The 72089-nt window shown below is 42.4% G+C and overlaps 1 pseudogene across 1 annotated transcript; it reads left to right on the top strand.

The window, feature by feature from the left end:
- Window positions 1-36709: 36709 nt before the first annotated feature.
- On the top strand, window positions 36710-39571 carry LOC307094700 (nicotinamide phosphoribosyltransferase-like; annotated as a pseudogene). The gene is made up of 4 exons: window positions 36710-36715; window positions 37496-38216; window positions 38397-38998; window positions 39393-39571. The product of its transcript is annotated as a nicotinamide phosphoribosyltransferase-like (transcript).
- The last annotated feature ends 32518 nt before the right edge of the window (window positions 39572-72089 follow it).

The following is a 72089-nucleotide window of genomic DNA, read 5'->3' as shown; positions in this document are numbered from 1 at the left end:
GCCAGGAGCCTGGCAGAAGGGGCAAACGGAGTCAGAAGAGCTCCAAGGACTGTCCCTAGCACACCAGGCCTGGGCCACAGCCTTGTGAGCAGGTGGCGGCCCCAGGCCTGAGGGTGGGGGACAGCGCTAGTGCATGAGCGCATGGCATGTGGCGCAGCGGCCCTGACCCGGCACCTGCCCGCCACGGCCACAGATCTCTCTAGGCCTTGGCGTCCACATCTCCGAAATGGGCCTGGGACCAGCGCCTGTGTTCTTCTTAGGCGGCCCACAGCCAGGCATGGCAGGGGCCTCGAACTCACCTAGGCTTGCCCTCCTGCCGCCCTCTCCCCCCGAAACGCACTTTTTGCAGTGCTATGTTTGAGAGTGATTACCTGGACCCTTGACTAATGGCAAATTACCAGGCTATCCATAAATTGACGGTGGAAAATCCAGAAGAAAAGGAGACACACCCAAACACACACACACACACACACACACACACACACACACACACACAACCATGTGGAAGCTAAACCCCTACCTCACACCACACATGATCTCTGCTAGAAGTATTAAAGGACAGTTTACAAACGGGAAGGCAGAGATGGTGGTGTACAGGGCTTCTTTAGAGTTTTATGTCAATTTGAAAATTAACCACCTTGTCAAAATCATTTTTAACTTTTATTAATAAATTCATTAGGTTTTACCGCATCAGTTTGCCATGGATGGAAAGGACAAACAGGTGTATAACAGGCAATGAGAAGCACTGAAATAGTCATTAAAATCCAGAAATTCTACTGATAACAAAATACAAATAGGACAAATATTTGTAAACTTCATTGCCGAGAAATAGAATCAATTCCACTTAATGAAGAAAAGGGATATGTATGAGGACAGTTCACAATCTGAGATATATATTTGAATTTCACTCATTCCTCTATAACTCAACTGACTTCTTTGCTGTATTGAACGATAAGTTTTGAATACTCTACGGAAAACTGGTGTTCTCAATTTTTATTCTATGTACAATTTAAACCCACATGTAGCTTATACTTACTGATTTTACATGCATAGTTATCATTCTACACCCTGTTTTATAAGTCTAAGCATTCAATAATACATTAAATGAAGTCTAAGTTCATAATCTTTGCTAATTTCTCTCATGTAAATACCCTTATTATGGTTAGTTTCAAACTGCCAAAATGATGGCACTGAACAAGGACATGATAAGATATTTCAATAGCAAATTATTATGTTCAACTAGAGGCCCAATTCATGAAATGTGTGCATGGGGCCGGGTGTGGGGTGGTTCCCTCAGCCCAGCCTGCACCCTCTCACAATCTGGAACCCCTCGGGGGATGTCTCACTGCCAGTAAGTTCCAATTGGGCCTAAACTGGTGGTCAGGCATCCCTATTTCAATCCGGGACTGCTGGCTGCTAACCGCTCACCTGCCTGCTTGATTGCCCCTAACCACTCTGCCTTCCTGCCTGAAATTATGACCTCTGAAATTGTGGTGTCCTGGGACTTTCTTACATCTGTTCTAGTCCTTGGACCTGGGGACACTGGAACCTCTTATTAATCTTTCCTGCATGCTGCTTACTTTCAGACAATTGCATGGAAACAGTGTATTATGTAGAATACATGTTTCCATCAGATCATCCCAATGGTACCATCGACAACATTCATTTCCTTATCATTCTGTGTTTTTAGGTTTTTGTCATACAATGGAAGAAAAGGTGGCAACTTCTGAGCAGAGTGTATCTGTGGAAGGAGAGGCACAGATCAGGGCTTCTAAGACAGCTTCAGCAAGCCAGAAGGCCCTTCTGTTGTAAGCATTGTTTCTCAGTGTTAAAATATACCCTGCACCTGACTTAGTTACAAGCAGAATTTGTTATACAGAAAGCATTCTTTGGGGATTCATGTGTGAAAATCTTCTCTTTCAGTGAAAATCCTCACCAGCATTCACCACCACCGAAATCATATGGGAGAAAAGCCATATCAGTGTAGTGACTGTGGGGCATTCTTTAGACAAAAAGTTACCCTCATTCAGCACTACAGAGTTCACACTGGAGAAAAGCCTTAGGAGTGTAATGACTGTGCAAAGTCCTTTAGACAACATTCTGCCCTTAGTCAACACCGCAGAGTTCACTCTGGAGAAAAGCCTTAGGAGTGTAGTGATTGTGGGAAGTACTTCAGTGATAGCTCTAACCTCATTAAACACCATAGAGTTCACATAGGAGAAAAGCTTTAATTGGGCAGGGAGTATTTTATCTTTATCACTCAGGATAACAACACCGAAGGAGAAGGTTTTAGACCCATTTACTGAATATATAAGCCCCTTTTTGTCAGCACATACCCTCTGCTAGAGTCCTCATAAGTTTCAGGTACAAGTGGGGCTCTAAGGAGCTGCATTGCCTACAAGCCTACTGATGTCACTGGGAGTATTTGTGCAGAAGCTATTTCACCTCTACCAAATTCCTCACCTGAAGAGTATGTAGCATTCACAATCCCTGCATTTTCAGGAGTTGTGCTTGAGAAAAGTACGAATACTCTGCGCTCCAATCCACTAACATGCAAACCTCTTGCTGTCCTTTGCTCTAGTTTATGATCTTTTTGTAAAGGTGTTTGTTTGTTTTTTCTTTTGTATCATTAGTTTTGTTGGTTTTATTCACTCCCTGGGATGATTGTGAAGCATAGTAACCTCCATCTTGTATAAAAACTGCTGTTTGAAATTCTCTGCTATTGTTAGATAGTCCCTTGTCCTGTAAACTCTGGCATTATAAACTACTAGAGGCCCGGTGCATGAAATTCGTGCACGGGTGTGTGTGTCCCTCAGCCCAGCCTGCACCCTCTCCAATCTGGGATCCCTCGAGGGATGTCCAACTGCCCGTTTAGGCCCGATCCAGTCGGACATCCCTCTTACAATCCAGGACTGCTGGCTCCCAACTGCTCGCCTGCTTGCCTTCCTGATTGCCCCTAACTTCTTCTGCTTCCCAGCCTGATCACCCCCTAACCACAACCATGCACACCAGCCTGATTGATGCCTAACTGCTCCCCTGCCAGCCTGATTGCCCCTAACTGCCCTCCCCTGCAGGCCTGGGTCCCCCGCAACTGCCCTTCCCTGCAGGCCCAGTCGCCCCCAACTTCCCTTCTCTGCTGGCCTGGTCACCCCTAACTGCCCTCCCCTGCAGGCTTGATTGCCCCCTACTGCCCGCCCTTGCAGGCCTGGTCCCTCCCAACTGCCCTCCCTTGCTGGCCATCTTGTGGCAGCCATCTTGTGCCCACATGGGGGCAGCCATCTTGTGTATTGGAGTGAGGGTCAATTTGCATATTACTCTTTTATTAGATAGGATGTCCCTTTAAGACAGTCTCTTATTCTATTAAATGACTTTGTTTTTAGTTAGAATAATATAAAAAGATAATCTTAAGTGTCTAACCTTGCAACGTAACAGACTAATACTGATAATCCCATATTCTTATGCCAATTACTAACTCATTATGTATTCAAGGTTACAACTGTCTGTAACAATAACATACACAGAGCCCTTTGTAAAATCTTCAGATAGAGAAACTCAAAAGATATAAATGTGAAAAACCTCATGTGTGACTTTACTCAGAGATTTGGAAGTAACACCTCCCTCTGGGCCGAGCACAATTAAACAAATCCTAATTAATTGGTTAATTAAGGCATCTTGTGTCTCACTCACTGGTTTACGATACAACAATTGAAAGAAAACTTGTGATCTGTCAGCATGTAGAAGTAAACAAATATGGTGAGCTCCCAAACTTTCTGTGCTTTGGAAGGCACAGCATGATAGCAGGAAATTCCTCTTTGTCAAATGTTAGCTTCTTTTGTATTCCTGCCCAAGGTCTTGAGAGAAAGACTGCATTACTTTGTGGTTATAATTTGCAGTCTGGTGCCTCTTTTATTTGTGAGGTCAATGTTTTCCATGAAGAGGAGGACTTTGCTGTCATTCTGTGAACAATGTGAATTGTATTCTCTGTCACAGTATGTATTATATATTTCTAATAATGTTTAGCAGAAATCCTCCCCACATATTGGAAAGGTGCCATGTGCCATGATGTACAGAATTTCATATGCTGGTATCATTTGTTGTAAGACTCTGATGTTTAGATGGAACCACCATTAGAACAGAAACATTGTATTCATAGTGAGTGGAAAAACTACAGACTTAGATGAAAAGTGCCTCTTATGAACGTTTTCCACAAATGATCAAAGGTCTGTGGCTTGTGTGATCTTTGTGTACAGACATTCTCAGGACCTCCATACCTGTTTTCTGTGGCTGAAGTCATTGGCAGGAAAACATAATCTAACAGTTTTTTGTGTTTTTATTCCCCTGACCCTTCTAGTTTGTTCATCTCAAAATTTACTCAACAGTGAAGACCTCAAAGCTAGAGGAAGGATAATCCTGTAATCAGTCTCAGAATATGTCTTTTGTAACCAGTCAGCATTCCTGTTGGTTCTGATGGCAGTAGTCTTCACTGCTTGCCAGTATTTGCTGCCACTGAGGCAAGGCTCTTCTGCCCAGGAATGAGAATTGACATGCAACAAAGGGCACTTTTCTAACGCATACTACTTGGTGAGCTTTGACATAAGGATAAAACTGAAACTGTCACACATGAAATACGATTATGTGTCACATACACTGGGGTGGGGGAGGGGGAGACAAAAGCTGACTTATAGTTCTGAGTACACTACTAAACACAGAACTTATTCTTTTAAAAATATTTTAAAAATTACTTTTATTGATTTTTTTGTGGGGGGGACAAGGAATAAAAAGGATGAGGGAGATACATTGTTCTCTTGCCTCTTTCCTGCCCTCTACCAGAGAGGAAATGGGCATGTGCCCTGACCTGGAATGGAACCAACGACCTTACAGTGAATGGGATAACGTGCAATCAGCTAAGCCATACTGGCCAAAGCAGAGTATATTCATGTATTATTATTTATTAATTATATTTTTATACCATCAAATCTAAATCTACTTTTGATACCTCCTGCCCTTTTACAATCTCTTTCTGTTTTCCTCAGTCCTCAATGAAGTCATTGATATTCCTTCCTATACAATAGATTGGTTCATATTTTTCATAATTTTATAGGCACTATCAGGTGTGTTATTTAACAAATAGTGGTTTTCTTCATGCAGTGCAGTTATTTTGAGATTCAACACTTATCCTACATCTTCTTGGGATATTTGTGTTCAGTTATCTTTATTTATGTAAATGTTTTCCTTATCAAACTGTTGTTGTGAACATGAATGTTTCACACGTTAATATATGTGGAAATGTGGCCCAAAATAGTCATTGCTTTTTTCTTCCACAAACCCACCGTATAAAATAAATCCAGTTTTATGCAACTCTGCCAGCACATGCAATGGTTAATTTTTTTTAAAGAGCACCCAGAATTGAGTCTAGTGATAACTCACTTTTGTTTTAATTTTATTTACCTAAGAGTTTTTGATGGTGAACAGTTTTTCACACATTTATTTACACTGTCTTTCTCTTCTTTGTTAAAAAAGTCAGTTCATAATCTCTTTCATATTGTTTAAATAAATTCATTATTTTAACCTGAAGGAGGACTGTGTAGCATCTAAGACATATGTTTGAATTTCACTCATTCCTCAATGACTCAAGTGACTTCTTTGCCATATGGAACCATAGGTTTTGAATACTGGAAGGAAACTTCTTCATTTTTATCCTATGTTCAACTTAAGCCAACTTGTAGCATATACTTATACATTTAATCTGCATTGTTTACATTCTCCAGTACCCCTTTTTTAAGTTTAAGCACTAAATAATACATTAAGTAAAGTCTAGATTTATAATATTTGTTACTCTTCCTGGTGTAAATACTCTCATCATTGTCAGTTGCAATCTACTAAAATGATGGCACTGAACATAGACATATTAAGATATATCAGTAGCACATCATTATATTTTATTTAAATATGCTGATATAGTAGGTATAAATATGCTCAAGAACTCTCATAATAAAAGAAATTATTTGGAACTTTCAATTTTTTATACTTTCTTAAAGTTCCATGTAAGTATATTTGATTTAAAGTATATATTTTTAAGCATATGCTTTTGTGTTTCCATGCATTCCTGCATGGCTAAAACCAAGATCCTCCTGCCATTATCAGTGCTTCATTCATGGCATATAAAAGAACTGATGCAAAAATACAGCCTGCCTTAGAAATAGCTTACTCGCAATATATCCATGTAAATAGACACTTATGAAACCTCATGAATCCTATCTTGCTTTCCACCACTCTCTGTCATCATGAGGTTTTTGTATCTATCTATTCATAAATGATTGGGTATTTTACATAAAGTGCTGCATATGTCTTCCCGTGTCCAAATAGCTCAGTGGGCTGGAAAATCATCTCAATACGCCCAGGTTACAAGTTCCATCACCGACCAAGGCAATTACAAGAATCAACCACTGAAGGTATGACAGTAATGGAACAAAAGAACTGCTGTGTGTGTGTGTGTGTGTGTGTGTGTCTCTATCCACATTTTCCTCTCACTCTAAAATCAATATATGTGCCCTAGCTTGTTTGGCTGAGTGGATAGAGCGTTGGCCTGCAGACTGAAGGGTCACAGGTTCGATTCTGGCCAAGGGCACATGCCCGGGTTGTGGGCTTGATCCCCAGTAGGGGGAGTGCAGGAGGCAGCCGATCAATGTTTCTCTCATCATTGATGTTTCTATCTCTCTATCCCTCTCCCTTCCTCTCTGAAATCAATAAAGAAATATATTTAAAAAATAAAAAACAAGATCAATATATGTATTTATTCACCAGGCAGTCCACACACGTGTGAACACCAGCACAGCCCAGGGGCCCTGTGGTGACCAGCAGTCAGGGTTCTCATGAGGGTAGAGCAGGAAATGGTCCAGAGAACAGTATGGGAGGTGCTGTTGCTGTAAGTGTGGCAGGTGGGGAACCTGGGCTGAGCTGCACCATCACCCACAGGGGATAATGGCATCCCTGGGACTAAAAGCAAAGAAGCTGGGTGAAGCTTTGAGCTAGGACCTTCCCCTGTGGTCTCTGCACATTCCAATCAGGTTTAGGCTGGGTTATTGCACATTCAGATGATTGAGAAGCCCAGATTCCTATCAGGTGGCAAGGCTGGGAGCAGCAATGTTAGCTGGGCAGGTGGGTGTGTGTGGGCAGGCAAAGCCCAGGACAGTTGCAGGGAGAATTGGTGCTGGGCCATGTGTGTGGCTCTGAGGCTCTCCCTAGTCACAGTCCAGGCTGATGGTCTCTGTTCTTTGAAACCATGGTTAGTGGTAAATGGAGCAAGCTCTGCTGCAGGAGTTCCTGGGGGATCATGACTTGGGAGTCACGATATGCTCCAGGCAGGGCCAACCTAGTCCACTGTAATGAAGTGCTCCATCCATTGCCCTGCCCATGGAGGGAGAGGAGCTGTCTCTGCAGAGGCGATTCCCTATCTTCCCAGCAGGAGGGTTGCAGGCTGCTGAGCCAGGTCCTGTCCAGGTTTACAAGTGTCTTAAAGTTTAGCCACTAAAAGAGGTTCTAGATATTTATCACTCTAGAGAGAGAAAGTGGCCCTGATCTTTCCTTCATGGGTAAACATCCACCCTGCTGGACTGAGGCTGGTCTACTGCTTGCACAGCCCACCCCTCTACACTCTTTCCTGGCAGTTCCTTGGATGTTCCCACTGAAAGTGAGACATGCTCCTCAACCAAGTTGATGGACCCTGAACTCTGCATAGTGTGCTGCTGGGGTATGTGGGTGAAGGAGCAGAGAGGTTGAGGTCTGGGACAGGGCTGGAGAGGGGCAGGGTCCTTGATAGGGTGGGCTGAGGGAAGGCTCTAGTAGTGAAAATTGGAATCAGACTGGATGCAGAGGCAACAGCCAAGGGTACATCTGAGACCTGTAAGGACCAAGGGCATGGACAATGTTCACCCAACTGTTCCAGACTCCGGAGATACAGAGTCCCCTCCCCTTAGGAGCTGGTGTCCTAGTGCAGGACAGCCCACAGACAATGAACTGGATAGCTGTGACAGGTGATAGGAGCTCAGGCATAAGGTGAAGTCTGTGGCGGTCAGTGTGGGCCTCCCTGAGAAAATCTGAGAAGGCATGGTAGAGTCTAGTTGGAAGGCCTGCTTGGAGTGTGTCTGCCCTCTCCCCATTTGGGAGATGAACAGAGGTCACTGTGGCTGCTTTGGACAACTGAAATTAGAAAGGGGGGTCCTGGGTGCATGTGGGGGCTGTGGCAGGACTTGACCTTCTCCTCAGGAGGCCTCACAGTTTGCCTCCAGCCCCAGGCTGCCTTCAGAAGGCTGATGGGCAGTCCCTTCAGAAAAATTATTTCCAGAGGGAAATTTACAGTCCTGAATGCACATAAAAAATCCAGGGGCTAAAACATGTTTGCTTATTTATGAGTAAAAGTATCTATAAGGTGCTTTAGTTTACTCACCACAAGGATAGTTCTCCAGAGGAAAATGACAAACACAGAAATGTACAAGGAGACAGTAATGATGGTAAGCTTCCACAGAAGTTCAAAAAAGGGCTGGAGAACACAGTAATGGGGCAGGATATGCAATAGATGGAATACTATTTGAGATTATGAGGATCCTTTGACATTTACAATACATGTGTCTCAACAAACCATCTTTCAAGAAACCATCAACAAAGAAACCAAGATGGCGGCATAGGTTAAACACCTAACCTACAGCCGGGCACAACAATTTCAAAAACACAACTAAAAGTCAAAATGGACATCATCCAGAACCACAGGAAAGCTGGCTGACTGAAATGCCCACAATTAGAAGGAAACAGAAAACCACAAGGAAAATCAGAGAAGCCTTAAAAGCTTGAGGTATGGAGACACGGGCGGAGACACGAGCCAGCGCGCGTGCGGGGAAGACGGAGCCGGAGAGGAAGGGGCGGCTGACGGCCTGGCTGGCGTTCTCTGGCGGGAAGGAGATAAAAGCGCCAGATTGTGCTGAACCCCAGCTCCGACTGCACTGAACCCCAGTTCCGGGCAAAACCCTGGGAAGCCGGGCTCATGCTGGGGGAGTCTGGGCTGTGGGCGGAAGCACAGAGGAGTTGCGCCTGAGCCGCGCACGGGAATGTGCGCAGAGGAGGGACTGTTGCCTGTGCCGCTGGATTGCCTGTGCTGAACCCCCAGTTCCAACTGCACTGAACCCCAGTTCCGGGAAAGACCCGGGGAAGCCAGGCTCATACTGGAGAAAGCTGGGCTGTGGGGCAGAGGTGCAGAGAGGCGGCGAAGAGCAGAGCACCAGAGGCGCGCACAGGATTGTGCGCGGAGGATGGGCTGTTGACTGTGCCGCTGAGTCGCCCTGGAGGGAAGGAGACAAAAGCGCCAGACTGCGGTGAGCCCCAATTCTGACTACACGGAAACCCAGTTCTGGGCGAGAATCTGGGAATCCAGATTCATTGGGAGAGAGACTAGACTGTTTGGCAGCGCGCGAAACTCCAGGGCGCTTTTCTCTCAGAGGTGTTTGCTGGGAGTACAGAGGGACACAGGAACCTCATAGGGCGGGGCTGACGGAAAGCCAAGGCGGTAGGCTCCGCCCTGTAACTCCGCCCCATCCAAGCTGAACACAGAGGCTTTTACAATTTTGCAAGTCTAGTTGAATGGGGCTGTCTCCCGGCATAGACACAGCTGATCCTCACAGCCAATTGGACTGGAGGTCACATCTTCCCAGTGTACCAACAGCAATCAAGGCTTAACAACACCAAGACTTTGCACTCAGCCCACAAAGGGGGGTATCAAGAGCGACCACCTAGGGAGATTGGGGAAGCTGAGCGATAGGGAGGCAGCCAAAAGGGGAAGACACCGAAACAGGTCACGAATATAAGGGATGCTGTAATTCCTGCTGAGGGGCCACAGGCAGTAGCTGACCTACACTCCATTGGAGACCCAGAAACGAGGGCATCTAGTGGTCGGTGTGAGATGACACCAGATTTCAACCACTCCCATAAGGGACACATTCAAGAGGCAGACGCAGTGAGCGCCAAAGCCTTGCTGTACCAAGACCCGGCACATAAACGTGTCTCCCGCACAGCAACTTTTCCTTTATAGACACAGAGGGTCCGCACGGCCAATTGGCCTGGAGGACAATTCTTCCCAGTGACACCAACAACAATCAAGACTTAACTATACAAACAAGGACCAAGATGGAGGCATAGGGCAGAAGCCTGATTGCTGCCTACCACAACAATTTTGAGACTACAACGGGAGAGCAGAGCAGACACCATCCAGAACCACCGGAGGGCTGACTGAGCAGATGCTCTACAACTAGAATAAAAGAGAGGGGTACTCGGGATGATGCTGATGCCGGTGACCCAAAGATCATACTTTAAGAACTACGGCTCAGGCGACACAATGGCGGCCTGGATCGTGCTCGGCGCAGTTCCCCCAGCGGTCTCAGGCTGAGGGGAAGGCTTCACTCGCTGCCGAGCACGGACAGACGAGCCCCTGGGAGACATGGGGTGGGAGACTACGCGCTTGCTGACCTCCGAGTCCTTCAAGAATCTCAACGCCCTGGAAGTGGCCAGGTGCACACGCTCGGCGACCGGCCACCGCTGCAGACCCAAGGGTCGACGCAGCCACCCCGGACCAGCCCGCCGCCGCGCACCGGGCACACCGGAGCTTCGCCGGGCCCGCCGCCCAACGAGTTCTGCGGTGGCTGCCCTGGAACTCTGAGAAAATGGCCGAAGGAATTGCTGAGAGGGAATTAACCAACAGGAATTGGGATCAAGAAGACGAAACCCCGCTGGGTCCCGGATCCGGGTGAAGCCGCGTGCCCCTGGGTCCGGGTGAGGCTGGGAACGGTCAGGGTGAGGCTGGGCCCCGGGTCCTGGTGAGGCCACATGCCCCTGGGTCCGGGCGAGGCCATGCGCCCCTGGGTCCGGGTGAGGCTGAATCCTGGGTCTGGGCGAGGCCGTGTGCCCCTGGATCCGGGTGAGGCTGGGTCCCGGGTCCAGGTGCAGCCGTGGGCCCCTGGATCTGGGTGAGCCTGGCCCCGGGTCCGGGTGAGGCCGTGGGCCCTTGGATCCGGGTGAGCCTGGGTCCCGGGTCCGGGTGAGGCCGTGGGCCCCTGGATCTGGGTGAGCCTGAGTAGGCCTTCCATCCTCTGGCTGCCAGCACCGGCTTTCCTCTGGCACCTGGGACCCGGGCTTCCTTCACTCTGGCTGCCCGCAGTCACCTAGGACCCGGGCTGGCTTCCCCCGAGGCAGCCACAGGCACCTGGTACCACTGGTGGCTTCCTCAGGAACCTGGCTTTGTGAGAAAGGACATCCAGATGTCCAGAGGTCGTTCGGATGTCTGGTATAATTGCCATATTACCATTTTATTGTTATAGATTCTCTGTTTGCAGTAAGTAATACATAATTTTAAGCAATGTTTAGGGGAACTCCTCACCACAGTCTGCAAAAGAGCCATATGCCATGAAGTATGAAATTTCATAGGCTGGTGTCATTTGTTGTAAGACTCTGAGGTTTAAATGGAACCACCATTAGGACACAACGACTGTATTCACAGTGAGTGGGAAAGACTGCAGTAAACTGGAAGAAAAGTGCCCTTCTGAACATTTTCCAAAAATGATCAAAGGTCTGTGGCTTGTGTGATGTTTGCTTAGAGACATTCTCAAGGCCTCCATATCTGTTTTCTGTGGATGAAATCATTGGCAGAAAAAAATAGTTTATTGGATCCACTGGCCTCACCTCAATGTTTCCTCAACTGGCAAGACCTCTGAGCTGAGGAAGAATAATTTTATAATCAGTCCCAGGATGTATTTTTTGTAACCAGTCAGCTTTCCTGTGGATTCCGATGGCAAAAGTCTTCACTGCTTGCCAATATTTGCTGCTCCTGTGGCAAGGCTGATCCTCCCAGGAAATTAGGAGAGAGATGGTAAAGCCCATATACAGTTGAGATTTTAATTTCCTAACAAGACAGGAATACCCAGGTTTTATTTGGAAGTTCTTCCTAAGGCTTTATTATGTCTATTTATAACTGACATGCAACAAAATGCACTCTTCTAATGTGTATTATGTGGTGATCTTGGACATATGGATGAAGCTGTAAAAATGTCACATGTGAAATAATCATATATTTCACCCCTGTGCAGGTTACAGCTGTGACTATGCGAATCACAGAGTTTATTCTCTTATTTTATATGTCTTTTTTTCATTTTTAAAAGTAATGTCATTGACCTTTTAGAAAGAGAGGAAGGGAGGGAGTGAGAAATGGAGATTTGAGGTATTTTAAATAAATTTTCTGGGAATATCAGGTTCAATTCTTTATACATGTATGTATAAATGTATGTTTTCCTTATCTAACTATTACAGTATAGGTGAGTGTTTTACTTTTGAAGACATGAAGGACTGTGACCTAAAATGGTCCTTCCTTTGCCTTCCCAGACACCTGTAGAGGGCCCCCTGGGAAGACACATGGACATTCTTTAGATTGCTGAGCCCAAGATATTTGACAGAGTCCTGTCAGTTGCACCCCGCCCCAGGAGTGCGGAGGTGTTGTCATTTCCTGGCTTACCTTTGTCTAGGTTCCGGAAGAGGGCTTTGAGATGTGGAACCAGTCTAGCACCGGAAAAGAGGAAATGAAATAGACCTGGGCCCTCCCAAGCTTCTTTAATCTTAAGTTTTCCAGCGAACCCCCCTTGTATATGGGAGTATAAATAAATGTGCTGTGTGGCTCAGGGAGTCGTCTGTCTCTCCAGCAGAAGAGGTCAGCGACCCACCGGGACCCAGCTTGCATCTACTTCTGTGTCTCTCTTAATTTCTTTATTTCTCAATCCCTGGACGCCTCTATCAAGAACCAGTTTCATCTCTCTCCGTGCTGGCCACGGAAAAGGGAGATCCCCACCGCATCAGGCCCCCGCATATTGACGCCCAACGAGAGGCAAGAGGCAAGGGATCCCTCCTAGAAGTGTGCGCACCACAGACTTAAGGTAAGGAGTGGCTTGTTGTAAAATTTGAATTAGCCGGGTGTAAAACGTGGGTGATCCTCAAAATGCTTTAAACTATGCTCTGTTAAGCGTAGTCAGATTCTTGATTTCTTTCTTAAGTTTTGTTGATGAAACCTGGGAAAAGGTTAGAAAGCAGTTGTGTGAATACCATCTGCACCTCTTCTGCCTCCTGCAGTGGAAGGGTGCAAGTCTAAAAGGAACTTCTCAACAACTGCCAATAATTCTTTATCTTAAAAAATCTTTTTCTTTCCTTAAAAAATAAAAATTAAAAATATATAAAAATTGAAAAAAAAGTAAATAAAATAAAAACAGTAGATGCCAGACAATTACTGAAACTTCCCCCGAAGAAACAAGGAGGTGGGGGAAAGGCCACTTTGAGAAGCCTCATCTTCGCCATCTTTATTTATTTTCCAGCTAATGACTTAAAGCTTTTACAAATTCATAAATGCATCTGGGGTTTCTGTGCACATGTAAAGGGAAAAGGCCAGTTTAAAAACGAGTGCGCATAGTTTTGAGCTGAACTTGACTTTTTGCTGTGTACAGAATAAAAACCCGAGACTCTTTTGGCCTTAAAAATGGCGAAGATGAACCGGAGAAAGAAATACAGGCCAGTTTCCCAAGACATCTAAAGTAACTCTTGAAATTTCCCACCAGAGGCAAATAAATAGCAGGAAGAATATAGTCAAGTTTACATATGAATGGCTGAGAGTTTGCTTCTTGACTTCCCCAGCAGGAAAATTGTGACCATTTTGAAATTTAGAGGCTGGGCCAGGCCTATCGGCTGGAAATTTAAAAGAACTTGGAAGTTTACTAAATCAAATGATAAATTTAAATGATCTAAATGTATTGAATTGTTATAATACTGAAATGTTGATCTGAGTATGCATTGCATGAAACCTCGAGGACAGAATTGAAGCTCTTAATTGATTATGTCTTGTATTTATTCTTAGAAATATAAAGTGTTATTGTGTTATTAATCTAGGACATGCTAAAAATATTTGACTGGCCAGCTCTAAAAGTTTAAATTTGATATATTAAGATAATTATAAAAAAGTATTATAATCTTTAAATCATATACGGATGTGTATATATATATATATATATATATATATATATATATATATATATATATTTGATGGTTTTTTTACCATGTTAAAATTTCAAGGTCTTAACAGAGATGATTCTTGGAAAGCTCCAAGGGCCTGGAGTAATACAAGAAATTTATCCTCTCTTCTTAAAGGAAATATTTTTTTAAAAAAGATCTAATATACTTGAAATTGCATGGAAAGCCTTATTAAATAAAAAATTATTAAATATACTTTAAATGTTATGAAGGTTTTGGCCCCAAAAATGGCAAAACAGAGTAACTAAGTAATTGACAGCCAGTTTGAAATTGGATTGCCATGGCCTAGAGCAAAGGATATCCTTACATGATATTATTCTACAATGTCATTATAATTTTTGATATTTTACAACAGCATATACCAAACAAACTTACAAACTAATTCTTTGAATGATTGGCAGCAATTTAAAAAGGACATGAAAGGATTTAATCCCTTCCACTGTGTGGAAGGCCCCCTTGGAAAGGCAATTGAGAATTCTATATTGGCCCTTTTTGCTAAGAGGGACCCTCCCACAGCTGTTGCCTGAGTCTTCAGTTCATGCTGAGGTTGAAGCCTCGTGATGGCTGGTACCACGGATCTGTCTCTCGCACAATGGCATGAGCTGGGCCCTCCATGGAGAAGAAACCTGGGTTCCCCAAGATATGTGATCAATGCCAGGGCCCCGCCAGCGGGCGAGGGGATCCCAAGGCAGGTGCTGGGCATGGAGGCCATAGGGGCATAGGCTACCAAGGAGACAGAACTGAACCTCACATCACCCTGCTTGGCCCCGGAGGATGGCTGGTTAGTCAAAGACGGGTAAGATTCCTCAAGGGAGGAACAACCTAAGACAGGCACAGTCGCAAGGGGCCATCAGGAGAGAATTTGGGGGTCAACAGAGGTGGGGCACAGAACATCACCCCCCCAACATTGCAGGGGCCTGAACACTCGCCCCTTCTGAGGGAGGTCTCCTGCCCCATGGCTGCTTCGCGCTTCCCATGCCCAGCTCAGATCGGGACCCAGGCAACATACAGAGACTTGGCCCAGCTCAAATCGGGAAAAGACCCATATAACAGAGAGACATGGCCCAGCTTGGATTGGGACCCAGGCAACAGAGAGTTGGCCCATGGCAGCTGCCCTATGTCTAAATCCAACCTAAATCCAGGAATGCTCAGGGTTTTCTCAAGGATGCAAATAAACCTTTCCATTAACATTTACAGGATAAACGAAGATTGTTGTTAAGAGTATTAAAATTTTGACAGTAAAATAGTCAAATTTTCAGATTAATTTAAATTGGCTAAATGAAATAATTGAATATTCAAGAAAATTTAATTGTACAAAAGGCTGTTCCTAAAGTATTAACTAAAATTTCTATTGGTAGTTCATTTCATGGTAAAATTACTTAACATGTAATGAACCTAAAAGCAGTCATATTTTTGTGCAAAAAATTAAAACTTAAAATGATCAAGACTGCATTATAAAAATTTTGCAAAAGCCTCCTAATAATTAAATAAAAAAAGGGGGGATAGTGGAAAAATATTATGTAAGGAAAAATATCCAGAAAAATTTTTACTTTGAAAACTAATTTTCATTTATAATACTAAGAGCAGGACACCTATGAAAAAACACACATGGTATCAGAATAAGCCAAAGGAAAATCATTTTGGGCAAAAAATGAAAAAGATCCCAAGTCAAATTTATAGAAAGGATTGCTTTACTAACTTTTGGTCGAGAATATGTTTGTATATTTTCAGAAAACAACTCCAAGACCATATGGATTCCTGCAGGAGAGGAATTGACAGGAATGCTCCAGCCATGAAGACAAGAGGAGAAACAGTCCAGGGATGGAAGACGCTGATGACACCTTGCCATGCTAGCAGTCAGCAGCAGTGCGTCACTGCAGGATGCCCAGGACCAAACCAGAGACGGTCGGGCCTGCATCGCCACCGTTTGTCCACCATCCAGATATCATTGCTGACATGTACACATGAGGAACTATTGGACATTGAAATTGGGACTCAAACATTTTTCATTCTTATATGTTTATTTCTGGTCTGTAAATGCAAGATTTCTTTTTTTAAAAAGAAAAATTAAAAATGGGGGAGATGTAGAGGGCCCCCTGGGAAGACACATGGACATTCTTTAGATTGCTGAGCCCAAGATATTTGACAGAGTCCTGTCAGTTGCACCCCGCCCCAGGAGTGCGGACGTGTTGTCAGTTCCTGGCTTACCTTTGTCTAGGTTCCGGAAGAGGGCTTTGAGATGTGGAACCAGTCTAGCACCGGAAAAGAGGAAATGAAATAGACCTGGGCCCTCCCAAGCTCCTTTAATCTTAAGTTTTCCAGCGAACCCCCCTTGTATATGGGAGTATAAATAAATGTGCTGTGTGGCTCAGGGAGTCGTCTGTCTCTCCAGCAGAAGAGGTCAGCGACCCACCCGGGACCCAGCTTGCATCTACTTCTGTGTCTCTCTTTATTTCTTTATTTCTCAATCCCTGGACGCCTCTATCAAGAACCAGTTTCATCTCTCTCCGTGCTGGCCACGGAAAAGGGAGATCCCCGCCGCATCAGGCCCCCGCAGACACCCACAATAATGAAAATTCTAGTTTTTCATTATCCCTGTGAACACATGCGATGTTTAATATTTTTAAATTGTAGGTGTGAAAATCAGTAGTGTCAACTTGTTTTGTTTTAATTCCATTTTCCTAAAAAATGTTTATGGTGAGCATTTCTTTAGGCATTTATTTACACTGTCTTTATTCCCTTTGCTTGAAAGTCTGGTCAGAAACTTTTTCCAACTTTTAAAATGAATTTATGACTTAATCAATAGCAAGTTATTTCACCATCTAAGACATCTGTTTTCACCTTACCCATTCCTCAGGGACTCAACTTCTTTCTTTTTCATTTGGAACTATATATTTTGAATATTTGGAGGAAAATTGTTTTTCTAAACATGTATCCTATGTACAATTTAAAGCCCACTTGCATGATACACTTATAAGATTAACCTACATTGCTAACATTATCCACCATTCAGTTTAACTTGTAGCATTCGACAGTATATTATATATATATTTAAAATATATTTTATTGATTTTTTACAGAGAAGAAGGGAGAGGGAGAGAGAGTTAGAAACATTGATGAGAGAGAAACATTGATCAGCTGCTTCCTGCACACTTCCTACTGGGGATGTGCCCACAACCAAGGTACACGCCTTTGACTGGAATCGAACCTGGGACCTTTCAGTCCACAGGCTGACACTCGATCCACTGAGGCAAACCGGTTAGGTGAGCCAGTTCTTTTTATTTTAAGTCGTTGTTGTGGCTACAAAATGGAATCTTTTTTTAATTTAATAAATCTTTATTGTTCAGATTATTACAATTGTTCCTCTTTTTCCCCCCTATATCTCCCTCCACCCGGTTCCTACCCCACCTTCTGCCCTTACCTCCCCCCTACTGTCCTCATACATAGGTGTACGATTTTTGTCCAGTCTCTTCCCACAACCCCCACACCCCTTTTCACCCAAGAATTGTCAGTTCACTACCTTTCTATGCCCCTGATTCTATTATATTCACCAGTTTATTCTGTTCATCAGATTTTTTTATTCACTTGATTTTTAGATTCACTTGTTGATAGATATGTATGTGTTGTTCATAATTTTTATCTTTACCTTTTTCTTCTTCTTTCTCTTCTTAAAGAATACCTTTCAGCATTTCATATAATAATGGTTTGGTGTTTATGAACTCCTTTAGCTTTTTCTTATCTGTGAAGTTCTTTATCTGACCTTCAATTCTGAATGATAGGTTTGCTGGGTAGAATAATCTTGGTTGTAGGTTCTTGCTATTCATCACTTTGAATATTTCTTGCCACTCCTGTCTGGCCTGCATAGTTTCTGTTGAGAAATCAGCTGACAATCCTATGGGTGCTCCCTTGTAGGTAATTAACTGTTTCTCTCTTGCTGCTTTTAATATTCTCTCTTTGTCTTTTGCTCTTGGCATTTTAATTATGATGTGTCTTGTTGTGGTCCTCTTTGGATTCCTTTACAAGTGCACTTCCTGGACTTGTAAGTCTATTTCTTTCACCAAGTGGGGGAAGTTTTCTGTCATTATTTCTTCAAATAAGTTTTCAGTATCTTGCTCTCTCTCTTTTACTGGCACCCCCATAATTCGGATGTTGGTACACTTGAAGTTGTCCCAGAGGCTCCTTACACTATCTTCATATTTTTGGATTCTTTTTCCTTTTTGCTTTTCCAGTTGAGTGTTTTTTGCTTCTTTGTATTTCAAATCTTTGACTTGATTCTTACGGTCCTCTAGTCTGCTGTTAGGTCTCTGTATAATATTTTTTTTATTTCAGTCAGTGTATGTTTAATTTCTAGTTGGTCCTTTTTCATATCCTAGAGCAAGGGTCCTCAAACTACGGCCTGCGGGCCACATGAAGCCTGCCAAGGACATTTATCCAGCCCGCCGGGTGTTTTTGCCACCACTGCCTGTCCTGCTTAGCAGCCGACTCGTCCCGGGCCTGCAGTGCGCATGTGTGGAATGAGCGCCACACTCTCCGATTCCCCTCCAATGGTCTGAGGGACAGTGAACTGGGCCCCTGTTTAAAAAGTTTGAGGATCCCTGTCCTAGAGGATATCGCTAAATTTATCGGCCTTTTCTAGGAAATTCTTTAAAACCTTACAACTGTGGTTTTGAACTCTATATCCAGTCATTTGTTTTCCTCCATTTTTTTTTCATTTGTGACCTGTGTCTTTGTCTCTGCATTTTCACTGCTTCCCTGAGTTGGTAGGATAGCTTTGTGTGCTAGATGTCCTATAGGACCCAGTGGCTCAGCCTCCCCAGTTACCTGAGGTGGACACTCTTGATGCACCACTTTGTGGGCTGTGTGCACAGTCTTGTTGTAGTTATGTCTTGATTGTTGTTGGTATTACTGGGCAGAATTAATCTCCAGGCCAAATGGTTGTGAAGATCAGCTGTGTCTACACTGGGAGAACTTCTGTCCTGGAGACACCCTTATGAGACAAGACTTGCAAAATTACAAAAGCCTCTGTGCTCAGCTTGGATGGGGCAGTCTCAGGGCGGAGAAGACAGCCTTGGCTTCCTGTCAGCCCTGCCCTTTGAGGCCCCTTGGACTCAGTGTCGCTCAGTAATCACTTCAAGCACCTCTGAGAGAAAGTTGCCCTCAAGTTTTGCCCACTGCCAGACAGTCTAGTTTCTCCCCTAATGAGTCTGGGTCCCCAGAGTCTTGGCCGGAAATGGAGTTCAGCGCAGTTGGGATCTTCTGTCTCCCTCCCACCTGAGAAAGCCAGCCGTGCACTTAGCAGTCAGTCCTCTCTGTGCGTGCGTCTCCATACCTCAGCCTTTTGCAGATCCTCTGAGTCTTAGTGTGCTTTTCTCTTTCCTTCTAGTTGTAGAATTTCCACTCAGTTAGCTTTCCTATGGTTCTGGATGATGACCTTTCTGTCTTTTAGTTGTAGTTTTGAATTGTTGTGCAAGGCAGCAGTTTAGGTGTTTACCTATGCCGCCATCTTAGTTTCTCTCCCAACAGTATATTAAGTGAAGTCAAGGTTTGTAGTATTTTCAATTTTTCTGGTGTAAATATTCTCATCATTATCACTTTCAAACGTCCAAAGTGATAGTACTGAACATGGGCTGATGAGATATTTAAGTAGTAAATAATTGTATTTTATTTCCAACTTATTGATACATTAGGTATAAACATGCTCAAGAACTTCCATAATAAAATAGTAAAATACTTGGAAAGTGGCAAGTTTTAATCATTTTTTAAACTTTGATGTAAGTATAATTGATTTAAAACATATATGCAAAATAATATTTTTATTGATTTCAGTGAGGAAGGGAGGAGAGAGGGATAGAAACATCAATGATGAGAAAGAATCACTGACAAGCTACCTCCTGCATGCCTCACAATGGGGATCCAGCCCACCACCTGAGCATGTGTCCTGACTGGGAATGCAATTATCACCTCCAGTTTCATTTGTCAATGCTCAACCACTGAATGACACATCAGCCAGGATCTCCTAAGCTTTTAAGGGATCCCACTTGACCTTCCACCTAGGTATCAATGAACAACAACAGCTCATCCCAGGCTAAACCCCTGTACCTGTGCTCAAGGCCTTCTTTTCTCTGATTCTCCAGTGAGCTCACAGTAGTGTTTCTAGAGAACCAAAGGAGCTCCACCTAGTCTCTCTGCTGTTCCTTGTTCTATTCTAAGCCCTAGATTTTTTCATTATCCCCATCTTTAATAAATGTTCCTCAAAATCTCTGAACTCCTGTTGTGAAATCTTTTCTACATGAAGTCAAGAACTCAAACACTATAAGCCAATCTGAGGCATACCAGCTCCAGGCTGGTTCCTGTTACCTAAAAGGTATGCCTGGGACATCCTGTATAAAGACAGAACAAGGCATGATTTTGCTTACAAGACTTGAAAGAAAACATGGTGGCCCACAATCACTTTGTTGTTGTTGAGTCAAATCAATCTTAACACTGTTCATTTTTTCAACGTCTTTATTGATTTTTGAGATAGAAAGGGAGAGGAAGAAACATCAATGATGAGAGACAATCATTGATAGGCTGACTCTAGCATTCCCCTTTCTGGGATGGAGCCTACAACCTGGGTATGTGCCTTGACCTGGAATCGAACCATCAATATGTTGGTTGATGGGTAAATGCCCAACCACGGAACCCCACTGGTTGTGCACACTATTATTTTTTATTGTTGACTCTATTACAGTTGTTCCCAATTTTCCCCATACTCCTCCCTCTTTTCTTCGTCTACCCTGCCCCCACTTCTTCTAGTCCCTCACCACATTATTGTCTATGACCATGGCCTATGCATATATGTATATACTTATTTTAATATATTTCTGTTGATTTTAGAGAGTGTAATGGAGAGGGAGAGATAAAAACATCCATGATGAGACAGAATTGCTGATTAGTTGCCTCATGCATGACTCCACCTACACACCAGAAATTGAGCCTGCAACCCATGTATGTTCCCTGACCAGGAAAAGATCCAGTAACATATGATCTCATCATTTGTGGAATATAATGAACAGCATAAACTGATGGACAAAAATAAATTCAGAGACATAAAAGCATCAAGCAGACAGTGTCAAACTTCAGAGGGAATTCAAGAGAGACAGGGTGGGTAAGGGATCAGCCAAAGGACTTATATGCATTCATATAAACATAACCAATGGACACAGACACTATGGGGGGTAAGGGCATGTGCTGAGGTGTGGGGGTGACTGGGCAGAGCTCAATGGGGAAAAAGGAGTTATATGTCATATTATATGTAATAATTTAAATAATAAATAATTTGGAAAATAAAAAATAAGAATAAAATAAAAAGTACCATAGCCTACTGGTTCATAGGCCGAGGCTCAACCACTGAGCTACACAGCTAGGCCATATTATTTTAAAATTTAAAAAAATACATATATTTTTTTATTGTTGATAGTATTATAGATGTCTCCCATTTCCCCCTCTGTGTATATGCTTTGGAGGATCTCTTGCATTCCTCCCCACCTTCTTCCCCTTGGAGATCTGTTAGTCTGCTCCAGTTAGCCAGGCCTCTGGTCCCATCTAGTCCCTCCCCAGGCGTCACTTGCTGGGGCACAAAACCTTTACTCACCTGTCATTGGCTGGGATGCTAGTACTCCCCTGGGTGGTTAAGAAAACTGCATTACCCAGAAGAAACTGCACTCATGTGGGCAGTGCTAAAGGGCATTTTGTTTCTGGGCATTCGTTTAGGGCGGGACTTCCGCCTACCTCCTCAAGGTAGTCAATTTAACTTTTTAGGTCTTTGTTCATAGGTTCACAGGCTTCAGGGCATGGTTGTGAGTAGGACAGTGATGGGCAACTTTTTGAGCTTGGTGTGTCAAACTTCGCCAAAAAACTGAACATAACTCAGGTGGTGTGTCACTTTGAGGAAAAAAACATTATTTCACGATATTTATAGTTTAAATAACATAAATGTATAATTGCTATATATAATTGTATTTAAGAAACCAAAAACTAAATATTTAACTTACCTGCTTAGTGACTTCTTTGTTCATCCGTCAGTCGGTTTCTTTTGTTGGTCTTGATATTATTTAGCTTGTGTGGGGTGCCGTGAACTAAGATAAGTGAGGGGGAGGGGAATTCTTTAACTAACCTGCCTATTAGTGACTTTTTTGTTGCTGAATTTCATTGGCTAAATCTTCAATTGAAGGTTGATATTTTGTACACTTCAGGCCCAAGCAAGCGCTAGTAACTTCATCTGTCAATCTGTTTCTTTTGTTGGTTTTGATATTATTTAATGCTGAGAATAAGGCCTCACAAAAGTATGTAGAGGGAAAAATTGTGAGTAAAGCCATTGCTATATTTTTCAGGGTGCTAAAAGTGTCTGGTAGTCGGTTCCAGGCACTCCAAATTTCCTGTTCGTAGTGGCACTCCTCTTGATTCTCCAAGCGGCACCTTTCCAGATTCTCAAGCTTTGACCTCAAGTTGACAAACACCTGAGCCCAGATACTGTCTTGAAATTCTGCAAGTTGCATCTCCAAATCATCAATTTGCATCCATTGGAAACCATTTAATTCCAAACTACTATATCAGGATACTTAATTATTTTCATGGTCTGTTCTAGACTTCTAAATTGACTAAATCTATCACTAAACTGGTCAAGTAACGAGTCTAAAACATGGTGGTACTTCATATGCAAGAGTTCCATTTCATTTTGTACAGTTGCACTGGCCTTCTCAAAATACTTTGTTACTCGAGGAAAATACAAGTTTTAGTTTCTACATCTCGCTTGAAAATTTTAACTTTACTTTCAAAAGCTTTTATGTATCCAAACATAACATCAATACTTTTGCCAAAACCTTGTAACTTTAAGTTCAGTTCATTAATATGAACAGAGAGATCTGTAAAAAACATCAGGGTGCTGACCCACTTATCATCATTAAGCTGGGAAAGTTTCCCAGATCCTTATCGTCAAGAAATACCTTAATTTCTTCAAAGCACTCCACAAAGCGCTCAAGAACTTTGCCTCGGCTCAATCATCTTACATTATTGTACATCAGCAGTCCACTTTAGGTGGAATCAACCGCCAGTAAAAGTGCCAAAAATTCTCGCTTGTGAAGGGGGCGAGCAGGTATTAAATTAACTATTTTTGTAACAACTGACATTAAGTTGTTTAAGTCGGTGAATCCTGCCTTGGCACATAAAGCCTCCTGATGGATAATACAATGAAAAGGCACAATCGGATGTCCAATAGCTTCTGTAAACAATTTGACAAATCCGACTTTTTTCCCCACCATATTTGGTGCCCCATCTGTCATCACTGACCCAACTTTAGAGATATCAATGCTTAGGTCACGAAATGTTTGTATAACAACCTTACATATTTCGCTTCCTGATTTACTTGTTGACACTGATACTAACTTCATCAACTCTTCTCTTATTGTGAGACCATCAGAATATCGACCAATAATGGCCAACTGAGCATGTGATGTGACATCAGTAGTTTCATCAAGAGAGATTGAAAAATATTTACACTTCCTTATGTCTCTCTTTAATTGATGTTGTACGTTTGTGTTCAGTCTCATTATTCGGTCTTTTATGATATTTCTACTGAGTGGTAATTCAGATATTCTCTTAATAATTGCATCTTTATTCTGCATATCGTGAAATAGAACTGGTGCACATCTTAGGAGAGTTTCTTTAATAAATTCTCCCTCACTGAGCGCTTTTCCATGCTGAGCTATAGAGTGAGCAATGCTCAAACTTGCAGATGTTAAATTTGTAGAGCCTTTCATAAATTTAAGGATGGAATTAGATTGGCTCTTATAAAGGTGTAGCTGCCTGGAAATGTATTCCTTCCTTTCATCCTCACTTTTTTTCAAGAGCTGGGAGTGATTAGTTTCAAAATGTCTATTTATATTCCATGTTCTGCTTACTACCGTTTCAGTACATAGAACGCAAAATGATCTGCCATTTTTTCTATAAAACCATACATCTTGGTCCATGTCTCTTGAAAGGGTCAGCCACTGCTACTACCACTTCCTTTACTTAACCTTAGTTTTTTATTTTTTGGGTTCTCCATCAGGGGGTCAGTGACAGAAGATAGAATTATAGATAGCTTGTTAGTCCTGCAGGCAATTAGGGGTTGACTAGCCTAACTAACCACAAAATGGTGCATATAACTGTCTTTTAGGAAAGGGCAGGGTTAATAAGCAGAAATAGGGGTTACCAAGGATGCACAACAGTAATAGTGGTGAAATGGAGTCTGCACTATGGAGCAAGATGGTGTTCCTTATGTGAATTAAAATGGCTGCCGCTATTTCTAATGGCGGGAAATGGCACCCATAGCACGCCACAAACCCTTGCCTCTCCCAGCCTCCCCCTCACTTATCTCAGTAATGATGGATTAGAAATCCATGACACCCCAGAACAGTAGATAATGGTTGCTGTGGTTAACTCTTATTTGGTTACTGGTAATGGCAGGGCCCCCAGAGATGTGTCCCCTGCTGTGTTCCGCTGCTCCCTGTTCTGCCGGCGGAAGTGAGGGCAAAGATCCCGGCTTAACTGGAAGTCCCAGAACTAGACACTCTGTGCCAGACTTCTGTTGTTTTGGCCTACAGACCTCCAGCACAGAGTGTCTAATAGGGGAGGATGAAAGACTCTAGTTGCTAATGTTTCATCCTCAAGAGCAGCAAATGTTTCATCCCCGGCATGCGGCCGCCTCAGTGGCCGCGTGTCATCAAAAATGGCTACGTGTGTCAGTGCTGACACGCGTGTCATAGGTTCACCATCACTGGTCTAGACCATCATCACAATCTCTTTGCACTATTAAGAATTATTCAGAGGGGGAAAAGATGGTGACCGGCAGAAAGGTAGGGAGGGAGAGTGTGTGATCAAGTGAAGGAGTGATAGAGGTGTGTGTGGACGTGTGTGGGTGTGTGTGTGAGTGAAATAGGGACAGTTAGACCCTGCAGTTCTTCCAGGGGGGTTCCAATCTGGGCAGTCTTAGACGGAAAAATCCCACAGCCACTGCAAACACTCTGAGGAGGACACCAGTGGCACAGAGACCATGCCATCTTGAAGAACAGAACATCTTGAGACTAGAATCCTAGCCTCGTCACCAACCAGTCTGGTCTCCGAAGCAAACCAGGACATTACAACCACTCTGGTGGAAGACCTGCCACCCCAGCTTCAGACACATGGACCCTGGGACCTTCACCTCCAAAGGTGCACCGCCTGACAGCAGTAAGTACAACCTCCCCTTCCCCAGCACCAGAATTCAGGATTCGCTGCGTTCCTAGCCCCCTGGACACCCAGGCACTCCACTACCCAGGCAGTGCTTGGGAACCACTGAGAGCCCCCAAGTGTGTGATTCTGCACAGACAAGGGCGTGCAGCCCTGCCGTAGTATTTCTGAACTGCCTCTTCCTAAATAAATGCCAACGAACACCCCCGCTGTGCAACTTCAGTGCCAGGGCCCCTCAGAGTGCATCAGAGCTCTGCGCAGGCAAAGGCACCACCAGTTCCAAAGCCGGCAAACTCATGGCCACAGACAAGGGAAGGCACCCTGAGCCCATATATCCACAGGGTCCTCTGGGGAGCTGCTTTGAGGCCCTGATGGGTGTGATTCTGTACAGACAAGGACGCGCTGCCCCACAGCAGAAACTCTGAACTCCTTTCTCCTGAATAACTTCCCACATACACCTTAGCTATTTAACTTCAGTACCAGGGCCACTCAAAGCATGTCAGAGCTCTGCGCAGGCAAATGCACCACCAGTTCGTGCATGCACTTCCAAAGGGCAGGCACTTCCAAAGTTCGTGCTTGCACTTCCAAAGCCCATCTATCCACAGGGCACTTGTGGGAGCTACTGTGAGAACTGGCTCGGTGTGATCTTAGACAAACAGACAGACTGCCCCTGGCAGTAGAAATTCTGAATTCACTCTTCCTGGACACCTGCACAGACACCGCAGCAGGGTAACTTCAGTGCCAGGGCCCCTCAAAGTGTGTCAGAACTCAGTGCCAGCAATCTCACCACCACAGACGTGCACGTTTCCAAAGGGCAGGCAGCCTGAGCCCATATATCCACAGGGTCCTCTGGGGAGCTGCTTTCAGCCCCTTCTGGGTGTGATTCTGTACAGACAAGGACACCCTGCCCCACAGCAGAAATTCTGAAACCCCTCTTCCTGAATAACTGCCCACATTCACCCTAGCTGCTCAACCTCAGTGCCAGGACCCCTCAGAGCGCATCAGAGCTCTGCACCTGCATACACACCTCCACAGAAGCGAATTTCCAACAGGCAGGCACCCTGAGCCAATCTACACTCAGGGAGCCACTGTGAGCTCTCCCAACAGATGGTTCCTGGGTGCCACTGTGAGTTCCCGCTGGACACATGTGATTTAAACTAAGGGTGCAAGACAGCAAAAACTGGGACACTCCCCTCCATAGATGCTGACTTCTAGACACTACAGTTGTGCCTCTCAAGTTTGCAGGCCTACATCAAGAGAACCCAAATAGCTCAAGTAGGGAGCTACACTAGATTACCAAGCCCAGGAGAACTGAGAGATTACACCAGTAACACCATCCCCAAAAGAACCTGGGTAGCAAAGCAAGTGGATCTACAACTAAAACTTCACAGGAAAACATGGGAAGACAAAAAAGCAATCCCCAAAGGAAAGAAAAAGAGGAATCACCAGAAAGGGAGTTAAATGAAATTGAGGCTAGCAGCTTATCAGCGAAAGAATTCAGATTAATCGTTGTTACTAAAGGATGTTTAATACATATGGATGTTTAAACGGATGGATGACAAGTACACACAACTCAATGAGAATTTAAGGAACTGAAAGAGATTGAGGCCAGCATGAAAAAGAACCAAGAGGAGATGAACAATGACATAGCTGCAATAAAGAACACAATGGAAGGCTTAAACAGTAGACTAGAAGAGACTGAGGACTGCATCAGCAAATTAGAAGACAAGGTAGGAAAAAACACACAAACACAGCAGCAACTTGAAAGAAGACTTAAAAAGCAAGAGGAGAGCCTAAGGGAGCTTTGAGACAACACAAAGTGAAACAATATTTGCTTAATATGGATACCAGAAGGAGAGGAAGAGAAGCAAGGGATAGAAAACGTGTTTGAAGAAATAATGACAGAAAACTATTCTGATATTGGCAAGAAAAAAAACATGCAAGTTCAAGAAGTACATAGAGTCCCAAACAAGTTGAACCCCAAAAGACCGACACCAAGACACATCATAATTAAATTGGTGAACACTAATAACAAAGTAAGAATCTTAAAGGCTGCCAGAGAGAGACATAAAGTTACCTCCAAGGGATCTCCTATTGGAATATCAACTGATTTCTCAACAGAAACACACCAGGCCAGAAGGGAATGGAATGAAATATACAAAGTGATGCAAAGCAATGGTCTGAATTCAAGAATATTACACCCAGCAAGGCTATCATTCAAAATTGAAGGTGGAATCAGGAGCTTCACAGACAAAAAAGGGCTAAGAGAGTTTATCACTACCAAGCCAGCAATGTAAGAAATGATAAAAGGGACTGCTGTAAAAAGAAGAAAGAGAAAGGCAAGAAGAAACACAAACACTAAGGAAAAATATGACAACAAACATGTACTTGTCAATAATAACATTAAATGTAAATGGATTACTTGCACCAATCAAAAGAGATAGGGTAGCTGAATGGATAAGAAAAAATGACCCATATATTTGCTGTCTATAAGAGACCCACCTCAGAGCAAAGGATTCACACAGACTGAGAGTGAAGGGATGGAAAAACATTTTTCAGGCAAATGGAAATGAGAGAAAAGCTGGGATTGCGATACTTATTGCTGATAAAACAGACCTCAAAGTAAAGACCATAATAAGAGATAAGGAAGGCCACTACATAATACTAAAGGGAGCAATTCAACAAGAAGATATAACTCTAGTAAACATATATGAACCCAATGCAGGAACACCAAAATACATTAAAAATCTCCTGGAAGATATCAAGGGAGAGATCGACAACAATACAATCATAGTAGGGGAATTTAATACACCACTGACATCACTGGATAAATCCTCTAGGCAAAAAGTCAGCAAAGAAACAGCAATTCTAAATGACACACTAGATCAAATGGGCCTAATGGACATCTTCAAAGCATTTCACCTCAAAACCACGGAATATACATTCTTCTCAAGTGCACATGGGCCATTTTCAAAAATAGACCACATATTGGGTCACAAGCAAAGTCTCCCCAAACTCAAAATGATTGAAATCCTATCAAGCATTTTCTCAGACCACAATGGCATAATATTAGAAATAAACTACAATAAAAACATTCCAAAAAAACCAAAACACTTGGAGGCTGAATATCATGCTACTAAATAATGATTGGGTTATCAATGAGATCAAAGAAGAAATTAAAAACATCCTGGAGACTAATGACAATAATAACACAACATTGCAAATTCTATGGGACACAATGAAAGCAGTCCTGAGAGGGAAGTTTATAGCTCTAGAGGCCTACCTCAAAAAACAAGAAAAATGGTAATAAATCATCTAACTCAACAACTCAAAATTAGAAAGATTAGAAAGAGAGCAACAAGAAAAGCCCACATTGAGCAGCAGAAAGGAAATAATAAAGATCAGAGCAGAAATGAATGACATAGTGACAAAAAAACAAAAAACAAACACAATTCAAAAGATCAACAAAACCAAGAGTTGGTTCTTCGAAAGGATAAACAAGATTGATGAACCTCTAGCTAGGCTCACCAAGAAGCAAAGAGAGAGGACCCAAATAAACAAAATCAGAAATGAAAGAGGTGAAATAACAACAGAACCCACCGAAATACAAAAGATTGTTAAAAAATAATATGAACAACTCTATTCTAACAAACTAGACAACCTGGAGGAAATGGACGCATTCCTAGAAAAATACAACCTTCCAAAACTTACTCAGGAAGATTCTAAAAATCTCAATAGGCTGATAACTCTGGAAAAATTGAAGCAGTCATCAAAAAGCTTCCAGAAAACAAAAGACTGGGGCCAGATGGCTTCACAGGGGAATTTTACCAAACATTCAAGGAAAAACTAAAACCTATCCTCCTCAGACTATTCCAAAAAATTCAAGAGGAAGGAACACTTCCAAGCTCCTTCTATGAAGCCAGCATCACCCTAATATCAAAACCAGATAAAGACTATGCAATGAAAGAGAATTACAAGCCAATATCCCTCATGAACATAGATGCCAAAATCCTCAACAAAATTCTTGCAAATTGGATCCAGCAGTACATCAGAAAGATCATACACCATGACCAAGTAGGATTTATCCCAGGGATTCAAGGATGGGACAATATTCGCAAATTAATAAACGTGATACATCACATAAACAAATTGAGAGATAAAAATCATATAGTCATATCAATTGATGCAGAAAAAGCATTTGAAAAAATCCAACACCCTTTCTTGATAAAAACTCTCAGCAAAGTGTGAATAGAAGGATCATACATCAACATAATAAAAGCTATATATGACAAACCTACAGCCAACATCATACTTAATGGGCAAAAACTAAAACCATTTCCCCTAAGAACAGGAAAAAGACAGGGATGCCCACTCTCACCACTCCTGTTCAACATAGTGCTGGAAGTACTAGCCATTGCAATCAGACAAGAAGAAGAAATAAAAGGCATTCAAATTTGTAAAGAAGAAGTAAAACTGTCCTTATTTGCAGATGACATGATACGATCTATAGAAAACCCTAAAGACTCCATCAAAAAATTATTAGACTTAATAAATGAATTCGGCACTGTAGCAGGATACAAAATTAACGCCAAGAAATCTATGGCATTTCTATACACCAACAGTGAACTTACAGAAAGAGAGACTAAAAAAGCAATCCCATTTATCATTGCACCAAAAAAAATTAAGATACCTAGGAATAAACTTAACTAAAGAAGTAAAAGACCTATACATGGAAAACTACACAACACTGAAAAAAGGGATAGAGGAAGACATAAACAGATGCAAGAACATACCATGTTCATGGATTGATAGAATCAACATAATCAAAATGTCCATACTACCCAAAGCAATCTATACATTCAATGCACTTCTCATTAAAATACCAATGGCATATTTCACAGACCTAGAAAGAACTCTCCAAAAATTCATCTGGAATAAAAAAAGACCCCGAACAGCTGCAGCAATCCTGAGAAAGAAGAACAAAGTAGGTGTGATCTCAATACCAGATTTAAGCTGTATTACAAAGCCACTGTTCTTAAAACACCCTGGTACTGGCACAAGAACAGACACATAGATCAATGGAACAGAATGGAGAACCCAGAAATTAACTCAAACCACTATGCCCAATTAATATTTGACAAGGAGGCATGAACATACAATGGAGTCAAGACAGTCTCTTCAACAAATGGTGTTGGGAAAATTGGACATGCAACAAAATGAAACTAGATCATCAACTTTCACCATACACAAAATAAACTCAAAATGGATAAAGGACTTAAACATAAGACTGGAAACCATAAAAATACTAGAGAAATCCACAGGCAGAGAAATCTCAGACATATGCCGAAAGAACTTCTTCACTGATACTGCTCCTAGGGCAATGGAAGCTAAAGAGAAAATAAACAACTGGGACAACATCAAAATAAAAAGCTTTGCACAGCAAAGGGAACCATCAATAAAACAACAAGAAAGCCCACTACATGGAAGAACATATTTGCCAATGATATTGATAAAGGTTTAATCTCCAACATTTATAGAGAACTCATACAACTTAACAAAAAGAAGATAATCAACCCATTCAAAAAATGGGCAATGGATCTAAATAGACACTTTTCAAAAGAAGACAGAAGGAAGGTCAAGAGACATATGAAAACCTGCTCAAAGTCACTAATCATCAGAGAGATGCAAATCAAAACAACTATGCGGTACCATCTCACACCTGTCAGAATGGCTATCATCAACAAATCAAGAAACAAGTGTTGGCGAGGAGGTGGAGAAAAAGGAACTCTTTTGCACTGCTGGTGGGAATGCAGACTGGTACAGCAACTGTGGAGAACAGTATGGAATTTCCTCAAAAAACTAAAAATGGAACTCCCATTTGACCCAGTGATCCCACACCTAGGAATATATCCCAAGAAACTAGAACCATGAATCAGAAAGGTTATATGTACCCCTATGTTCATAGCAGCACAATTCACCATAGCTAAGATTTGGAAACAGCCCAAATGCCCTTCAGCAGATGAATGGATTAAAAAACTGTGGTACATCTTCACAAAGAGATACTATGCTGCGGTAAAAAAGAAGGAGTTCCTACCATTTGCAACAACATGGATAGAGATGGAGAGCATTATGCTAAGTGAAATAAGCCAGGCAGATAAAGATAAATATCACATGATCTCACTCATTTGTGGAATATAATGAACGGCATAGACTGATGAACAAGAACAGATCTAGAGACTGAGAAACATTGATCAGAACCTCAAACCTCAGGGAAGGAGGGGGTCGGTGGGAGAAAGGGGGAGAGATCAACCAAGGGACTTGTGTACATGCAATAAGCCTAATCAATGGACACAGACAACAGGGGGGTTGGGCACGAATTGGGGATGGGGCGTAATGGGGGAATAAGGACACATATAAAAAATAATAATAAAAATAAAAAATTAAAGAAATTAAAAAAGAAATTGTGAGGTAACCAGAACCCCAAGGATGCCTGAGAACATCTTTCTTGCCATGCTAGCAGTCACCAGCTGTACTGTAAGATTACCTGGGGCAAATGGGGAAGTGTTTTGGACTTATGTTCCTGACTCTTCATGGGTAAGGGCCCTTACGAGGGATGATCCACCTCCTAATGTAGTCACCAATAATACCAAACACCTTGGTCATCCAGGAGGACCATGGTTGGGGCAAGGAAGTATAATTACACAGGGGTCTCCAACCAGCTTCCCTTTTGTATTACACCAAATCAAACCATTGCTCCTTTGTTTGTAAAATTAAAGAGAGGTTTCTGGCTTGTGTGGATAACAAAGAAAGGGACTATCACTACTTGCTCCTGGGAGAGGTGCAGAAAATGTAACTAAGACCTATCTATACAAAAAGAAATTGTCAGCCAGTTTGAAATGGAATTGCATTGGCCTAGAGCAAAGAATATCCTTACATGATATTATTCTATAATGTCATTATAATTTTTTTCCCCCAGATTTGTGTTATCCCCACTACCTATAATAGTACCTCGCACCCTTAGGTATCAATAAAAAATAATATTTTTGGTGCTTGGAGACAAAGGTAACACATCTGTAGATATTTTAGAATTACAACAGCATAATATATAATTAACCCAAACAAATTTACAAACTAATTCTTTGAATGTCTGGCATCAATTTAAAAAGGACATGAAAGGGTTTAATCCCTTCCATTGTGTAGAGGGCCCCCTGGGAAGGCACCTGAGAATTCTATATTGGCCCCTCTTGCCCTTTTGGCCAAGAGGGACCCTCTTCTCACAATCCAATTGTCCACAGCTGTTGCCTGAGCTTTCTGTTCATGCCAAGGTTGAAGCCTCATGATGGCTGGTACCATGGATCTGTCTCTCACCCAGTGGGATGAGCTGGGCCTACCTGGAGAAGAAACCTGGGTTCTATAAGATATGTGATCAGTGCTGGGACCCTGCCAACAGGTGAGGGGATCCCAAGGCAGGTGCTGAGCATGGAGGCCATGGGGACGTAGGTGACCAAGGAGACAGAACTAAACCTCACATCACCCTGCTTGGCCCCGAAGGATGGCTGGTTAGCCAGAGATGGGTAAGATTCCTCAAGGAAGGAACAACCTAAGACAGGCACAGTCGCAAAGGGGCCATCAGGAGAGAACTTGGTGGTCAACAGAGGTGGGGCACAGACCTTCACCCCCCAAGTTTGCAGGGGCCTGAACCCTCACCCCTGCTGAGGGAGGTCCCCTGCCCCCATGGCTGCTTAGCTTCCCATGCCCAGCTCAAATCGGGACCCAGGTAACAGAGACTTGGCCGACAGCAGCTGCCCTCTCACTGAAACAAGACTTGATGGAGATGTCTTGTACCCATGATGCGGGGAACTGGAGTCTTTGATATCTAAACCCAGCCTAGCACCAGGAATGCTCAGGGCCTACTCAAGAAGGTAAATAATCCTTTCCATTAATATCTACAGGGTAAAATAAGATGGTTGTTAGAGTATTATATTTGACAGTAAAATAGTAGTCAAGTTTTCAGACTAATTTAAATTGGCTAATCGAAATAAGCGAATATTCTAGAAAAATCAATTGTACTGGACAGAAAAGCTGTTCCTAAAGTTTTAACTAAAATTTTTATTGGTAGTTCATCTCATGGTAAAATTGTGTAACCTATAATGAACCTAAAGCAGTCACATTTTAGTGCAAAAAAGTAAAATTTAAAAGCTATCAAGATTACAGCATAAAATTTCCAAAAGCCTCCTAATATTTAAACCAAAAAAGGGGAGATAGTAGAAGAATATCATGTAAGGAAAAATATCCTGTAAGTAAATTACATCTAGAAAATTTTTACTTTAGAAAATTAACTTTCATTTGTAATGCTAACAGCAAGACACCCAGGTAAAACATACATGGTGTCAAAACAAGCCAAAGGAAATCGTTTGAGCAAAAAATGAAAAAGGATCGCAAGTCAAATTTATAGAAAAGATTCCTTTATTAACTTTTGGTCGAGAATATGTTTGTATATTTTCAGAAAACAATTCCGAGACCATGTGGATTTCTGCAACAGAAAGGAATTGACAGGAGTGTTCCAGCCATGAAGACAGAAGAGAAACAGTCCAGAGATGGAAGACGCTGTTGATGCCTTGCCATACTAGCAGTCAGCAGCTGTGCATCACTGCAGGTTGCCCAGGACCAAACCAGAGAGGGTGGGACCTGCATTACCACCATTTGCCCACCATCCAGAACTGAAATATCATTGCTGTTATGTACACATAAGGAACTGTTGGGCATAGAATTTGGGACTCAAAAGAACTGTTGGCCCAGAAATAAATTCACTATAGACTGATTCGTTCGCCTCTCAGCATAACCATTATTGCTTGTCTCATTTTTTTGTTCCTATAAGTGTATTTCTAGTATCACATGAGCTCACTAATCTAGGGGAAATGATGAACAACATAGACTGATGAACAAGAACAGCATCAATGCGACTGTCAGACCTCAGAGGGAAGGTAGGGGAGGGTGGGAATAAGGGAGATAGATCAACCAAAGGACTTGTGTGATTGTACATGAGCCTAACCAGTGATCACAGACAACATGGGGGTGGGGCCATGCGTGGGGAGGGGTTTGGGATGGGAATGTGGGAGATGAGGACAAATATGTGATACCTTAATCAATAAAGTAATTTTAAAAAATGGGAAAAAAAAGAATTATTCAGAATACCCAATAGATATTTTTTACATCAATCATTTCTACTGATACTTAGCATACTAAAAGCAAAAATGAAAACTTTTTAAATTATTTTAGTAATTCATTTAAATTTATTATAAAACTATTGTGTTAACATGATTACTATTTTATTTTATTTTTTTATAATAATCTGACTTTTTTCTTTTTAATATATTATATTGATTTTTTAGAGAGAGAAACGGAGAGCGACAGAGAGTCAGAAACATCGATGAGAGAGAAACATCGATCATCTGCCTCTTGCACATCTCCTACTGGGGATGTGTCTGAAACCAAGGTACATGCCCTTGACCGGAATCAAACCTGGGACCTTTCAGTCCGCAGGCCGACGCTCTATCCACTGAGCAAAACTGGCTAGGGCATGATTACTACTTTAATGAAAAAAATAATTATATTTGAAAAATAAAAACATTGAAAAAGATGGCACTTAAATATTTTTATCATATTTATTGGGTTGACACTGGTCAATAAATGTATATGTTTCAAGTGTACAATTCTATAATAGGTCATCTGCATTCCTCATTGTGGTCACCACCCAAAGTTATCTCGTTCTGTCACCACACATTTTAACCCCTCTACCTGTTTCTACTTCCCCAGCTCCCCTTTCCATCTGGTAAGCACCTTACTATTGTCTGTGTCTATGAGTTTCTGTTTGTCTTCTTTGTTTATTTGTTGTTTTCAGCTTATATCCAACATGTAAGTGGAATCATACAGTTATTGAGGTTTCCATATGACTTATTTCACTTAGCATGATATTGGCAAGATCCATCCATGTTGTTGAAAATGTAAGTATTTCATCTTTTCTTGTGGCTGAGTAATATTCAGCTATAATATTGTATATGTACTGTAAGGACAGAAAATAATGTTGAATAGGTACTGTCAGGACAGAAAAAAACAATCTTTCTTTTCCTTTGCTGTTGAAGCATCCATCTTATATAAAAACTGCTGCTTGAAATTTTAACCCTGCTATTTTGGCTTCTGTAAATGCTTGCTTGCTTAAATAATAAGGAAAATAAGACTACTCCCATTTCAGAGAGGCCATGAACTATGCCTCAGACAGAGTTGTCAGTGCTGACACCAGGCCAGGCCTTGAGATATGGTCTTATGGCCCCTTCCCAGCATGCAAGCCTTCTTTCTTAGAAGGCCTGGAAGTCTCATTTCAAATTTGTGAGACAAAAGAGCTAGAAAACATATAAATAGAAAAAGTTTCCTCCATGTGGGGGCCCCAGAATTTGAAAGGCACATTTTTCTCTGGCCCTGCACATAATAAAATGTAACTCTCTTTCTCTAAGCGTGTCTTGGTTTTTCTCTGGTCTTCTGTAACACTGTAGCTTTCCACAATTTATGAGAAGCATCCTTGTAATTAATCCCCAAGATTGTAGCTCCTCTGATTCAAACAACCCCTCTGTTCAAACTGCAAGACAAGTTACTCTCAAGGCTACATTCTTGCATACATCTCCTCCCTGCTGGTTCATAACACAGGGATAATTACTAAAAAGTTCCCTTTCCCCTCTCCTTCAAACAAGCTGCCTTTGAACACTTTATAACTTTTACTCTAAGCATGTTTTATAGACTTGGGGATGTTGTATCATAAGTCAGCAAATGAGATACAGACGCCTTAATGAGCCAATTACTTAGGAGTCGATTATTTCAGGTGGCCCAGAGGGAGGTGTCTCTTCCAAATCTCTGAGCAACACACACAGGAAGTCTCCCATATTTATACTTTTTGAGCTTCTTTGTTTGCAGATATTACAAAGTGCTCTATGTGAGTTATTGTTACAGACAATTGTAACCTTGAATACATAATGAGTTAGTACTTGTCATAAGAATATGGGAATTATTATCAGTATTAGTCTATATTAGTCTATTATATTTGATGGCTAACTTGCAAGGTCACACAATTAAGTTTATCATTTTCTATTATTTGAACTAAAAACAAAGTCATTTTATAGAAAGAGACTGCCTTAAAGTGACAGAGTTTATGACAGAGTTTACAGTACTAAGGGACTATCTAACAATAGCAGAGAGTTTCAAACAGCAGTTTTATACAAGATGGAGGTTCCTATGCTTTAGGGAAAATACTGATAAGACACCTCCCTAAGACATCTATCTGGACTGTCTCCTGAAGGATCAATGGACAATGCCCGTAATGAATGCTCAATTTCAGCCCAAACCCTTCCTTGTCACCTAGCAACAGCAGACAAGGCTTTAAAAGGGGGGAGGGGTTAAGGAGGGAAGTGTTTGTTCTTTGCTTATGTATTGATTAATAATACAAGGGCTCTTTCTCTTTGGGAAAAGTAAAAACTACTTCTTTTAGTTGTGAATTCTTTCACAGTCTGCATCACTGGCCAAAAACCCTAACATGTGCCACATTGAAAAAGGTGACATTTTTCCTACAAACCTCTGTAATGTCTGCCTTAATAGAAGATAGTGGATTCTCACATATCCACTTCTGTACTCAATCTTTTGTAATTTTCTGTTGTGTTTGAGTAGATAAAGAAAATTCTGCCACATCCCACATATGCATAGTTGAAAAACAGAAGAGCTTATATAGCCTTTTCAGATCATTGTGGATATTCTTTGATAACACACTAAAACATAACAAGTGGTAGTTTTTTTAAAGATTAGCAGCCATGTAAAACCTGAAAAAATGTTATGAATGTTTCCAACTCTTACATCAAAATCCATTGGTCCAAATATTTATCATCAATGCATTTGGTCACTAAAAATTAGGCCAGGGAGCTCAGGTGAGGCCATCCTACTGCCAGCTGCATGTGCCTTAGCCCCTGCCACCCCTGTCACCTCAAGCCACTGGCCCTCGTCAGGCCCTGCCTCTAAGCTCCTTTTCCCCCTCACCTCTCCTTCTGACCAGCAGTGACTTAAGGGACAGAGCAAAGTAAAGCCCATTTTTCCTCCCTCCTCGCAGAAGTGTCAGGCAGCCCCTTTTATCCGGCCAGAGGTGAATGCTGAGGCAGAAGCCAAGTTCAACATCCTCCTGGCCACCGACTCCTACAAGGTTACTCACTATAAACAATACCCACCCAACACAAGCAAAGATTATTTCTACTCTGAATGCAGTGAAAAGAAGACAGAAACTCCAAAATAAGGAAGGTGAAATGCAAGGAAACAGTATTTTATGGGTTGCAGTACCTTCTTAATAAGTACTTAAAAGATAAAGTAGTGACCAAAGAGAAGATCCAGGAAGCCAAAGAGGTGTCCATAGAGCATTTCCCAGATGATGCATTTAATGAAAAGGATGGAATTGCATTCTTGAGAAATACCATGGGCATCTTCCAGTAGAAGTAAAAGCTGTCCCTGAGGGCTCTGTCATTCCCAGAGGAAATGTCCTCTTCACAGTGGAAAACACAGATCCAGAGTGTAATTGGCTTACAAATTGGGTTGAGACTATTCTTGTTCAGTCCTGGTATCCAATCGCCGTGGCCACAAATTCTAGAGAGCTGAAGAAAATATTGACCAAATATTTGTTAGAAACATCTGGTAACTTAGTTGGTCTGGAATACAAGTTGCTTGTATTTTGGCTACAGAAAATCTCTTCCCAAGAGACTGCTGGCATAGAAGCTCTGCTTATTTGGTTAACTTCAAAGGAATGGATAGAGTAACAGGAATTGCTTTAATTAAAAAATACTGTGCCCTAGCTGGTTTTGCTCAGTGGATAGAGCATTGGCCTGTGGACCACAGGGTCCCAGGTTTGATTCCTGCCAAGGGCACAAGCCTGGGTGCTTGTATGAGGCATCCAATCAATGACTCTCTCTCATAATTGATGTTTCTATCTCTCTCCCTTCTTCTCTGAAATCAATAATACATACTGGGAACAAGAGATCCTATTCCAGCCTATTTTATTCCAGCAGCAGAACATAGTACCATAACAGCTTGGGGGAAAGACCATGAAAAAGATGTTACTTTTGAACATATAGTAACACAGTTTTCATCAGTGCCTGTATCTGTGGTCAGCGATAGTTATGACATTTATAATGGGTGTGGTAAAATATGGGGTGAAGATCTAAGACATTTAATAGCATCAAGAAGTTCAGAGGCACCACTAATAATCAGACCTAATTCTGTAAATCCCCTTGACACTGTATTAAAGGTTTTGGATACTTTAAGTAAGAAATCCCCTATTACTAAGAACCCAAAGGGCTACAATTTGCTGCCACCATATCTTCAAGTTATTCAAGGGGATGGAATACATATTAATACTTTATAAGAGATTGTAGAAGTCCTGAAACAAAACAAATGGAGTATTGAAAATGTTGCCTTCGATTCTGGTGGAGCTTTGCTACAAAAATTAACAAGAAATCTCTGGAATTGTTCCTTTAACTGTAGTTATGTTGTAACCAATGGCCTTGGGGATAATGTATTAAAGGACCCAGTTGCTGATCCCAACAAAAGTTCCAAAAAAGGTCAATTATCCTATATAGCAAAAGGCTAATATGCAAATTGTCCCCTCAACCCAGAGTTCAACCAGGACGTGGGTGGCTAGCCAACCACCCATGGCCCCACCCCCTGGCCAGCCCAGCTGATCAGCCCTGATCAGGGCGGGCCTGTGGGACCCCACTCATGCACGAAGACATGCACTGGGCCTCTAGTCTTTATAATAATAAAAGCATAATAAGCAAATCGACCAAACGGCCGAACAGCAGAACAACCATCCAGACGTCCTTCCGAACGACCTTCCAGATGAATTTCCAGATGAAGCCAGGCTGCAAGGGCCTATGCAGTCGAAGTGGTGGCCAGGGCTGCGAGACAGCAGCCGGGGGTACGAAGGCCGACCCTTGCACAGATTTCACACATCGGGCCTCTAGGCTTTACATAAAACACCAGCAGCAGATTTTGTTACACTTGAGGAAGGAAGAGGAGACCATGAGGAATGATCTTCTCCAGACTGTCTTCAAGAATGAGAAGGTGACAAAAAGCTAGCCATGTGATGAAGAAAGAAAAAAATGCAAAGCTGAATATTGAACTGGAAGCAGCACCTCATTAGGCTTTGTTTTATAACTGGGTGTGTGCCCTTGCCTCTACGTGTGCCTGTACATGCACACAGGTATACTCCGGTGTGGGTGGATGTGTGATACATAATGTTCATTGTACAGATGTGTGGGGTTTCTTTATTTTATGATACATTACAACCAAATTATTTCTTGGTTTATGGACATACTGCCCTTTTTCCCCATAGTGTTTAGGTAATCTCAATTAGGCAATGCACTTGACCACATAAAAGGTTAATGCTAAAGCAAGCTTTTTAGGGCTCTTTGACAAAAAATAGCAATTTAATCTGGTATTGATATTTTCTCAACAGAACTGAGAAACTTTTATAAAAAACAAAAGATCACATAAAACAGATTTGCATAAAATTATCATGATGGCTTTATGTTTAACTTATACTGTACTTTTGTACAAACAAGATTCTGTATGACCGATTTAAATTTTAAGTGATTTAACAGTCTTTCCAACTTTTCATGATTTTTATGAGCACAGACTTTCAAGAAAATACTTGAAGATAAATTACATTGCCTTTTGTCCATTAATCATCAAATAAAACAGGGCCTTAACAAAGTTGTGTTATTATACAATTTTAAAATTATGTTGGGACACACTCTGTAGAATTACTCACCTCACTGCCGCGTGTAGAATATATATTAATAATTCTACATTAAAGAAAATAATGGTTCTTACTGTAATGTCTAGGCACTGTACAGTGATTATATATGTTGATCATTGTATTGTACCAGTGAAATGCCAAATTTGAAAGGCTTATACTGCAGTTGTATACGTCAAATATTGCCTGTGGCTATAATATGCAACTCAAGATTTTAAGGAGATAATGTTTTTAGAAAGATTTTCTGCTTCTGCTATAGAATCCTCTCTAATAAAATGGTAATATGCAAATTAACCATCACTCTGCTACATAAGCCACGCCCACCAACCAAGCCACGCCCACCAGCCAATCAGGGCGAGTATGCAAATTAACCCCAATCCAAGATGGCTACAGCCACAGAGAGCAAGGTTTCCCAGGTAACAGAGGAAGCCAAGCTTTCCATAGCCGTTGCAGGCCTAAGCCTCCACTCAAGCTACAAAGTTTCAATTATAGAAGGTAAACAAACTCAAACAAATGGCAGCAGAATGGAGCTTGAGAGAACAGGCCAGGGTTGTCAGCGGCAACAGGGGAAGCAAAGCTTTCCGCACACCCTGGCCGGGCTCACCTGCTTAAGGCTACAAAGTTTCAATTGTAGAAGGTGAATTAACTGCCACAGAAATGGCTGCCGGAGCCCCAGGCTTGGCTCCACTCCAGGCTACAAAGTTTCAATTGTAGAAGGAAAATAAATTCCAGATACCAGGGCCTCCCCTTGGGTTGCCAGGGGGCGTGGCCGGCCTGCAAACCACCACAGGCCCCTTGCTCAGACCGCCCCACACCCCAAGGGAACCCCCACCCTTATCTGTAACACCCTTCAGGGCAAACCAGCTGGCCCCCACCCGTGCACTAGGCCTCTATCCTATCTAATAAAAGAGTAAAATGCAAATTGACCATTACTCTAAGACACAGGATGGCCTCCCCCATGTGGTCAAAGATGGCTGCCAACATGTGGACACAAGATGGATGCCACAAGATGGCCTGCAGGGGAGGGCAGTTGTGGGCAGTTAGGGGTGACCAGGCCAGCAGAGGAGGGCAGTTGGGGGTGACCAGGCCTGCAGGGGAGGGCAGTTGTGGGGGATCAGGCAAGCAGGGAGGGTAGTTAGGGGTGACCCAGCCGGCAGAGGAGGGCAGTTGGGGGATACCAGGTCAGCAGGGGAGGGCAGTTTGGGGTGACCAGGACTGCAGGGGAGGGCAGTTGGGAGGGCAGTTTGGGGTGACCAGGACTGCAGGGGAGGGCAGTTGGGGGGGCAGTCCTGCAGGGGAAAGCAGTTGGGGGGGCAGGCCTGCAGGGGAGGGCAGTTGGGGGGGACCAGGCCTTCAGGGGAGGGCAGTTGTGGGGGACCAGGACTGCAGGGGAGGGCAGTTGTGGGTGATCAGGCCAGCAGGGAGGGAAGTTAGGGGTGACTGGGCCAGCAGAGAAGGGCAGTTGGGGGAGACCAGGCCAGCAGGGGAGGGCAGTTGCGGGGGACCAGGCCTGCAGGGGAGGGCAGTTGGGGGGGACCAGGCCTTCAGGGGTAGGCAGTTGTGGGCAATCAGGCCAGTAAGTAGGGCAGTTAGGGGTGACCAGGCCGGCAGAGAAGGGCAGTTGAGGGAGACTAGGCTTTCAGGGGTGGGCAGTTGGGGGGGACCAGGCCTTCAGGGGTGGGAAGTTGTGGGCAATCAGGCCAGCAGGGAGGGCAGTTAGGGGTGACTGGGCCGGCAGAGAAGGGCACTTGGGGGAGACCAAGTCTGCAGGGGAGGGCAGTTAGGGGCAATTGGGTCAGCCGGGGAGCAGTTAGGAGTCAATCAGGCTGGCAGGGGAGTGGTTAGGGGGTGATCAGGCTGGCAGGCAGAAGTGGTTAGGAGCCATCAGGCAGAGGCAGGCGAGCGGTTGGGAGCCAGCAGTCCTGGATTGTGAGAGGGATGTCCAACTGCCCATTTAGGCCCGATCCCACCAGCGGTCGGACATCCCTCAAGGGGTCCCAGATTAGAGAGGGTGCAGGCTGGGCTGAGGGACACCCCCCCCCCCACCCTGTGCATGAATTTCATGCACCGGGCCTCTAGTCTTATCTAATAAAAGAGTAATATACAGATTGATCATCACTGTAACACACAATATAGCTGCCCCCATGTGGTCAAAGATCCTGCCCCCATGTGGACACAAGATGGCCACTACAAGATGGCCAGCAGGGGAGGGCAGTTGGGAGGCACCTGGCCTGCAAGGGAGGGCAGTTGAGAAGGACCAGGACTGTAAGGGATGGCAGTTGGAGGTGATCAACCCTGCAGGAGAGGGCAGTTAGGGGTGAACAGGCTGGCAGAGGAGGGAAGTTGGGGGCAAACAGGCTGGCAGGGGAGCAGTTAAGCATCAACCAGGCTGGCAGCAGAGTGGTTAGGGAGTGATCAGGCTGGCAGGCAGAAGCGGTTAGGGGCAATCAGGAAGGCAGGCAGGCAAGCAGTTGGGAGCCAGCAGTCCTGGATTGTGAGAGGGATGTCCGACTGCCCGGACATCCCTCCAGGAGTCCCAGATTGGAGAGGGTACAGGCTGGGCTGAGGGACAACCCCCCGCCGTGCACGAATTTCGTGCACCGGGCTTCTAGTATATACATAAATGTGAAATATTGACAAAAGTGGAAGTAGTATATTTTAACGTAATTACTCTACTGAATTTATTTTTCCTATTCTATAGTTGCTACAAGTTAATACTGGAATGGGTAGTGAGTGTACTTTAAATTTTTTGATTCTGTTATAATTTCATTAAGTTTTTAAAAAATTAAATTGAATATTTAAAAAAAATTAGGTCAGACCTGGGTTAGATAATCCCTCCAGAAGAGATAATTCCATCAGACCAACATCCATAAGAAAAACAATAACCAATCAATATGATAGTCTTCCTTTTCTCTTCCTTATAGCTCATCTTTCCTGTTCCTTCTTCCAATCTTAAACATACTTTCTTGAGCATGTTTCCCCAGGTCACAGCATAAAATGCATGATGGTCTCCTTAAAGGTCACTAACTTCTGAATGTTTACACTGGTCTATCCTGATTTCCCCTCTCAAACCTGGCCTGATATTCTGTAGCTTATTCATGTCTTTGTCCCACTAAGTGATTGGAGGGCCCTCCTTGTTCTCACTAGGGAGTCTTTCTGCAGCTTTCAGACACACCCTGTAGGGATCACTCTAGGCAGCTGGAATCCTGCCTCTCTTCCTCACTAAATTTGATGGGGCCCAGGCACTCTATCTGATCTAGTAACAATGAAAACACAACTCATTTCCCCAAACCCTGTTTAAAAGCAGGAGCATCATTCACATGTGTCTATCCTGGCATTACAGAGCTCAATCCCCCTTCATTTTGCTGAGTCTGAACCTCAAACTCTTAGCCTTTCTCATGAGGGAATCTGCTGTTTCGTCCAGCTAAATCAACCTTATTTTTTTCATTGCATTCTTCTTATTATTCTATTAGAAGCTCGGTGCATGAAATTCGTGCACGGCGGGGGGTTGTCCCTCAGCCCAGCCTGTACCCTCTGCAATCTGGGATGCCTGGAGGGATGTCTGACCGCCCATTTAGGCCTGATCCTGGTGGGATCGGGCCTAAACGGGCGGTCGGACATCCCTCTCACAATCCAGGACTGCTGGCTCCCAACTGCTTGCCTGCCTGCCTTCCTGATTGCCCCTAACCGCTCTGCCTGCCAGCCTGATCACTCCCTAACCACTCCGCTGCCAGCCTGGTTGATGCTTAACTGTTCCCCTGCCAGCCTGTTTGCCCTCAACTTTTCTCCTCTGCCAGCCTGGTCACCTCTAACTGCCCTCTCCTGCAGGGTTGATCACCTCCAACTGCCCTCCCTTGCAGTCCTGGTCCTTCTCAACTGCCCTCCCTTGCAGGCTTGGTCCCTCACAACTGCCCTCCCTTGCAGGCCAGGTGCCTCCCAACTGCCCTATCTTGCTGGCCATCTTGTAGTGGCCATCTTGTGTTCACATGGGGGCAGGATCTTTGACCACATGGGGGCAGCTATATTGTGTGTTGCAGTGATGATCAATCTGTATATTACTCTTTTATTAGATAGGATAGAGGCCTGGTTCACGGGTGGGGGCCAGCTGGTTTGCCCTGAAGGGTGTCCTGGATCAGGGTGGGGTTCCCTTGGGGCATGGGGCGGCCTGAGCTAGGGGCCTGTGGTGGTTGGCAGGCCGGCCATGCCCCCTGGCAACCCAAGCGCAGGCCTTGGTATCTGGAATTTATTTTCCTTCTACTTTGTAGCCTGGAGCAGAGCCAAGCCTGCTGCTCCCTCCGGGGCGGCAGCCATTTCTGTGGCAGTTAATTCACCTTCTACAATTGAAACTTTGTAGCCTTAAGCAGGTGAGCCCGGCCAGGGTGTGCAGAAAGCTTTGCTTCCCCTGTTGCCGCTGGAAACCCTGGCCTGCTCTCTCAAGCTCCATCTGCCGCCATTTGTTTGAATTTGTTTACCTTCTATTATTGAAACTTTGTAGCTTGAGTGGAGGCTTAGGCCTTCAACGGTTATGGAAAGCTTGGCTTCCTCTGTTACCTGGGAAACTTTGCTCTCTGTGGCTGTAGCCATCTTGGATGGGGTTAATTTGCATACTTGCCCTGATTGGCTGGTGGGCGTGGCTTGGCGGGTGGGCATGGCTTATGCAGCGGAGTGATGGTTAATTTGCATATTACCATTTTATTAGAGAGGATTGCATTTATTCTTATAACAAGGCAAACAACATAATATCATTTGGCAAACAACATAATAATTGATTCATGTAAGGATCATCATTGGATGCTAAATTGAGTAGGTGAAATTGTGAGGAGTAACAAAATGTTTGCAGACACTCAAAGTACCTCCACATAAGGTATTTTTGACACACAAAGGTAAATAGTACCTTTACTCTGGACAAAAGTAGCAGACACTTGTTAACCACATGATCACAGTCAACACTGGCAGTAAGGGAGCTGAGCATGTGCCTACAGATTTGCTGCATGGGAAGAAGTCAGCATTACTTGTGTGACATTCCTGCCCACATGGCATAACGTGAAGCAACATGAGGAAACTTCAAATAAACCTAAGCAGAAAGTCTATAAATAACTGGCCTATACTCTTCCAACTGTGAATCTCATGAAAAACAAAGGAAACCTGAAGAACTGCCCCAGATTAAAAGAGACTAAAGAAACAGGACAATTGGACATAACACATCATCTTGTATTTACTTGGACAATAAAGGTTATTATTGAGACAATAGCAAATATCTGAATAAGATCCAAGATTAAATATTAATACTGACCCAATTTTAATTCCCTGACTTTGATAATTATACCACAATTATATAAGATAATCCCCTTTTCTTAGGAAATGAACACTAAAGTATTTAGGAGTAAAGAAGTATCATGTCTGCAACTTACAAAAGGTTCATATATTATATCTAACCAACCTTCATTTACATTTATTTAGGTAATAGACAAGAAGGGAGAAAGGATAAAGTAAATGTAGTAAAATGTTAACTTTCTGAGAATGATTTCCAGGAATTCTTTGTACTATTATTGTAACTTTTCTATAAGACTGAAACTTCCAATACAGAATATTTCTAAAAGAAATATTCTAAAATTAATTTTAACAAATTACAACCCATTAAATGAAATAAACATTGAGTTTGCATTAATAAATCAAAAGCTTAATGAAGAGGAGATATTTACACTGACTCCATAAAACTTCCCTATAAAGCAAAACTTGTGAAGTGAAAAAGGAAACGTTACAGAGGAGAAACCCAGCAGATAATACCTTCACTGATCAACATTAACATCGCCAGAATGGCAAATCAAAATTGCAGGTCACATCACAGGATGCAATGAGGAGAGTGTAGGACTACTTCTGTGATGTTCTTGCTAAAAATGTCTGATCTAAATATTATCATAGGAAACATCAGGAAAATCCACATTGTAGGACATTCTACATGCATTAGTGGAACTTACTCTTCAAAAGATTCAAGGTCATGAAAGTCAAGGAAAGACTAAGGACCTGTTCCAGACTGAAGGAGAATAGACACTACAGCTCAGTGTAGCCCATGTATCTGAACAGGGTCTTTATGCTATAACAAATACTACAGACAAGTGGCAAAAATTGAAAAGAATGCGAGGATGAAATTATGGAATATATTAGGGTGAATTTTCTGACTGTGAAGGTGGTATGGTAGGACAAGTGGAATATACTAAAGGAATAAGGCATGGTTGCATGGAGTCAACAATTTACTCTCAAATGGTTCAGGGCAAAAGAGCGCTTTTTACTGAAACTTGGATCTTTCTATACTTTTAAGACACTTTATTAAAAAAAATCAATCAGTAAATGGAAAAGTAGAAAAGCAAACTTTATTTCTCCCAGGAGGAAAGATTTTGGAATCAGTATTTAAAATTACATAAGTCTAATGGCACTATAATAATTTTAATACATCAATTTAGTAACCATAGCAGCAGATATCAAAATCTTTAGGACCAAATATTGTGATAAAATTAGAATATATAAAAAAATCAACCAGTATCACTAAAATATGAGTGACAAGTTGTTTGTTTGGATGTTGTTTGAACAGCTGGTATTTGGGCAGTTGGAGTATGTAAAACTCAATAGTGCTGGCCTTCGTGTACAAAATGTGCTTAAACCTTACTTAGATGCCCCCCAAAAAACACAGTTTAAAATACTATGTAAATTTTCATCAGACACATATGATCAAAATTTTTTTCTTCAATAAAGATCTCACATCATGTGTAAAATGGAAACAAAATGTTATACAAACAGTCTGGTAAATAATCTTTTACTGTTTATGTTTTATATCATGTACTTTTTCAGCAAAATCTCTTTATATTCTTTTTGTGCTTTCAAAAGTAGATCTTGGGTTGAACTTGACTGATAGATTGATGCCACAGGAGAAGCTTTATAGGATTCAGTTTCAAAGTTAGCAGCACCTGGAAAGAAAAATAATTATATTCTTTGTCTAAACTACAACTAAGAATAAGTGTTAAGTAGAATAAAAACATCTATATCTGACTACAATACACAATACAAGAATGCTATGAAATATAATTTGCCAATGGTTGCACACTGAATTAATTGGTATCATGGCTAAGTATCAGACATTCTGTTTTTCCTGTCCTTCATTCATTAATTAAACACCATGAATAAAGGTAATTTGATAAGCACTGTAGTTACAAAATGAAGATGACACAGAACCTTGAACAGTCATCTATAATAATCTATAATAATAAAAACATAATATGCTAATTAGACCAGACAGCTGAATGACCTTCTGAATGTTATTCCAGATGTCCTTCTGGATGAAGCCACCACAGGGTGGCCAAGGCAGAAGTGGTTAGGGGCAATCAGTCAGGCAGGTGAGCATTTAGGGTCTATTAGGCAAGCAGGTAGAGTGGTTAGGGGTGATCAGAGAGGCAGGCAGGAGAGTGGTTAGGAGCCAGTGGTCCTAGATTGTGAGAGGGATGTCTGACTGCTGGACATCCCTTGAGGGGTCCCTGATTGTGAGAGAGAGCAGGACAGGCTAGGGAACCTCCCCACTCCCGGGCACAAATTTTGTGCACCAGGCCTCTAGTCCTATATAATAAAAGGGTAGTATGCAAATAGACCAAACGGCAGAACAAGAGAACAACCAATCAAAGCGTAATACGCTATTGATAATGGGAAGGCTGTTCAACCGCTTGCTATGATGTGTACTGACCACCAGGGGGCAGATGCTCCAACCGGTAGGTTAGCTTGCTGCTGGGGTCCAGCTGATTGGGACTGAGCAAGATGTGGGGGACATGCCCTGGATCCCTCCCATGGTCCCTCTCTGGCCAGATCGTGCACCAGTGTGGTCCCTCAGCCTCACCTGCACCCGCTTGAAATCTAGGACCCCTCGGAGGATGTCAGAGAGCCAGTTTCAGTCTGATCCCATAGTCTGATACCTTGGGAGGGTGTCACAGGCGGGGCTCATGGCTGGAAAGCGCTGCTGTGGCAGTGTGAGCCTCTCCCAATCAGAACTGACTGGGCACTATCCCGAGCAGGCACCATGGGGCTGGGATGAGCGGGAGGGGTAGGTAGGAGCTGCAGGCGGCATTCGACCGAGGGTTTTTGCCTGATACCTGCAGGTCACCCAGAGGGACCCTACCTGTGCACCAATTCGTGCACTGGAACTCTAGTCCTATCTAATAATAGAGTAATATGCAAATTAACTGTCCCTCCGTGACAAAATGGCGGCCTCCATAGCTATAAGATGGCGGCGCCCAGTCCCCTCAGCCCCGCTGCTGCAGTGTCTGGGCCTGTCAGTCCTGCTGGGGTTCATGGGGACCAAGCAGCGAGGCTGGATCTGCCCCCAGACACGTCAGACAGAGCCTGGACAGCAGGGCTTGGGCCTTGCCTTAGCGCAGCGGCAGCGGGGAAGACAGATCCTTTTTGCAGACAGATCCTTTTTGCACAGCAGACAGAGCCTGGGCAACAGGGCATGGGGGATTCCTTAGCATGGAGGTGGCATGAGCTCCCCCAGGCCCAGCAGACAGAGCCCAGACTGCAGGGCTTGGGGGTTTCCCTTAGCATGGCTGCAGCGGGGAAGACACAGGCCCTGCAGACAGAGCCCGGACAGTAGGTCTTGAGGTCTTCCTTAGCATGTTGGTGGCAGGAGCACCCCCAGGCCCAGAAGACAGTACCCAGAAATCAGGGCATTGGGGCTTCCTTAGCACAGAGGTGGCGGGAACACCCCCAGGGCCCCCAGACAGCACCCAGAAAGCAGGGCATGGGGGCTTCCTTAGCACAGAGGTGGCAGGAACACCCCCAGGGCCAGCAGACAGAGCCTGGACAGCAGGGCTTGGGGGCTTCCTTAGTGTGTTGGTGTTGGCGAAGCCCCCAGGCCTGGCAGACAGAGCACATTGCAGGGCATTTGGGCTTCCTTTGCATGGTGCATGGCAGCTGCAGGCAGATAGCAAACAGCAGGGCATGAGGGCTTGATCTCCATGGCTGCAGCGAAACCCCCAGGCCCTGCAGAGAGCAGAGAACCACGGGGAGTGGGCCTAAGCTATCAGTAGGACATCCCCTGAGAGCTCCTGGATTGTAGAAGGTGCAGGTTGGGCTGAGGGATTCCCGTGCACGAATTTCATGCACCAGGCCTCTAGTGTACTATAAACTGAAAAACAACAAACAAACAGGCAATTTCTCTCTGAGTCATAGATACCACCACCAAGTATAACACAGGGCACTATTGGAGCACACAGAGGAGACATCCCAGTTTTGTGTTGGTTTTTGGTGGACGTGATATGTAAGTTGATATCTGAAGAACAAACAGATGAAGCAGATGCCAGGACTAGACGTGAGGAAGAACATTTGTGGACCTAGAAATGTCTAGTTTAGCTAGCTGCTAGAGCAAAGGGACAGAGTAGTGGAAGTAGCAAAGATAAGGCTGAATTATTTGCCAAGAACTAAGTGGATTTCAGAGTTTTTACACCATCCAAAGGAATTTGGAGTCTTTCATGAGGGTAAAAGGTAAAACAATGACAAAGTCAATGACTGGAGTTTTAAATATTGCCCCTCAGTGGGCAGTTAGATGAACTGTAACGGCTTGACTCAGTATTACTAGATGAGTCTGGTTATTTGTCCTTATATCACTAGCAAAACATGAGAAGTGGATGAAGCCAGTTTTCTGACTATAGTTTCAGTGTGCAAGTCAACAGTACATAGGAAGAGCAGAGGGAAGGAAGGGAATAGCCAGAAATGAAGAGAGATACATGGACTTCTGAGATCTTTAAAGAGCTGTAAAACATGATGATTCCATGTGGAATAAGTATATTCTTCCTCACGACTGTTTATATTTCACATTTTTCATTTGCATAGATAATAAAATATTGAATGCAGTATATATTATCCAAACATGGAAACAGATGCCATTTCCTATTTTCAGTTTGTTTACAAAATCAAGGATATCTAAAATTATTAATAAATTTTGGCAACATACCTTCTTTTTCTTCTCTAGTTAGAATTTCTTCAAACTCCCGCCACATCTGAAATAGGTCAAATATTATTATTAGTATTTAAGTTAAAAGGAAACATTATTAGAGGAATGAGATATATATATATATATATATATATATATATATATATATATATATATATACCTTATAAAATGTGTCCTTTAAATACCACTTTTAGGGACTAGAGCAATTGGGATTGAACAAACAGAAAAATAATCAAATAAATAAAATTAATTCATATTCATTTTAATTATTGAGAACAGGCATAAATAATGCTATTTAGATCAATCTGAAAAAAATACAATTGTTATTGGTCTATTGAATAAGCATAACTTCAGAAAAGTGATATTTGATACCATTGGTTCAAAGAGGTTTAAGCAAGTCAAGTCGCATTTCACACTGAATGGATTACTTTATAATTCCAATAAAAACTGCTATTTATAAAAGCTTAGTTTTTTTTTACTTAAGTTGATTTTTCTTTAAAATGAGTTTTCTATTCTTATACTTTTTTAAAATTAAAATCTTAAGGCATGTTCTATGCTATTAATTTTTCAACCTAAAATGAGAAAAGTGGTACTGTCATAAGGTCACATGAGAATTCTACTGGCAAAAAATAACTAAAACTATGTTGCTGTTATTATGACTAGACATTTCTTAACTCATATGAACAACAAAGGTTTCAGAAAATCTTTGAGAAATAAAAAAAATCAATACATAGCCCCAGCCGGTTTCCCTCTGTGGTTAGAGCATAGGTCTGTTGATCTAAGGGTTGCAGGTTTGATTCCTGGTCTGGGGCACATACCTGGGCTGCGATTTTGCCCCCCACCCCCAGTCTGGTTGCACGCGGGAGGCAACCAGTGGATATGTCTCTCTCTTATGGATGTTTCTCTCTCTCACTCCCCCTCCTTCCTCCCTTCCACTGAAAAGCAGTGGAAAAAATATCCTCAGGAGAGGATTAATAACAACAACAACAACAAAAATCAATATATAATGCTGTAATTGCAATATTGTTTCATTTCTGGAAATGAGAACTAAATTTGGAAACTCAACCAATTATAATTACAGTCTTCTTAATTATGAAATGTGTGGGAATACTTCAAATTATATTACAACTAGAGGCCCAATATGCAAAATCCATGCACGGGGGTGGCAGGGAGGGGAGAGGTGGTGTCCCTCAGCCTGGCCTGCACCCTCTCACAATCCAGGACCCCTCGGGGAGGGTCCCTAGCCCTGGTCAGCAATTAGGGCCTATTGGGGCTTTCCTTCCCCTGGCTGCCGCCAGCTGGCCCCACCCTGGCCGCTGCCACTCCTTGCCACCTGTGCTGCACTGTTCCCGCTCCACCACCACTTGTAGCCTCTCTCTGCAGGCAACAGGTGTGCACTGGATCACTTGGCTGGCCTTCACCTCCCTCTGCGAGTCAGTGGCTGGCCGAACCTGCACACCCGCCACAGTTCCTGGGCTGGTGTCATGCGCCTCCCTCTGTGGGGCGATCGATTTCAGGGCCCCGAGATTGATAGCCCCGCAGAGGGAGGCCCTGCTCACATGCCACAGCGCCACCAGCCGGGTGGCCTGGGTCTCCCTCATTAGGGTGATCCTGGGGAGATGGTAGGGTCCCTGGAGCCATCTCATGGCACCTGCCTTGGCTGGCCTGGCGCCAGTGTGTGTCACAGCGTGGTCATCTGGAAGGTCGTCCGGATGGTCCTTCTGGTGTTCAGTTGTTCAATTTGCATATTACACTTTTATTATTACAGACTGTCCTGATCTAGAGTGTTTTTACTAAAAAATGTCTTATAAAAGGTACCCTCTCACTCAATGCTCGACACAGGGTTTAAAATCGTACACTAAACATTAATCACTGTGGTGATCCTTATCATGTGATACCCAATGCCTTTACAAATGTTAGGCGTGAAGACAAATTTGTTGATTAACATGTTCCCCAGTGTTTTCAAAGACTGTTTCCATAACACTTTTTTGACGATAGCATGATAGACAGGACTTCTTAAATGGATGATGTGATAACAACACTAGACAGACTTTGTAAAATAAATAGCTCCATACCAGATAAAGACCGAGGCTTTCATTGAATCAATTTTATGTTACCATTAATAAAATAGGTATTATTTTATTGGACATGGGAGTGGCAGCCCATTTTTATACAACTTGAATTAAGAAACTACCGATGGAACATTATTATCTGTTCCCACAAAAGCTCCTTTCCTAAATAATTACTTCTGTGATGATTATGCTTATTTATAGGTGAGCACTGTGTCCTAATGGAGGAAAGAGCCTGAAGTTCCAACGATAATGAGGAGAACACATCTGACATTTTATTTCTATTGTGTCATTTTCAACAATATAGAAAGGGGAGAACAGTATACACGTGAAAACAATGTGCCAGCAACTTTCAATTCAAAGGATTTGTCATTAGAAGGACTTTTCTCACAACTGGTAGTTCCCAAACTCTGTCCCATAGGAATCTGTTTCCCCTAGGGGAACCTGCAGGATTGCAGAGCTTCAGAGTCTCTGTCTCCCTTCAGTTAGGCGGCTTGATTTGTCTTATTGTATAAAACATTTTCATGCAAAATTTATAATGAAATTTCTAGTCTGAAAAAAAATTTAAGGTATGAAAATCACTGATTTAGTCCAAGTGCCCAATTTGACTTAAGAGGCAACAAAGACTCAGAGGGATTAGAGGTTGCTTGAGGTCACAAACCAATGATCTGCAGGCCCAAAGTGGGCTCTAAGGCTTCTCCCTGAGCATAAGGTTCTGTGCTAGCTCCTTCCTCATATTCTAGAAAAATAATAAATTTTAAATATAACTCAGAGAAAAAGAATATGTAAAACTGTCATGTAGCTCAATAATGTTTTGACATGAGACAAAATAATAGCTTCTAAGTCAATTATAAGTTTTAAAGCAATGAGCAAAAATTAAGGAACAGAAATTAATATCGTAAATCCTATTAGTAGCAGTCATTACACTCAATTTATAAAGCACAAATTATTTAGCCACAGGACAAGAAACTTGAAGTACAAAATCTTCAGTTAAATTAAGGAAATTTTTCCTTAAAGGAACTATCCATTCCCTCCAAATAAAACTTGGTTTACCAAAATCAATCAACAAATAAATCAACTGTGTTGGGGGTTATCTATAGCAAAATTTAAAACACAAAACAGATTTTCTTTACCATCTAGCATACTTCTGCCCACCCTCTTTCATCCTTAGTTGGTCTGTACAGAAGCCATGAACTTAATTTCCATTATGATTTAACCCCATCACAAAGTATAAGAGCACCTTCACTTCTCTGCCCTGCAGTCTCCACATGAGGCCTTAGACTCCCTCTACCTTCCTCATGAGAGGACACGAGATTTACCTGATGTGTGCAGTTGAGAAAAGGAACTAAGGATGCTTGCTTAGTTCCAAAACAGTTCTTTGAAAAGACATGTCTGCCCACAGTCACATGAATTTGGGTCTGCTCTCTCCTTGCAGGAAGCAGCCTGACCAGGGACAGGTGTCAAGTATTTCTTTCCTCCACTCACAGCTGGGAGTGAAACTACCTGATTTGGGATGAATGTTCAGAAGCCCTGTGACCCCACATCTAAACCCCATTTTCCTATGCCTTACCATGTGTGAGTAAGCAAGCTAGTAAGTCCATCTCCATCTGCCTGAGTCCTCTGATCTAATCTCAAGAGCGAAACAGGGCTGTCATTTGCCACCTATCCCACCACATCTCCATCAAGAAAGGTGACTACTCCACATTTACAGAAACGTCTTCTCCTTCCTTGACTTTATACTTAATGCACACTGTTCAAAGCAACCCACACTTTAAAGAGGGGAAGTTATATTTTTGAAAGAAAAATATAGAGAAGCCAACAACACAGCAAAACACAACAAATACAAATATATGTCATTCATTTAAGATTACTTTATTGATAGGCTACCATCCAATTATATTTGATATTACAGGTTAGAAAATAATGTTGCCTTCTCTTTTTGAGACCAATTTGATAAACACATATAAACCACACACACAAGCACATTCCCATATGTAATATATTTGTAGTAAATATTGATACTTTTAAGTTAAATTTTGATATTCTTAATTTAAATGTTATAAATTAAATGTAATATAAATGTAAAAAAGACAAGTACATTTGCCCATTTTCACCATAGCAATTCATTATCCAACTATAAATATGTTAATGAGTGAAGGAAATACATTATCAGTTTGTAATTTTAAAAACATGTATTTTGCTACAGAGAAAGGAACTGAGGAAATATTTGCTGACCAGAGAGCTGAAAAGTTAAGTACAGAAAAAAAATGAATGAAAAAAAAGATAGAAAGAAATTAAGCAATATCTGTATCCTTTAAAAGATAAAATGACTATAGGACAATTTCTAAGTGGACAAAATAAGTAAAGACATGAGGAATTATCTAGAGCATATAATTGATGTGATACACAAGTTTTTTAAGCTCTTTTCTGCCTTCTGAGAAACTAGCATACCTGCTAGTGAATAGAGGTAAATGCAGAGAAGAAAGGCACTGCCTTGGTGTTGTAAACATGAGGTCTGTGTTTCCTCAGGAAGCAATGAGACTCAACCTTCTGTTGAGACACAATGTTCTATTTGCCATGTACAAAGTTATAGACTTAGGAATAGTAACTGTTTTAGCTTTCATGTATTTGTGTACAAAGAGTTGCTAACTGAATACACATTTGAGAACTGGAAAACTATTACTTAAATAAATCATTAGAATTCTAATATTTTCTGAAAGTGTTAGAAGTGGACCAAAACTCCAAAATCAATTAATGTAAAATTGAGTCTCCCTATGCAATAGAGATTTAAAAAAACAACGAGGGACTATCATGACACCCATTGTGTTAGGAAGACAAATACAGGAAAAATTTTGAACATAAAAATTGTTGAAATTAGAGGAACTGTATCTGTTATAAAATTGTCTGGAATAAATTTTTACGTTTTCAGTTCTAAGAAAACAATTCTATGTGCAAGAAAATCTAGTGATATGTCTGCTCAAGCTAATTTAACTTTTGTAATTTATCATAATACTAGAGGCCCGATGCACGAAAATTGTGCAAGGGGTACAGCTCTCCCATCTCCTCACAGCCTCCACCGCCCTTCGCAGCCCGGCTTAGTCCACAAGGTCTTCCAGATGTTTGTCTAGAAGGATGTCCAGACTGTCATTACACTGTTTGGTCTAATTAGCATATTAGCTCTTTATTATATAGGATCATTAAATAACACAGTTAAATAAAACTGTAAAATCACTTCTGATGTATTGGGCAAACATCAAGAATTAATCTAGAATGTGAAAACTAACAGTAAGAATTAGCAAAACAGATATGTAGCAAGCTATACCAGTACAGATTCAGTGGAATCAGTACAATGGAATCAATCAGGCAAGGCTAAATTTCATGTAATGATGACAAAGGCAACAAACCTAAATTTCATGAACATGGAGAGAGCTGAAATCACAGATTAGAGTGATACTTTGTTATACAAATCATTGTTCTTAAAGTTAGAAAAACAATGCTGAATAACACAGAACTCCACAGTAGGAATGATCCAAAGTGTTTAAACTTTGCAAATAAAGGGGATTGATAAACAAATTTAACATTGATGTATTTTTAACACTTATTCTTTAGAACCATAGTTTAAAAATCTTTAAAAGTCTGTTGTTTTGTAATGTCCCAACCCAAACCCACCCCTTTTTATTATTTTAGACAACATGCTACCACTTCTCATACAATTCGTTGTTTTCCTAATGGCAACAATAACATTTCCAGCAACTCTAAAAACACCTCCTTTCTTTAGGTCTAAGAATTTTGTAAACAACAATTGCTATAGAAATTTTGTGAACCCATCTTTATATTTTGTTAGATTGGTGCTTCATACTCTCTATTACTGAGTCTAGCATGATTTGGCAAACCAATGCCCTTCAAGGAATCTATGTCTATCTTTAAACTACAATGTTACGTTTAAAATCAACTAGTTTCTTCAATGTATATTGAAATACTAAAAGTAAACACCTCATTCCTCCCAAAAAATTAATTAAACAAACAAACAAAAAAAATCCACAAAAGTCTTCCCTTGCATTGCTTCTACGTCTACATACTCATTCCTCTTCATTTTGTAAAACGACACATTTTCCGATTTTCTGGTGAAAACATTTCAGCTCTGCATCATAGTTTTGATTAACAATTTACAAAAGCATTTGATTTTTTTGTTGTTGTAACCAGTAGCCCAGTTTCACAAATTTGGTACTACTGAGACCTTCTTTTCCCAAAAGGCTGTCTAGAAATTCTTAACTTTGCTCTTCTATGATATGTTATGATGAAGCAAAATGAAAAAACTGGTTGAAGTCTCATTTAGCACAGGCCTGTGCTACCTTTCTCTGCATGAAAAAGACCATAAAAACATCATTAAAACCATAAACCATCGTGCATTGATTGAAATGGATATTTCAGCATGTGACATCAGCATCTTGACAAAGTATGTCTCCCCTTAAATCTACAACAAGTGGACATCTAGAACCCAACAAAGGATCCTCTGCTCAACCTGGAAAGTGGGCATCTTGGGATGTGCAGGAGAGGCAGGATGGAGAGAAGAGCAGGACAGGCCCCTACTGCAGTTCTCCCAGGACAAGGCTGAAGGTACAGCCCTAGCACACACAGTAGCAGTGGGGGAGGCAGGGTGCAGTGCCCACACCACTGCCCAGCAGCATTCCCTCCCGCTCCCCAAATCCAGGTCCCTCCCCAGTTACAGCTGTGCTCACACCACCACAGACCAGTAGCAGCAGCAGAGCCAAGTCTCCAGCCTCTAGGCCACAGCACAATGCTGCCAGTGGCCAAAGGGAAAGAGGTAGCAGCTCAGTGGGCTCACAAACTGGCTCCCCTCAACTAGACACACCTGCACCTACCACATGGGGTGCCCTGAGGCCCAGGTGACTGCAATGCGGCATTGGCACCCACTACCCTGGTTACCCAGGCTGCCATTCCCATGTCCAAGGGTAAGCCTCACACACCTTGACTCACTGCACACCCTTCTCAAGCTTCAGTAGTACAGGTAAGAGAAAAGAAAAACTGCGCTATACCACCATCTACTGGAATACAAAAGAAAGACCTGAAACTATCAACCTGCCTAATTGTGAAAATCACCACATTCCTAAGTAAGAAAAGTGTTCACCACTTCAAATGTGCCAGCAGAGGAGCAACGCATCAAGCAGGCTGTACCACCATAGTAACACTAACACAGAAAGAAAATGACAATTCTCCAGAAAGAATCTCAAAATAATGGAGGATTGTGATCTAAATGAACAGAGAAATCAAAATAGCCATATAGTCATGAAGAAACTCAGTGAGATATAAGAAAACTCAAAAGTCAGTCCAATGAGCTCAGGAATAAAATTAATGAACAGAAGCAGTACTTTACCAAACAGATGAGAAGTATAAAAAAGAACCAAACAGGAATTCTGTTGCTGAAGAACTCAATAATAAGATGAAGAAGGAATATTTTAATAGAACTGATACACAATGAAAGCTAGTTGCAATTTCAAGACTCCCTATCATTGCCATCTTAGTCATCAATCATTCAAGTGCTATCAAGATAAACAGACATAAGTAAACTTCATTTAAAAATTCAAATATTAATACATACATTTTAAAATAAAATCCAAATATTTGCTAAATTAACTATTTTATGAAATGTACAGCTGCTCAGCAAGACATTTTATAACAATTGAAATAAAAATGCTGAATTAAATAACAATTAACACTGTTTTCTGAACTAAGAAGGTGACAAATATTTTCACTTAAGACAGAAAGTAATCCTTTTATTGCTACAAGTTTACTTAATTCATAAAAAGGGTTTATCTCCATTTCATTTAAGTAGCAACCATCCATGTTTGGGTAAGTATTTAGACCTCAATCACTCACTTGTTCTTAGGGGTGGAAATGTTGGGGTTCAGCAAAACTTAAAAATTGTTAGGAAGCATCACCAATTTAAAATCCATTAGGAAGTAAGCCAAAGCAGCTCCAAGTATACCACTGGTTATTAGACAATCCTACCTAATAAAAGAGTAATATGCAAATGGACCCCACCTTCGCTATGCCAAAGCCACACCCACCAGCCAATCAGGGTGAGTATGCAAATTAACCCAACCAAGATGGCAGTTAATTTGCATACATAGGTGCCCTGAGTGGACCCCCTGCGACGGATCACAGGGAGCTGGGTGTCCGCTGTGGCATCAGGCTGAAAGCCTCCGGCGGAGCCTTTTGGCCTGGTGCAGGAGCAGACCCCTGCAATTGATCGCAGGGAGCTGGGGGTTGTTTCGGCCTGGTGCCACAGTGGACCCCCTGCGACTAATCGCCTGGGCAGGGAGCTGGGGGTCTGCTTTCGGCCTGGGCAGGAGGGGACCCCCTGCGATTGATCGGCCTGGGCAGGAGGGGACCTCCTGCCCAAGAGGCTTTCGGTCTGGGCAGGCCTGAGCAGAGGCTTAGCTGGTGATTAGAGGCAGCTCGAGGGGCCTGCCCAGGCCACAGTTTCGGCCAGAGGCTTTAGGCCTGGGCAGGGCCCAGCCATCGATTGGTGTGAACTACAGAGGAAACACCTTTTCTGACTGCACATTGGCTAAGCTTCCTGTATTCCATTGGTAATATTCTTTGTAACTTGGGTAATAAGAATCCAAAAAGGTGATCTAGGGTTTTTCCACCACACTTCTGGAGAAAAAAATGAAGGTCAGCTGCTGGCGGGCTATGAAATGTCATATCCTGCCCTAGCCAGTTTGACTCAGTGGATAATGCCTGGGCCTGCAGACAGCAGGGTCTGGATGTGATTCTGATCAAGGGCATGTACCTAGGATGCAGGCTCCTCCCTAGCCGGGTCCCAGATCAAGGCTCATGCAGGAGGCAACCAATCAAAGTGTTCCTCTCACTTTGATGTTTCTCTCTGTCTTTCCCTTTCTCTTCCACATTCTCTAAAAGTCAATGGAAACATATCCTCAGGTGAGGATAAAAAATAAATAAATAAATGCATATCCTATGAAAGACACATCTTGAAAATGCCTAAAGAAGGTTGTCATTTTTTCATGGTGAAGGGACTGGAGTCCGTGTTGATAAAAATACCTTGGTGGCTGTGGTGACTGGCAGTGGCTGCAGCAGTGGGGTGATGGGGCTGGTGCCTTCCCCTGATCAGCCCGGTTGCCTCCCACAAAGGGAGGCCAAACTGCAGCTTAGGCCTGCTCCCCGTGGGGCATGGGCCTAAGCCATCAGTAGGACATCCCCTGAGGGCTCCCAGTATGTGAGAGGCGGCAGGTTGGGCTGAGGAACCCCTGACCCCCAGTGCATGAATTTTGTGCACCGGGCCCCTAGTCCTATATAATAAAAGGCTAATATGCAATTCAACTGAAAGGAGAAACTGTTTTAGAAGACCAAAGAAAAACCAAGCCATGCTTTAAAGAAAAGAAGGGACACTGTTTAATACGCCAGTGGACTCAGGGAGCAGCAAGCCAAGTGGTAAGGAGTATTGAGCAGGCAGGCGGTAAGGAGCGAGTGTTCCCAGAATGCAAGAGACATGTCCTACTGCCAGCGTAGGCCCACTCCCCTCCATCAGTAGGGCATCCCCCAAGGGCTCCCAGACTGCAAGAGGACACATGCTAGGCTGAGGGACCCCGGCCCCACCCCCCACCCCAAGTGCACAAATTTCATGCACCGGGGCCTATAGTAATACGTAATTTCTAAAATCAAACTGAAATGCAGCTTTTTTAAAAAATATATTTTATTGATTTTTTACAGAGAGGAAGAGAGAGGGATAGAGAGTTAGAAACATCGATGAGAGAGAAACATCGATCAGCTGCCTCTTGCACACCCCCTACTGGGGATGTGCCCGCAATCAAGGTACATGCCCTTGACCGGAATCAAACCTGGGACCCTTGAGTCCGCAGGCCAACGCTCTATCCACTGAGCCAAACCGGTTTCGGCTGAAATGCAGCTTTTTAAGAAGTTTAAATTGTGTCATGTTAGTCATATTTATTGAATAAAGTTACTGATAGATATCTTTTGAAAATGAGAGATCCAGGGATTTAAAAGTGATTATGAAATTTCTACCTCCTTTCTATATTAGCACAATAATTAAGATTTTTATTTAAGCAACTTTAAGCAATTTTACTTAAGTCAATTAAGCAACTCAGAATTTCACCCAATTAAACACAAGAATTATATCAGAAATCTAAAACCCAAGGGGAAAACAGATAATATAGCTAACCTTTTGGTAATTTAAAGTATGTGATCTTGAGGTAGGACTGTCCAAGTTTTCTCTTCTAGTAGAATTTCTCCTGGGCAGAAAACTATTGTTAAGATTTCCAACAGAAGGTGCTTCCAGAACTGGCCTCATCTTAGCGTTGAGCAAAAGTTTGTTCTGCTGTTCCTTTTGGAGAAGTTCGGAGCTGACCTCAGCTAGCCTCTCCTTAGTCCAGTGAAAACTGTGAACAACAAATGCTTAGTATTTTATTTTCCCTAAGTGATTTGCATTATTTTAAAGTAGCCAGGATAGTAAATGGAATTTCCCATTAAATAGCATTTTAGCAATGAAAATGTATCAGAGCAGACTTACTCAATTTAAGTATAGGTTTTTATTTTTTCTTAAAAAGCACTTAGGTTTCCAGGCAGTAGGAAGTTGGGGTCCCAGCTAAGGAAGCCAAAGTAGAATGCTATCAGTGATGCAGACTGCTTATCAGGTAATACTTGCTGCCTCTGGAAGTGCTGTACTTACAAGACCCTTGAAGATGCCCTTGGACACATTTAGTAGCCACTTTAGAGATGAAAAAAAATATCCCTCAAAGACATTGCCAAGATTTGCCTTCACCACCTTGTACAATACACTCATTACCTTGGAGATAGTAATCATTTGACATCAAGGCATAACTTAGAGCAACAGCCTCTAAGGGAGAACAAGATAGGCTGGCTGGTGATCAAATGACCAAAAACAGCTCCAGAGGCCACTGCTTATAACATTGTTACCAAGGCGATGGAGGTGGGATCTGCCCTTTCTGTCTTCCCCACACCCTCCTCCTACAGATCACATTATTTTTAGCTACTTTGTCAATTACACTGCCCCTCACCCCTATGTGAATATTTCTCGATCCTATATAATAAAAGCCTAATATACAAATTCTCCCCTCAATGGGGGTATGGGGAGGAGGCACGTGGAGTCTACAAGCCAACTTCCCGAGTTCCTTCCTCCCCACCCGTGCATACATTCGGGCACAGGGCCTCCAATTTAACATGCATGTCTTTTTATAGAGTAGAAAAACTATAAAGGATAGTTTGTCTAAAGGTGTCCTCTAGTGTTAATAACAAAGGGCACAATCAAGAAAGTAAAATTACCAAGTACCAGAATGTGTTGGTGTCACTTAACTCTTTGCGTTTAAGTTGTTATCTTAAGTATTTCTATTTAGGGGCCTTGTGACAAGCAGTTTTATAGTAATATCACCTTCTAAATTTTAGAGCTTCGGGACACTGACCCGGTTAACTACATGGAAATATTAAGGGGAAAAGTAAAAGCAAAAAAGGGGGAGAGATAAAACTTGACTTAGAATAACCTTTGAAAGGTAAGTTTATTTACTAACATCCCTTTCTAAAGTTAAACTATTTAGTTAGCTTTCATGTCCTGCTAATCTCATGAACCTGGCACAATAGTAATTATATTTTAAGTTTAGAAGCTAATTAATGAGTTAAATTTATTTTCTCTGATTCTGAGTTTGACTTACTCAGTTACTTTGTTTTCCAATTGCTTTCTTCTTTCCAACTGTTCTTGGTAGAGTTGCTTATATATTTCCAATTCTAGTTTGCTATCATCTCGAGAAGTTTGCACTCTGGAGAGTTCTAATTCCAGCTCTTTATTTCTGAGTTCCAAAGGTCTTCTTATTGAAGCCTGTTTATTTATCATCTGCTCTGACTTTTCTTGAGATTCTCTTATTGTCTAGAGCAAATAAAAAGGATACGTTTTTAAAGTAAGTATACCCTGTCCAGTTACATCTGTTTTCTTTAGTTTTGAGTCAATGACTCAGAGATCAGCTTTAAGTGTGAACAAAGCTGAAATTTTAAAAAGTTATCAACAATGTCCACTGAATTTAATCTGAGCTATAAAATTAATATTCTTCTATTAGTATACATGTAATCTGATCATTCAAAGAATAATAGAATTAGCTTAAATTTTTAAAAGTAGAACATATAACTTAATCACGTTTTTTACTATTTCTTCCTGGTAGTCTTGTTTTACATCAACTGGTCTTAAAAATAAAATGATCCTCTACTTCGAATCATTTGGAAATATCAATTTAGTGATAATAAGGATGGAAACTGAAATACTGTAAAGGAAAAACAAATGCCACCTTCCTTCCAGAAATATACACAATAAATTGCTATTAATGGAAGAAGAGGAAAGGCAAAAATACTGTATTTATCCAAAAGGTAATTTGCAGTGAAATGAATTAAAGCACATTAAATCAATAAATTAACCTGTAAAAATGCATTGACTTGTTTAAATTTGTCTGCTACATCCTGTCTTGCTCTTTCTTCAATCTTCTTTTTATACTCTTCTGCTTCACAGGATTCTACCATATTCGTTTCCATATGTGTTCTGAGGTTTACTGTTTCTTGTTCCCACTTCTCTGCTGTATTCTTTAGTTCTTCACATTCCTTTAGAAGTGCTTCCATTGCTAACTGCTGTTGAGGTGTCTTTTCTTCATCCTGATCTATACATTTTGAAGATGCAGGTTGCAGTTTTTCTATAAGCTCATCATTCTGCATGAATAAAAGAATATAGTTTGATTATGAAGGTGTGGACACCAGTATGAAATTTTGAAATGAATTCAGTTGCAATAAAATGTTACCTGTATATTGGTAGAGTCTTCAAATGTGGAACCTTAAATTATTCAGAATCAAGACCAAAGTTAAAATGACCAGGAGTCACAAAAGTATATTTGCTGTTGTCATCTTTGCCACAAAACGTCTGCACTTAATTTTATAATTTTTTTCTATGACTGTTTCAGGTCTTTCCTCCACAAAATATCTATATGCGGCCATTTAGGAGAAAGTCCCTTTCCTCTTCCCCCATCTTAACACTTTGTAACCTTTAAAAAAAGCTTTAAGGATATCATGCTGAGGTATTCAGGACTGAATCAACACATGCCTCCCAAAGAAAGACTTTCAAAATGAGACTAATTAATGAGTCTTATAAATATAGACTCTAATGCCATAAGTCTTGCACTGAACTACAAATGTTTGATGCTCATTTGAATTGCATTCCAAGAAGAAAGGATTCCCTGGGCTACGGATAAATTCATTTCTCACTGTAAAACTCCAGCAAGATGAGCCCTACATTTTTTAGAAAAAAAAAATAGGGGTGGGGGCTGAATCCAATAGTCCTATCTTGAAATCCTCTGTTACTTCCCAAAATAAGGGAACATAGTAAACAAAACAACATCATCATCATCATCAACAAACCTGCTGGAATGTTAGTGATCATGACTTGGGAAGAACTACTTTCCTTCAGATACAATGGATATTGGTAAGACAAGGTGAGGGATGCCAAGTTTTTGAAGCACATCTCCAGATTCTTTGGCACTTGTCCATGAAATAGGTGCTGGCCTCAGTGCTAACTGGGTTCTGGTGAATAGGATATGGTGACTGCTGTGTGACTTTTATGTCTGGATGCCATCTGACTCTCTCTCTAAGGAAGCTCACCCTGAGAACCCAGCCACCGTGTTGTGAAGAAGGAAGCAGCCCATGCCACGTGGCCAGTCTTCATACTGTGTCCAGCTGAGACTGCACAGCGAACCTCCCAGATAAAAGCCTGCTGCACCTGACAAACCCGTGAATGAACAAGCCTTTATGATTCCACTTCCCAGCTTCAGGTCATCCCAGCTGGTGGCAAGTGGAAAAGGAATGAGCTGGCCTCCCTGCAGTTTTGTGAACAAGAAAATGCTGCTTTAAGACACGAGGTTTGGAGGTGGTTATTAAGTAGCAATAAGTAACTGGCACAGGTACTGACATTAAAAACAGGGTATTGACACTAAAAAGAAACACACACACGTGTGGGAGTCCCTTTTAACATGAGGCCGGGGGAACCTGACATAATGTAGAGAAGTGTGAGAATGAAAACCAAAAGGGCCTCTAAGAAACGCTGAGTGGAGGCCTGATGGCCCCTGAGGAGGCTGACAGCAAGGGCTTCTGGGGAAGTGAACACAATGACACTGAAATGAGGGTGACAGGTATTCTCGCTAGGAAGCTGGTTAAAGTGAAATCAAGGAGAAAGATAAGCTGAAGAAGGACAATTATAAAAAAAAAAATGAACCTGGATTTATGGGTTTCAAATATCCATTTCCCATTTATACTTTCTTCCAACTGTCCATTTGTCAAATAATGCTAAAATAAAGAAATGGCTCTGGGTAACATCAAATCCAGGGTGTTCCAGGAAAACATGGTCTCAGGATGAAACCAACATTTACAAAACTCCTTAAAACCTCAGAAACATTTATGTAGAGCCTCAAAGTCCTTTAAGGATTTTCAGAATGTAAGAATGTTAAAGACACTGTGCTATAACACCTCCAGGAAGCCCAAGGTGAAGAGCTTATCTGAAAACTAGTTGTCAGGTGGCTTTTCTAATGCCATGAATCCCAAAAAAATTAACTGGACACTCAAAGCTTCTAAGAGAAGTTTAGTAAGGGAAACCCTGCCTGCTAGCTCCGCCTCTTTAAGAGAGACCAAGACAATACACAATCAAAAGAGCCTGTGGGCCTTAGATGTTCCACAGGGAGGAAGAAGGCTGCAAAAAGAGCTGCAAGCACAGGTATCGATATAATAGAGGAATATGCAAATTATCTGGGACTCTGTAACGTCACGACAAAACAGCAGGGACCTGAGGCTGCATGGAGCCTGGGCAGGCAGAGGGATTGCAGGCCATGCCCCCCTGCACTGCAGGGCTTGACCGGGGACCTCAGGCCTTGCCCCCCACCCCAGCGCCAGGTCAGGGGACCTGAGGCTGTGCCTCCACTCAGCACGGGGTTGGGTGACCTGAGGCTGTGCTCCTGCCTGTAGGGGCTTGACGAGGGGGGTGGGGCACACCGGGTCTGGGTCTGACCCAATGGGAGTGGGGCAGGCCAGGTCTGGGTCACCTGCATTTTCAAAGCGAGTATGGCTGGTGAGCCCGTCCTTGACTCTAGGTACCACAGCGTGCCCTAGACTATGACAGGAAGGAGATTTTCATGTACATTTTACTAATTTTCTTTCATCTCTGACACTTCTATTATAGAGAAAGGCCAAATAGCGATATTAAAATATTTCCTCTAATTAATTCCCTTTTAATGTGCATGAATTTCATGTACCAGGCCACTAGTTTCTTATGAAAAGAACAAAGCAGATTCTCAGAGCCAAAAGCCAAGGGCTACAGAGAAGCACTCCAAAGTTAGGACTAAGCTTTCCTTTCCTCAGTGAGGAAACATAAGATTATAAAACCATTTTCATCTCAATGGCAAAACAACTACAATGCCTTTTGGCACCATTTTAATACATTTTCTCCTCTAGCTTATTTCAAGCTTGCTTATGTTATACCACAGTTTTTCTCCATGGGAAACAAATTGGCTTAAAATTTTGAGATTTCAGCCCTAGCTGGTTTGGGTCAGTGGAGAGAGCATCAGCCTGCAGACGGAAGGATCCCAGGTTCAATTCAGGTCAAAGGCACATGCCTGGGTTGCAGGCTCAATCCCCAGTAGGGAGTGTTTAGGAGACAGCCTATCAATGATTCTCTCTCTTCATTGCTGTTTCTCTCTCTCTCTCTCTCTCTCTCTCTTTTATTCTGAAAAATATAAAATATATATCTATCTAATAATAGAGTAATATGCAAATCATCACTCTGCTACACTCACAAGCCACGCCCACCAGCCACGCCCCAGCCACGCCCACCATCCAATCTGAGTGAGTATGCAATTAAACTGAAAACATGGCGGCAGCCCCGCCCCCCAGCCTCTCCAGGTCTCTGGGAGTTGGAGAAGTCAGGCGCCAGAGCCTGAGGCTGGCTGCAGCCACAGAGACCAAGAAGCCGCCTGCCCCATGATCCCAGGCTGCAGCCAGCCTCAGAAGCCTCAGGTCCGCCTGCCCAACGTCCTGGGGAGACGGAGAAACTGGGCCCCAGCGCCTGAGGCTGGCTGCAGCCACGGAGACCAAGAAGCCACCTGCCCCATGATCGCAGGCCTCAGCCAGCCTCAGAAGCCTTAGGTCCGCCTGCCTCACATCCACTTGCCCCACGTCCTGGGAAGACGGAGAAACCAGGCCCTGCGCCTGAGGCTGGGTGCGGCCGGGAGATGAAGAAGCTGCCTGTCCCATGATCCCAGGCTGCAGCCAGCCTCAGAAGCCTCAGGTCTGCCCGCCCCATGTTCTGGGGAGACAGAGAAACCGGGCCCCAGCACCTGAGGCTGGCTGTAGCCACGGAGACCAAGAAGCTGCCTGCCCCGTGATCTCAGGCCTCAGCCAGCTGGAGAAGCGGTTCACCCCACGTCCTGGGGGAGACAAAAAACCAGGTGTCAGTGCCTGAGCCTGGCTGCAGCCCGGGAGATGAAGAAGCTGCCTGCCCTGTGATCCCAGGCTGCAGCCAGCAGCAGAAACCTCAGGTCCGCCTGCCCCACCTCCTGGGGGAGACTGAGAAACCCGGCCTCAGCGCCTGAGGCTGGCTGCGACCTGGGAGATGAAGAAGAAGCCGCCTGCCCCATGATCCCAAGCCGCAGCCAGCTGGAGAAGCCGCCCTCCCCACGTCCTGGGGGAGACAAGAAACCAGGTGCCAGTACCTGAGGGTGGATGCGATCTGGGAGATGAAGAAGCCACTTGCCCTATGATCCCAGGCTACAGCCAGCTGGAGAAGCTGCCCACCCCATGTCCACCCACCCCACGTTCTGGGGGAGATGGAGAAACCGGGCACCAGTACCTGAGGCTGGCTGCAGCCCGGGAGATGGAGAAGCCGCCCACCCTGCGGTCCTGGGCACCAGTACCTGTGGCTGGCTGCAGCCCGGGAGATGGAGAAGCCGCCCACCCTGCGGTCCTGGGCACCAGTACCTGTGGCTGGCTGTGGCCTGGGAGACAGAGAAGCCGCCCACCCTGCGGTCCTGGGCACCAGCACCTGCGGCTGGCTGCAGCCCGGGAGATGGAGAAGCCGCCCACCCTGTGGTCCTGGGCACCAGTACCTGCGGCTGGCTGTGGCTTGGGAGACAGAGAAGCCACCCACCCTGCGGACCTGGGCACCAGTAACTGTGGCTGGCTGTGGCCTGGGAGACAGAGAAGCCGCTCACCCTGTGGTCCAGGTGCCAGCACCTGCAGCTGGCTACAGCATGGTAGATGGAGAATCCGCCCACCCTGCAGTCCTGGGCACCAGCACCTGTGGCTGGCTGTGGCCTGGGAGACAAAGAAGCCGCCCACCCTGCAGTCCCGGGCACCAGCACTTGCAGCTGCAGCACAGGCGAAGCCCCCTGTCCACCATCCCCTAAGGCTGCAGCCAGCCTGGGCGCCTATGGCTGACCAGAGGGAGGGAAGCCCGGATCCTGGGTGCCTGTGGTCAGCTGGAGGAGGGAATCCTGGGTACCAGGTGTGGGCCGAGGCAGAGGTAGTTAGGGGCAATCAAGCCAGCAGGGGAGTGGTTAGGAGCCAGCAGTTCTGAATTGTGAGAGGGATGTCCAACTGCTGGTTATCCCATGAGGGGTCCCAGATTGGAGAGGGTGCAGGCCAGGCTGAGGGACACACTCCCCGCTGCCCCCCGTGCACGAATTTCGTGCACCGTGCCTCTAGTATATATATAAACAATTTGAGATTTCAAGTTCAGGTCTTTCTAAAGAGGAAAGGTAGCAGTCCAGATTTTAACCTACTCCTCCCTAGGCAGTGAAATCTACTGGCAAGTCTATGCATTATGAGTTAAACACAATTAAGGAAATGGCTAAGCCAGCAGATCCTGTGACCAAGATTTCATGGAAATGGAAGTGAAGTGGGAGGCACTGGGTTAGAGGTTTAAAGTTTGAATGGAGAAAAAAGGATTGGTATTATATTTGTAAGACTACTTTCCCATCATGTCACAGAATCAGCAAAACATAAGCTGACCATAGGCTTTATCAAAAAACAAGACATCTCCATAAAAGTAGAGGTAGAAACATTCCACTACACTGACTTTTTTTATTATTATTACATAAAACAGCTGGTACTATGCAAGATGACTGGGAAAGATACTCATAAAATTTGATTTTTTACTGGCATGAGGAAAGACTTATTCATCAGTGAAGTAGAAGGGGGAATTCAAACATTAACCCTCACCTTTATGGCCAAGTGTTTTTTGACAATGGTGCCAAACAATTAAATCAGATATGAATAGTCTTTTTTAACAAATTATACTGGGATAGCTGGATATCCACTTGCAAATGAATAAAATTAGACCTCTACCTCAGACCATAAATAAAAATTAACTCAAAATATAAAAGCTAAAACTATAAAACCTTTAGAAGAAAATATAGGTGTATATCTTCATGACTGGATTTGGCACCATTTAAATACAATGTTTCCTCTGCCTTACTTCAAGCTTAGATGTGAAACCAAAAGACAAAAATAGATGAACTGGACTTCATCGAAATCAAAAACTTCTGTGCTTTAAAAGGCACCATCAGGAAAATGAAAAGGTGAGCTACTGAATGGAAGAAATGTTTGAAAATTCTTTATCTAATAAGGGATTTGTATGTAGGATATTTAAACATCTCTTACACTTCAATAATAAAAAGACAATCCAATAAAAAATGGGTGAAGGAATTGAATAGATAGTTTTTCAAAGAATATATGCAAATGGATAATAAGCATGTGAAAAGATGGTCAACATCATTAATCATTAAAAAAATTGCAAATCAAAACCAGTAATAAGCTGCCACTTCACACCCACTAGGATGACAAGATCAAAAAACAGGTAATGGCAAGTGTTGGCAAGAATGTGGAGAACTGGGAACACTCATACACTGTCAATGAAAATGCAAAATGGCACAGCCATTGTGGAAAACACTCTGTCAGTTTCTCAAAAGGCTAACGATCTTATTCAACAATTCCATTTGGAATTATATTCCCAAGAGAATGAAAACATATGTTCACATAAAAAGTTGGACATGAATGTTCATAGAAGTATTAGTAACAACACCAAAAAGTGGAAGTAACCCAAAGGTTCATCAAATGATGAATATATTTTTAAAAATGTGCTCGCTTCAGCCCTAAGCAGTTAGGCTCAGTGGATATAGCGTTAGCCCTCAGACTCAAGTAAAAAAGATTCAGATTTCTAGAGAGCAGTCTATTCCCTTCTTATAATTTTCTCAGAGATCCTTAAATCTCAACACTTCAAACCAGATTCCCTAATCAACATTTCTGGCCTTGACCCCTTAACTGAGGTCATCTGTACTTTTCTTTCTCCCTTCTTGCTCCTCATAAACAATATCCTCAACCACACACTCATAAACCATGAATGATGGATCGTCCTGATAGATAACAAATCCTGTCCATATTATGTTGATTCTTATTGGTGTTACTTTGAATGTACTACTGTTATGTTCTGAGTTTGGGGGCACCTTCCCCCTTAGAATATTGACCAGCATTCTCTGTCTTATTTTCCTCTTACAACGCAAATGTTTTTTTGCAAGTGTCAGATTATCAATTATTTGCCTTTAATAATAATAATCATTTCTTATTTCATAGAGACCTGACCTATAAAAATCTTCTGAAGTTCTTTCCACAGGTATACTCAATTATATTGTTTGAAGGCTTGGGAAAACTAGAGATATCTTCTTCTTGCCAATTCAGACTCTTTACCTCAACATTGTGTTCATCAAATATCTGGGTTTGAATTCCAAGACCCCCAGTGATATAAAGTTTTTAATTGTATCTTAACAATAGTTAAGCTCAAATATGTTCAGTTTATACAAAGATAAGTACCCTTATCTATAATAATAAAAGGGTAATATGCTAATTAGTCTGGACATCCTTCCAGACATCATTCTGGATGTCCTTCTGGATAAACCTGGGTCTGGAGGGAAGTCTAGGTGCCGCGTGCCTGCAGGTGGCTGGAGGGAAGCCAGCCCAGGTCCCAGGTGCTTGCTGGTGGCTGGAGGGAGGAAGCCCGGGTCCCAGATGCTGGAGGGAAGCTGTTGCTGGCAGCTGGAGAAAGGAAGGTCTACTCTTGCATAAATTTCATGCATTGGGCCTCAAGTATCAAACAATATGCCCCACAGACAAATTAATACATAGAAATACAAGATTATCTCTTGTGAAGAAAATTAAGACAATGGGGAATTAAGGGATAAAATATTCTGCAGAGATGAGATGACAAGTGCTGAAATGAATGAGGTAAATGAGAGTTGGAACAGAGAACACTTCATGGAGGGGAGATTGAGAGCCAGGTCCAAATAGATATAGGATTAGGCACGAGGAACAGAAACTGAAAAGACAGAATGGACAGGATGAGTAAAGTCTGAGAGATGCTGAAATCAGCCCAGGTATCTCAGAGGATAAAAATCCCATGACAAGAAAAGAAAAACATATGTTCACACAATGACTGGAACAATAGTGCTCATAGTTGAATTACTAACAGCCAAAAAGTGAAAAGAATGCAAAGTTCCATCAAGTGATGAATGGATAATTGGAAGAGCCACACGATGAAGTATTGTTTGGCAATAAAAACAAACAAATAAATAAAATATTGTTATGTGCCATAATGTGGATGAACCTTTAAAATATTTCATTAAGTGAAAGAAGCCAGTCACAAAGGACTTTAATTTGTGTGGTTGCATAAACATAAAATATCCAGAATATCAAGAATAGGCTAATCAATAGAGACAGAAATGAGACTGTTATTTGCCTGGTGCAGGGCACGATGAGGAGCTGGTAGTGACTTCTAAGTGGTATGGAGTTTGTTTTTGGAGTGATAAAAATATTATGTAATTGACTGAGGTGGTAGATGCACAACTCTCTGAATATGTTTAAAAATATTGAATTGTATAATTTAAATAGGCAAATTGTATAATGTGTGAATTATATCAATACAGTTTTTAAAAATATATCCATTAGTAGATCTAGGTTTAATTTTCTTAATTATTGGTTGTGGATGTACATATTACAATCATCTGAACATTTCCATGCTTTCATAATATTTCTAAGTGAGAGAAAATGAAGGATATGCCTATATCAAGTGGTTTGTAGAATAACCTTCTCATACAAATTATTCTGAAATCTATTGCATATCCATTAACCAAAATGAAGAAATAAAAAAAAAATTCCAGAACATTCCATTAAGCATCATCCTCTGATTTTGTCTGGATGCCTCATCATGATAATGGAGATGTCACTAAAACTATTATTTAGTAGAAAAAAAACCCTCTTGGCTTTTATGAAGAATGATGCATAATTATCAACTTTCTTAAGAGTAAATATTATAAGAAAAACATAAAATACAAATGACAGAATAATAGCTAGGTTTAAGAAATAAGTTAATTATAAAGATAATACAATTATAATAAATTAAGCACAATGAAAATGCAAAAGAAAGTTGTCCATGCAAAGTAGTATCCTGAAACACTCTATATTATTTAATCAGCTATAGATTAACTGATGACAGATTAAATATCATACATACTTGACTTCTGCTTTGATCTAGTTCCTTCTTGAAGTCATGTGTCTTATCTTGTACATGCACAGGATGACATGATTCAACCTCCAGTGAAGCCTCTATCATAGATATTTTTTGTTGAGGTTGTCTCACAATGGCCAGTTCTTCTTGAAGTTGTCTCACAATGGCCTAGTAAGATATTTCTGTTACTGATTTTAT

The sequence above is a fragment of the Cnephaeus nilssonii genome (assembly GCF_951640355.1).
Source record: "Cnephaeus nilssonii genome assembly, chromosome: 23".
NCBI lineage: Eukaryota > Metazoa > Chordata > Mammalia > Chiroptera > Vespertilionidae > Cnephaeus > Cnephaeus nilssonii.
This window is presented reverse-complemented; position numbering and strand designations above follow the sequence as displayed.